The sequence below is a fragment of the Oncorhynchus kisutch genome, linkage group LG17, assembly GCF_002021735.2.
Source record: "Oncorhynchus kisutch isolate 150728-3 linkage group LG17, Okis_V2, whole genome shotgun sequence".
Classification (NCBI taxonomy): domain Eukaryota; kingdom Metazoa; phylum Chordata; class Actinopteri; order Salmoniformes; family Salmonidae; genus Oncorhynchus; species Oncorhynchus kisutch.
This window is the reverse complement of record NC_034190.2, coordinates 35,259,408-35,330,673: the sequence shown is the minus strand read 5'-3', so window position 1 is coordinate 35,330,673 and position 71,266 is coordinate 35,259,408. Positions and strand designations below refer to the sequence as shown.

Genomic DNA, 71,266 nt, shown 5'->3' with positions numbered 1-71,266 from the left:
GGTAAGACAATAAATATATATATATATATATTTTTTTTTTTTTTTTTTTTGTTGTTGTTTTGTTGGTAAGACAATAAATAGGCCATAGTGGCGAAACAATAAAAAATGTGCAATTAAACACTGGAGTGATAGATGTGCAGAAGATGAATGTGCAAGTAGAGGTACTGGGGTGCAAAGGAGCAAAATAAATATTTATATATGGGGATGAGGTAGTTGGGTGGGCTATTTACAGATGGGCTATGTACAGGTGCATTGATCTGTAAGCTACTCTGACAGCTGATGCTTAAAGTTAGTGAGTGAGATATGAGTCTCCAGCTTCAGTGATTTTTGCAATTCGTTCCAGTCATTGACAGCAGAGAACTAGAAGGAAAGGCTGCCAAAGGAGGAATTGGCTCTGGGGGTGAGCAGTGAAATATACCTGCTGGAGCGCGTGCTACAGGTGGGTGCTGCTATGGTGGCCAGTGAACTGAGATAAGGTGGGGCTGTACCTAGAAAAGACTTATAGATGACCGGACAACAGTCCCTCCGATTTGACACACTGAACTCTGTCTGAGAAGTAGTTGGTGAACCAGGCAAGGCAGTCATTTGAGAAACCAAGGCTGTTGAGTCTGCCGATAAGAATGCGGTGATTGACAGAGTCGAAAGCCTTGGCCAGGTCGAGGAAGATGGCTGCACAGTATTGTCTTTTATCGATGATGGTTATGATATCGTTTAGGACCTTGAGTGTGGCTGAGGTGCACCCATGACCAGCTCAGAAACCAGGTTGCATAGCGGAGAAGGTACAGTGGGATTCAAAATGGTCGGTGAACTGTTTGTTAACTTGGCTTTCGAAGACCTTAGAAGAGGGGTATGACAGCGGCAGCTTTCTAATCTTTGGGGATCTCAGACGATACAAAAGAGAGGTTGAACAGGCTAGTAATAGGGGTTGCAACAATTGTGATGGATCATTTTAGAAAGAGAGGGTCCAGATAGTCTAGCCCAGCTGATTTGTAGGGGTCTAGAGTTTGCAGCTCTTTCAGACCATCAGCTATCTGGATTTGGGTGAAGGAGAAATGGGGGTGGCTTGGGAAATGGGGGAGGCTTGCTGTGGGGGGTGCAGAGCGGGATAGGGGTAGCCAGCTGGAAAGCATGGCCAGCCGTAGAAAAATTATTGTTGAAATTCTCGATTATCTTGGATTTATTGGTGGTGACAGTGTTTCCTAGCCTCAGTGCAGTGGGCAGCTGGGAGGAGGTGCTCTTATTCCCCATGGACTTCACAGTGTCACAGAACTTTTTGGAATTAGTGCTACAGGATGCAAATATCTGTTTGAAAAAGCTAGCCTTAGCTTTCCTAACTGACTGTGTATATTGATTCTTAACTTCCCTGAAAAGTTGCATATCGCGGGGGATATTCGATGCTAATGCAGAACGCCACAGGATGTTTTTGTGCTGGTCAAGGGCAGTCAAGTCTGGGGTGAACCAAGGGTTATATCTGTTTTTAGTTCTAAATTTTTTTGAATAGGGCATGCTTATTTAAGATTGTGAGGAAAGCACTTTTAAAGAATTACCAGGCATCCTCTACTGACGGAATGAGGTCAATATCCGTCCAGGAAACCCGGGCCAGGTCGATTAGAAAGGCCTGCTCGCTGAAGTGTTTTAGGGAGTGTTTGACAGTGATGAGGGATGACCGTTTGACCGCGGGCCCATTACGGATGCAGGCAATGAGGCAGTGATCGCTGAGATCCTGGTTGAAGACAGCGGCAGTGTATTTAGAGGGCAGGTTGGTCAGGATGATATCTATGAGGGTGCCCGTGTTTACAGATTTAGGGTTGTACCTGGTAGGTTCCATGATCATTTGTGTGAGATTGAGGGCATCTAGCTTAGATTGTAGGACGGCCTGGGTGTTCAGCATATCCCAGTTTAGGTCACCTAACAGTGCAAACTCTGAAGATAAATGGGGGGGCAATTAAATCACATATGGTGTCCAGAGCACAGCTGGGGGCTGAGGGGGGTCTATAACAAACGGCAACAGTGAGAGACTTATTTCTGGAAAGGTGGATTTTTAAAAGGAGAAGCTCGAACTGTTTGGGCACAGACCTGGATAGTATGACAGAACTCTGCAGTCTGTCGCTGCAGTAGATTGCAACTCCACCCCTTTTGGCAGTTCTATCTTGGCGGAAAATGTTGTCGTTGATTTTTTGGTGGCCTTCCTAAGCCAGGATTCAGACACGGCAAGGACATCAGGGTTGGCGGAGTGTGCTAAAAGCAGTGAAAGAAAAAAACTTGGGGAGGAGGCTTCTGATGTTAACATGCATGAAACCAAGGCTTTACGTTTACAAAAGTCAACAAATGATAGCGCCTGGGGAATAGGAGTGGAACTGGGGGCTACAGGGCCTCGGTTGACCTCTCCATCACCAGAGGAACAGAGGAGTAGGATAAGGGTACGACTGAAGGCTATAAGGACTGGTTGTCTAGTGCGTTGGGGCCAGAGAATAAAAGGAGCAGATTTCTGGGCGTGGTAGAATATATTCAAGACATAATGTACAGACAAGGGTATGGTAGGATGAGAGTACAGTGGAGGTAAACCTATGCATTGAGTGACGATGAGAGAGGTTTCGTCTCTGGAGGCATCTGTTAACCTAGGGGAGGTCTCTGTATGTGTGTGGGGTGAGATGAAATAACTATCTAAGGAATTTTGAGTGTGACTGAGGGCTCTACAGTGAAATAAAACAATAACAACTAGCCAAGACAGCAGTAGACAAGGCATATTGCTTTATGCCTCTCTCTAATGTCAATCACAGGTGTTGATCAGGAGAGCTAAGACAACAACGGGTAAATGGTGATGAAGGGGCAGAGCGGGTCAGTTAGGTACATACAGGACCTGACCTGACAGGTTAACAAAATGAGCTACCATGTTATTGAAACAGTCCAGGGGGCATCAGCTGTGTAGTCAAGTTACCATAGGGTCAAAAGAGCAGCAATAGGTGAGTCAGGGTGCTGTTCGGTAGTCACTACTACGCTAGGCGAGCAGGGGACACCGTACAACTGGTCTACCCTGTCAGTGTGCTCTGTGACCGGCCCGTCACAGGAGTCGCTAGTGCGCGATGGGACAAGGACATCCTTGCCGGCCAAACCCTCCCCTAACCCAGGTGACGCTGGGCAAATTGTGCGCCGTCCCATGGTTCTCCAGGCCGCGGCCGGCTGCGACAGAGTCTGGACTCGAACCCAGAATCTCTAGGTTTATTCCATATTTAATAGAAATCAGACTTTTCTTTAGATTTTATATTCAACATATTATTATAAATAATAAAACAAATGAACATGGCATGGACAAAAATGATGGGACCCGTAACCTAATATTTTGATGCACAACCTTTAGAGGCAATCACTGCAATCAAATGTTTTCTTTAGTTCTCAATGAGTCTTCTGCACCTGTAACAGGTAGTTTTGCCCACTGTTCCTGAGCAAACTGCTCCAGCTGTCTCAGGTTTGATGGATGCCTTCTCCAAACTGCAAGTTTCAGCTCTTTCCATAGATGTTCGATAGGATTCAGATCAGGACTCATAGAAGGCCACTTCAGAATAGTCCAATGTTTTGTTCTTATTCATTCTTGGGTGCTTTTAGCTGTGTGTTTTAGGTCATTGTACTGTTGGAGGACCCATGACCTGCGACTGAGACAGACCTTTCTGACACTGGGCAGTACGTTTCACTCCAGAATGCCTTGATAGTCTTGAGATTTCATTGTGCCCTGCACAGATTCAAGGCACCCTGTGCCAGGCGCAGCAGAGTGGCCCCAAAACAGAACCGAGCCTCCACCATGTTTCACTGTAGGTATATTGTTATTTTCTTTGAAAGCTTCATTTTTTTCATCCGTGAACATAGAGCTGATTTAACTTGCCAAAAAGCTCCAGTTTTCACTCATCTGTCTGAAGGACATTCTCTCAGAAGGATTTTGTCTTTTTAATATGCATTTTAGCAAATTCCAGTCTGGCTTTTTTTTATTTACGTTGTTCATTCAGAAGTGGAGTCATCCTGGGTCTTCTTCCATGGAGCCCACTTTCGCTCAAAACGTGACAGATGGTGCGATCAGAAACTGACGTACCTTCACCTTGGCGTTCAGCGTGTATCTCTTTGGCAGTTATCCTTGGTTATTTTTCTACCATTCGCACTCTCCTTCTGTTCAATCTGGGGTCCATTTTCCTCTTGCGGTCGCGCCCAGGGAGGTTGGCTACTGTTCCATGGACCTTAAACTTCTTAATAATATTTGCAACGGTTGTCACAGGAACATCAAGCTGCTTGGAGATGGTCTTGTAGCCTTTAACCTTTACCATGCTTGTCTATTATTGTCTTTCTGATCTCCTCAGACAAATCTCTCCTTTGCTTTCTCTGGTCCATGTTTAACATGGTGCACACAATGATACTAAACAGCACAGTAACTACTTTCCTCCATTTAAATAGGCTGCATGACTGATTACAAGATTGGAGTTTGAAATATCACTATAATCCAATTATTTATTATATTTTCTAAGGGGTACCAACAAATGTGTCCAGGCCATTTTAGAATATCTTTGTAGAATAAGCAACAATTGATCTCTTTTTACAGCTTCTTTGCTTTATTCGATAACATACCAAAGGCATGCAAGTATACATGATAAAATAGCTTTTAATTTCCTCACTTTTCAGGAGGAATGAAGCATTACTTCAATGAGCTGTAAGGGTACCGACAAATTTGAGCATGTCTGTATTTGATTCCTTACCTTGAAAGCAGTCTATGGACAAAGATTGACTGCAATCCACACCAGCACTTTTGGACTGATTCCTCATGTAAATTCCTCTTCACCATTTAGAACGTTTGAAATGAAATTCCCGATCATCTAAATAGGATTTGAAACCAACACAATCCATTTAAGAGATTATTTGGGCAAATAACATGGAAACAAATTCACAAATAAATAAATATATACCAATGACCTTATAACTTAAGCAATTTTATTCTACTTAGGAGAGTAATATAGGCATATCCAACACACTATAATGATAGGTTTCCAGAATACTGATCCACTGTACGTAGACAAAGCAATGCACTAACAAGCAACAAGGTGTGCAGAATTTCTAAGGAAATTCTCAAGTACATGGTTAGGTCAGCCCAAGGCTACATCAAACTTCCGTTTAGTGGTATCTGACACAGCTGAAAATCTGTATGAGTCAGAAATAACTTTTTGACAAGTGCAAGTGACATTCATTTTTCCATGAAATGACTGAACAGGAAATGGCTACCTCTAAGGTAACTCTTTTTAACTCCATGGCTAAATGTATGAAATGTAACATATTATTATAAGTATGTTGTTTCTAACCTTAAGCATCATAGATTTTTGCCTGCATCAGACTGTGTTCTATTTATCAAGTAATGAAATGACAAATGCATTTTTCAATCAAAGGAAAGTACTGCACAGGAAATGGTGACTTTCTTTGAAGTTGTTTCAAACCCTATCCTGTTTCTCAAGCATTGATAATGGGTTATAAGAAGTGTATAGGGGGATATAGATGCTACTGTATTATTCTACTGGTGATGTACTGGTCACCAATATGCTGCTCAGACCATCTCACTCGTCTATGTTTACAAGGAACCTAAAGATGTCTATTACAACATACTCAGCATTCTTCATCAATGACTTGGCTTCAACTGTGATATCTTGTTTAGTTCTGGTTGGTGATTTATATGAAGGTTTGGTTGCAGTGTTTCTGATGCAGTCTGCTGGCTAGGAAAACAGTTGAAATCAATACTTGTCATTTCATGATTTGATAGCATCAAATAAATCACTAGCTTACTGTCCAGACTGAGTCATAGCGCTTGCTAGCAATAAGCACATAGTCTAGAAAATACTATTTGAAGTTGTCGGCTTGATGAGTCAATGATGAAACCGTTGGACTCCATGGTGATTGGATGACCCCATTATCAGACGGAACCTCCTTTTGAAATGGAACCTATCATGTCTATGTTTTTCCTGTTTTTCCATGGTAGCATATGGCATCTCATGGTAGCATATGGCATCTCATGGTAGCATATGGCATCTCATGGTAAAGGCATGTTGTGCCAAAGTGAAGAGGGGAGTGGCATTGTAAAAACAAAGATCTGGTTCCATGATGGCTTCTTGCTCTCTGGGAAGACAAAAACCTGTTACGTGCCAACCAATCAGCGTTTCCACTCACTCTAATGTAGACCTACCATTTGGTCTGGTGCCAGGCTATTAAATCACTGCTTAGTAATTGTTGAATAATGTTTCATAGCATTGTAAACAGTGGCAATTGTTCAAAACAAACCGATTTTGAAACATGGATGAATGCTGCGATCGTGAATGTAACCCTGATCCAATGCCTCATACAATGTACCTCTCTAAAATGAGGATTTATTTCTTATCTCTGCAGCGTGGCTTAACTCACCACATTCTCTCCTCCTGTTGCTGGTACTGGCGCAGCGGCTTGTCCTTTCGTGGCCACGCCCCGCCCACAAGTGCCCCCTCTGTGCCCATCTGACAATGATGGTCCAGCAAATGAGAAAGCTGCAGATGCTGACAAGGAATCTCCAGGTGAGTGAGTTGACCACATTTTGCTAGGCACAGCACAGTCAATGCTAGTCAATGCTAGTCAACAGACGCTCACGTCCTCTTCCTTTAGGGTGAAAGTGAGTTCAGCGGTATTGAGCTTCTGAAATACAACCTAGACACTCTTCCAGAGATGGAACACACGGCAAATCACCTCAGTTCACTAAAGGTATGTATCTATCTTCTCGAGTCCAGTCCGTATTGCATGCTTTCAGCCTTCGGAAAGTATTCACACCCTTTGACAACATTTTGTTGTGTTAAAACATCTACACAAAATACTATGTATGTAATGTAAATATAAAAAAATGCAAATAATAATAATAATTAATGGAAAATAAAACACTCATATATTTTGATTAGATAAGTATTCAACCTGCTGAGTCAATACATGTTAGAATCACCCTAGGCAGCGATTATAGCTGTGAGTCTTTCTGGGTAAGTCTCAAAGAGCATTGCAAAGCTGTGTTGTACAATATTTTCCCATTATTAAGAATTATTAAGAAATCTCCGTCAAGTTGGTTGTTGATCATTGCTAGACACCATTTTCAAGTCTTACCATAGATGTTCAAGCCGATTTAAGTCAAAACTCTATCTAGGCCACTAAGGAACATTCAATGTCGTCTTGGTAAGCTACTCTAGTGTATATTTGGCCTTGTGTTTTAGGTTATTGTCCTGCTGAAAGGTGGATTTGTCTCCCAGTGTCTGATGGAAAGCAGACCGAACCAGGTTTTCTTTGTGCTTAGCTCCATTCCATCTCTTTTTATCCTAAAACACTCCCTGGTCCTTGCCGATGACAAGCATGCCCATAACATGATGCAGCCACCACCATGCTTGAAAATATGAAGAGTGGTACTCAGTGATGTGTTGTGTTGGATTTGCCCCAAACATAATGCTTTGTATTCAGTACAAAAAGTTAGTTTCTTTGCCACATTTTTTGCAGTATTACTTTAGTGCCTTGTTGCAAACAGGATGCATGTTTTTGATTTTTTTTTATTGTACAGTTTTCCTTCTTTTCATTCCATAATTTAGGTTAGTATTGTGGAGTAACTAAAATGTTGTTGATCCATCCTCAGTTTTCTCCAATAACAACCATTTAACTCTGGAACTGGTTTAAAAATCACCATTGGCCTCATGGTGAAATCACTAAGCGGTGTCCTTCCTCTCCGTCAACTGAGTTAGGAAGGAGTATCTATCTTTGTAGGGACTGGGTGTATTGATACACCATCTAAAGTGTAATTAAGAACTTCACCATGCTCAAAGGAATATTCAATGTCTGCTTTAATTGTACATTTTTACCCATCTACAAATATGTGCCCTTCTTTGCGAGGCATTGGAAAACTGTTCAACTGAGCAAGATTGCACTGACAGAGATGGTTGCCTCACTTTGAGTTCTTAGGAAACTATGCAGTATTTTGTTTTTTTAATGTATTATTTCTTACATTATTATCCCAGGAAATCTTCAGTCTTATTACATACAGCCGGGAAGAACAATTGGATATAAGAGCGACATCAACTTACCAACATTATGAACAGGAATACGAGTTCCCGAAGCGGATCCTCTGTTTGGACCACCACCCAGGACAATGGATCTAATCCCAGAAGCCTACACAAAACAACGGCGCCGCAGAAGTGGCAGACGGTGCGGCCTCCTGGTCAGGCTCCATAGACGTGCACTTCGCCCACCGCTCCCGAGTATACTACTCGCCATTGCCCAGTCCCTTAACAACAAGGTAGATGAAACTCGAGCAAGGGTTGCCTTCCAGAGAGACATCAGAGATTGTAACATTCTCTGTTTCACAAAAACATGGCTCTCTCGGGATATGACGTCGGAATCGGTTCAGCCATCGGGCTTCTCCATGCATCGCACCGACAGAGATAAACACCTCTCTGGGAAGAGGAAGGGCGGGGGTGGGGTGTATGCTTCATGACTAACGACTCATGGTGTAATCATAATAACATACAGGTCCTTCTGCTCACCAGAACTAGAATTCCTTACAATCAAACGCCTACCATTTTACATCCCATGAGAATTCTCATCAGTTACAGTCGCAGTTTTGTACATTCTCCCTCAAGCAGACACCAAGATGGCACTCAAGGAACTTCACTGGACTCTATGTAAACTGGAAACCATATATCCTGAGGATGCATTTATTGTAGCTGGGGATTTTAACAAAGTAAATTTGAGAACAAGGCTACCTAAATTCTATCAGCATATTGATTGCACTATGCGCAGTGGTAATACACTCGATCACCGCTACTCTAACTTCCGCAATGCATACAAAGCCCTCCCCCGCCCACCCTTCGGCAAATCCGACCACAACGCCCTCTTGCTCCTACCGTCTTATAGGCAGAAACTCAAACAAGATGTACCAGGGACTAGAACTATTCAACGCTGATCTGACCAATCGGAATCCAAGCTTCAAGTTTGTTTTGATCACGCGGGCTGGAAACTGAAAGCGCTAACCATCGAATTTGTAAAGAAGTCTATGGCTGAATATAAACAGTGTAGTTATTCCCTCCACAAGGCAATCAAACAAGTGAAATGCCGATACAGGGACAAAGTGGAGTCACAATTCAACGGCTCAGACACGAGACGTATGTGGCAGGGTCTACAGAAAATCACGGACTACAACAATAAAACCAGCCACATCACGGACACCGATGTCATGCTTCCAGACAAACTGAACACCTTCTTTGCCCGCTTTGAGGATAATACAGTGCCACCGTCGCAGCCTGCTAACATGGACTGCACCCCCCCCCTTCTCCGTGGCAGATGTGAGTAAAACATTTTAACGCAAGGTTGCTGGCCCAGATGGCATACCAAGCCGCGTCCTCAGATATTCAATCGCTACCTATCCCAGTCTGTTGTCCCCACATACTTCAAGATTGCCACCATTGTTCCTGTACCGAAGAAGGCAAAGATAACTGAGCTAAATGACTACCGCCTCGTAGCACTCACTTCTGTCATCATGAAGTGCTTAAGAAGACTAGTCAAGGATCATATCACCTCCACCTTACCAGCCACCCTAGACCCACTTCCGTTTGCATACCGCCCCAACAGGTCCACAAATGATGCAATTGCCATCACACTCCATACTGCCCTATCCCAACTGGACAAGAGGAATACCTATGTAAGAATGCTGTTAATTGACTACAGCTCAGCATTCAACACCATAGTATCCTCCAAGCTCATCATCAAGCTGGAAGCCCCCAGGTGGTGAAGGTAGGAAATAACATCTCCACTTTGCTTACCTTCAACACTGGGGCCCCACAAGGGTGTGTGCTCAGCCCCCTCCTATACTCCCTGTTCACCCACGACTGCGTGGCCATGCACGCCTCAAACTCAATCATCAAGTTTGCAGACGACACAACAGTAGTGGGCTTGATCATCAACAACGACGAGACAGCCTACAGGGAGGAGGTGAGGGCACTCGGAGTGTAGTGTCAGGAAAACAACCTTTCACTCAACGTCAACAAAACAAAGGAGATGATTGTGGACTTCAGGAAACAGCAGTGGGAGCACCCCTCCCCCCCTATCCACATCGAAGGAAAAGCAGTGGAGAAGGTGGAAAGTTTTTAAGTTCCTCTGCGTACACATCATAGACAAACTGAAATGGTCCAGCCACACAGACAGTGTGGTATAGAAGGCACAAAAGCGCAGGAGGCTGAAGAAATTTAGCTTGTCACCCAAAACCCTGACAAACTTTTACAGATGGACAATCGAGAGCATCCTGTCAGGCTGCATCACACTGGTACTGCAACTGCACCGCCCACAACCGCAAGGCTCTCCAGAGGGTGGTGCGGTCTGCACAATGCATAACTGAGGGCAAACTACCTAACCCTCATGACACCTACAGCAACCGATGTCACAGGAAGGCCAAAAAGATCATCAAGGTCAACAACCGCCGAGCCACTGCCTGTACATAACCGCTACCATCCAGAAGGCGAGATCAGAACAGGTGCATCAAAGCTGGGACTGAGATACTGAAAAACAGCTTCTATCTCAAGGCCATCAGACTGCTAAACAGCAATAACTAACTCAGAGAGGCTGCTGCCTACACTGGGACAAAATCACTGGCCACTTTAACAAGAGGGGTGAATACTTACACAACGACTATATTCTTGTTATTTAATTTGTACAATTGTCTCTTCACTTTGGCATTATGGAGTATTTTGTGTAGATCAATGATAAAGACTTGCAATTAAATCTATTTCAATCCCACTTTGTAACACAACAATATGTGAAAAAAGTTCAAGGGGATGTAGACTTTCTATAGGCACTGTATGTACTGTGTCTTCTGAAAGTGTTCACACCCCTTAACTTTTTCCACATTTTGTTGTGTTACAGCCTGAATTTAAAATGTATTACATTTAGATTTTGTGTCGCTGATCTACACACAATACCCCATAATGTCAAAGTGGAATTATGTTTTTAGACATTTTTGCAAATGAATAGAAAATTCAAAGCTGAAATGTCTTGAGACAATAAGTATTCAACCCCCGCTGTTTTGGCAAGCCTAAATAACTTGTGCTTAACAAGTCAGATAATAAGTTGCGTGGCCTTTTAATGACTACCCTATCTCTTCTCTACATCACACATACAATTATCTGTAAGGTCAAAATCAAATCAAATCACATTTTGTTGGTCACACACATGGTTAGCAGATGTTGATGCGACTGTAACTAAATGCTTGTGCTTCTGGTTCTGACAGTGCAGTGATATCTAACAAGTAATCTAACAATCCCCCCAACAACTGCCTAATACACCTAAATCTAAAGGGGTTAATGAGAATGTGTACATGTAAATTTATGGATAAGCGATGGCCAAGCAGCATAGGCAAAGCGCAATAGATAGTATAAAATACAGTATATACATGTCATATGAGTAATGGAAGACGTGTAAACATTATTAAAGTGGTATTATTTAAAGTGGCATTGTTTAAAGTGACTAGTGATTTATGTACTAAACCACCCAGAACATCAAAGATGCAGTCGTTCTTCTGAACTGAGCTGCAGGACAGGAAGGAAATTGCGTAGGAATGTCACCATGAGGCCATTGGTGATTTTAAAACAGCTAAAGAGGTCAATGGCTGTGATGGTAGAAAACTGAGGATGGATCAACAACATGTTTGTGTCTCTACAATAATGACCTAAATGACAGAGTGAAAAGAAGAATACAAATATACAGAATAAAAATATTCCAAAACCTTTTGACCTAAATCTGCTCGATCATCTATGGAAAGACTTGACAATTGCTGTCTCGTCATGATCCCCAAAACCTTTGTAGAGCTCGAAGAATTTTGAAAAGAATAATGGGAAAATATTGCACTATTATTTCCCCATGATTCTTTTCATCTGAATTATTCAGGTGTGCAAAGCTCTTATGAGACTTACCCAGCAAGCTATAATCGATGCCAATAGTGTTTCTGTCACACTCTGACCATTATTTGCATTGTTTGTTTTTACGTTTTGATTGGTCAGGGTGTGATATGAGTGGGCATTCTATGTCGCATGTCTAGTTTGTCTGTTTCTATGTGTGTTGGCCTGATATGGTTCTCAATCAGTGGCAGGTGTTTGTCGTTGTCTCTGATTGGGAACCATATTTAGGTAGACGGTTTTGTATTGTGGTTCGTGGGTTATTGTCTATGTGATGTTGCATGTTTGCACACAGTATTGATAGCGGTCACGGTCGTCTGATTATGTTGTTCGTTTGTTTAGTGTTCGTCGTGTTCTTTCCTCTCCATTAAAATAATTTATTCACACCACGCTGCGCTTTGGTCTCTTCACTACGACGATCGTGACAGTTTCTAACATGTATTGACTCAGGGAGCTGAATACTTATGCAACTACTATATTTGAGTTATTTCATTTTTATTCATCTTTTAAAAAAATGAATTTTTCTTCCAATATGACATTACAGAGTATTTTGTGTAGATTGTTGACCAAAACGGACAATTAAGTAACACAATGACAATTACTTCGTAACACAATAAAATGTGAAGAAATCCAACGGGCCTGAATACTTTTCCAAGGCACCGTATACAGTGCTACATTGAGTGAAAGTTAAAAAGTGATATCCATGTTGTGACTTAAAGCGGCATAAATGTGTTCCATAATTCACCACTGCTCAGTTTATTTACTATATTGTGAGGAATACATCAGGGGATGCTTTAATCAATTCACCCGGAACACTTTTCAGAAGCTTTTCGATGTTGTACTAAATAATGTGTTTATAACACAGTGTCAAGTCCCGAGGCTTTAGAACTCACACCTTGTCGCCCTCTCCTTTCTGCCAGCTAAACGACTCTCTATCACAACTTTACACGGATTTCCGCTCCTTTAAAGTGCACCTTGACTGGCTGATTGATGTCAGAGTCAGTATGAGCCTGCCAGTCTCTCTCACGACAGTAGAGGTCAGTAGAGGCCTACAGCATATCTCAAGCCTCTGCTCTACTGCACTACAGCAGGTAAGAAGTTCAATATACTCTGGGTACAGTAGCGGTGTGTGTGGAAAATAACTGGGGAAGCCAGGCCAGAATAATAAATCCATATTACAACCTATGTGTTTTCACATGCCTTGCCACCATGACAGTTAGACTGGGTACAGATCTAGGATCCACTTACACTCTCAAGTTCCTAACCTTATCCATAAGTGAGAGAAAATATAACTGACCTTAGAGGAGTATAGGGGCAATGTCATCCTACTCCGCTCAGATCAATATGACACACAGCTGAAGTGGCACGAAAAGAGCTGACTAATGTCAGTGGTAGAAACCTTAATGTACCCAAGCATTTTAGCTTAGTCACTGTGTGGGGAAAAAACGACCTATACAATATAACAAATATGGAAAAGCTGTTTGGATTTTGATAATTGACTGTGGTATGCTAAGATGTAATATTTGACAGTAACATTACATTCTTAGTTGGCACCATACTAACTTTTCCACACCCCCTTTCTCCCTCCATTATAGATCGCGTGCCCATTACCCCAGATTTCCATTCCTTCTTTCCCAACTCAACTCACAACCTGGGACGTGGTCCTCCTCTCCTACGAGATTCCTGAACGGTTAGGATTCTACTGTCAATGGTCTACCAGAGTGCTGGTCCTCCTTAAGTCACGGGTTCAGGGCCTTTGACATCAAGGTTCCCGCCACCTAGGTTCCCACTCTTTGCGACAACAAATGCCTTCCTCCAAAGCGCTGTTAACTTTTTGAATTTAACTAAAGATTTTTTGCCACATTTCAAGGGAAGCTTACTTACTGTGACTGAGAAGTGTTCGACTTGAGTATCTAAGATTCAGCTTACTGTACATGTTGTCATTCTTTCAAACATAATGCACTCTATAAGGTCAATTGCTGTTTACCTCCCCCTGTGGTCGTAAATCAGGGGTCCTCAACTTTTACATGCTGACTAGACCGGGCACGCACTTACAACAGACGCAATCAGGACACGCAGGTTGAAATATCAAAACGAACTCTGAACCAACTACGTATATTAATTTGGGCACAGGTTGAAACGCATGAAACCAGAAACTAACTAGGTTTACCCTTTTATCTGTGGATTAATTAATTAGAGGACCTTGTGCATTTCAGGTAAAATAACAACCCAATGTTTATATCACAGGACAAATTAACTAGCAACAGCAACATCTCTCCTCCTTCAGTCTTCTTCTTCTTCTTCTTCTTTGGACTTGATATGGCGGTTGGCAACCAACTTTAAGGTGCATTACCACCAACTGGACTGGAGCGCATCAATCGTAAAAAATAAAACCAAGTTCTATTTTAGCACCTGGCTATGCAGACGCTCGTTGACACGCATGAGCAGTTTGGATGAAATTATTGAATAACATGTGTGTACATTTATTTCGCAACGCTCGCGAACGCACTGCAAGTCCCGTCTCTCCCATCTCCTCATTGGTTTTTAGAGAGCATATACCCACGTGGGTGATTGAAAGGTCCACACTCCAGTCCAGATGGTGGTGGTAATGCACCTTAAAGTTGGTTGCCAACCGCCATATAAAGTCCAAAGAAGAAGAAGAAGAAGACTGGAAGAGGAGGAGAGATTACTAGAAACTAATTCGGTTTACTCTTTTATCTGTGGATTAATTGTCAGAGTAGAGGACCTTTTCAGAAGTTCATGTAAAATAACAACCCAATGTTTATATCCCAGGACAAATTAGCTGGCAACAGCAAGCTAGCTAGCTAAATGGCCATGAAAGTTTCATGCGTTTCGACCTGTCCCCAAATTAATATAGGTGGTTCAGAGTTCGTTTTGATATTTAAACCTGCACGTCCTGATCCCATCTGTTGTGGATGGACAAAATCAACATGTACGCGATGGCGCATACGGACTCACGTGCGTGTCAGGTCTAGTCAGCATGTTAGATCTCTTCTTTAATATACAGTCATTTATTATATCCTTATTACAGTGCTGTTACTGAAGAATGTGCTTGAATTAGGGTTAACCCTGATCCTAACCCTAAATCTGACTGAGCCTATGACCCTGTTTTGTTTTGTGTTTACTGAATGTATAGTTATTTATGACCCAAGTGTGTCATATCTGAGCCTATTATATTTGTGATGCTGGCATCACATATTTTTTTATGCAAATATATTATAATATCCATGGGATTTACCCATCTAAAATTAAAGACAGTGATATATTACCATGTTGTCCTGCATTTCTTTACATCGTTCAATGTAAACTGACATACTGTTTGGGTAACTTCCTTTAATGGTACATATGACTTCATAACACATTCATCATGCTATCATAGCAGTACTACCGACCCGTAGCACTCACTTCTGTCATCATGAAGTGCTTCGAGAGGCTAGTCAAAGACCACATCACCTCCTCCCTCCCTCCCTGGCACACTCGACTCTCTCCAATTCGCCTACTGCCCTGACAGATCCATTGGGCCAGTAACTTTTCGGTTACTGGCCCAATGCTCCTACCCGCCAGGCTACCTGCTGATCATAGACTACAGATCGGCCTTTAATACCATAGTGCCCTCGCTCACCGCAAAGCTCATGGCCCTGGGACTGAACTCCTCCCTATGCAACTGGGTCCTGGACTTGCTGATGGGCTGCCCCCAAGTGGTGAACATTTCCTCCTCAACACGTATCCTCAACATGGGGGCCCCACAAGGGTTCGTCCTCAGTCCCCTCCTGTACGCCCTGTATACCCACGACTGCGTGGCCTCACATAGGTCCAACACCATCATCAAGTTAGCTGATGGCACGACAGTAGTATGCCTGATTACCAACAACGGCCTACAGGTAGGCACTCTGACGGCCTGGTGCCAGGTAGCAACCTCTCCCTCAACGTCGGCAAAACAAAGGAACTGATTGTGGACTTCAGGAGGAACCAGGCAGGGCACGCCCCCATCCCCATCAATGGGGCCGCTGTGGATACGGTCAAAAACGTCAAGTTCCTTGGCGTACACTTCTCCGAGGATCTGAAATGGTCAAACCACAAGGACGGTGATGAAGAGGTGTGGTGAAGAAAGCACGACAGCAACTCTTCAGCCTCAGGAGGCTGAAGAAATTTTGCCTGTCCCCGATGGCCCTCACAGTGTTCTACAGGAGCACCATCGAGAGCACACTGTCGAGCTGCATCACAGCCTGGTTTGGCAACTCCACTGCTCACAGCAAGGCGCTACAGAGGGTGGTAAGCTCAGCCGAACGCACCAGTGAGTGCATACTGACTGCCCTCTAAGGACACCCACAGCAGCATGTGTCGCAGGAAGGCTAAGAAGATCAACAGGGACCCCAGCCACCTGAGTCACAGACTGTTCTATTTAGTGCTTATGAACTGCTTATGAATTCATTACGTATAGGTTAAGATTGTGTTAATAAGTATTTATGAAGGTACCTTTTAAAGGAAGTGTCACCCAGAACACTGCTACACATGAAATATTGCTAACACAGCTAAAGTGACAGTACAAGTGTAAGTTGCGTGGTAATTCTAGTCACAGAGAAAGGGATCCTCCTTGGGGCTGGAGGAGTTGGAAAATATGTTGGCCAGAATAGCTGGTTGGATGGGTGGAGGTGGGGGAGATAGTTGGATAGTTGGCAAGCTGGAGGAAATAGAGTTGACAGGCACTCAAGGTACGAGAGGATCGCGCTATAAAGCTGTTTTGGTATGCAACCTCCTTCAGCTGTTCGGTTTGTCAAACGAGGGGATTGAGGGAGTTGGAGAGAGAGAACGAAAGAGGCACAAAACAGGTGGAAAAGCTCAGGAAAAGAGGCAATCACTTGAAAGCCTGTGATGGAGTGTGTGCCGCTTGTTAAGCACAGGTCACAAGTGGTTATCCAAGCACAGGTTTGTCAGAGTGGCATGTCCTCTCTCGCTCCTCTTCAAAGGTGGAATGCAGCAAGCGTGGAGAGAGAGAGAGAGAGAAAGAGAGACAGAGAGCAAGAGAGAGAGAGACAAAGAGAGAGAGAATGTGTGTCCACTGTCTATGTGTTTGTGAGTGAGTGAGAGAGCGAGCGAGCGAGAGAGGTGCCGTTGGAAAAAGGGAGAGATTCTAGAGTGTGTGGATAGGCACAGGCATTTAATTTGTTGATTGACAGAACAAACTCAACATTTTGACTGGCCTTGGGCTCCACAACAGGGAGGGAAAGGCACCAGTGGGAGGGGCTGGCCTTCGACTGGTGGGACAGACAGCTCACCAGAGAATCCGGTGTGAGGGAGAGAACGTGGGAGGAGTGCAGGAGGAGAGGAAAAGGATAGCGAGATAATGTAGGGATCAAAGTAGGGATTGGAGATATCAAAAGGAACAAACAGGAGAGATAGAGCGGCCTCTGCTGAGAAAGACAAACACGGACAACTACTCTACAAGATCTCTAGTGCAACTCTTTTACCTTAAGAGCTGATGTGCAGCCTGTGTGGTAGAAGCGGTATTGAAAGGTACACTACTTGGTCGATGTGGGCAGGGATACAGATTCACTGCAACTTGTCTGTGAGGAACATCACAATATCACTGTGAAAGAGACTGAAGTCAACCACAGAGACAAAATGACAGTAAGTAAGCCATCCGTTCACCCCATTTTCCTCTGCAACCAAGAAAGAAATATGAACAATGTGTTTCTTTCAGCCAACATTCTTCAATGTTTAGGTAGACATTTGTAGTAGTTTTCTAAGATGCTGACTTCTTATGAAATTGACTTAATATAGTTTTCCTTCCTTTATTTTTTTTCTAAATGTATTATTTCAAAATAACATTTTATTGTATTAAATTATTGTGTGCAGTGCCTTATGAGATGTGAGATGTGAGAGGTCCCCATTATGTGACAAAATGCAATCAAACGTCTTATTGATATTAGACAGCAGGTTATTAGATAAGGAAAATTGGTTATGTAGTATGTACTATTTGGTAACACTTTATAATAACATTCAAGCTTAAGCCATTTGAAATGCTTATACATTCCAAAAAAATGCTGTATTCATTACTAGAAACGTTATAGAAGCTTATGAATTGGAATCTTTGTAACGCTTACAAATATGTTTTTTTGATAATGAAATACCTATTAACAGTTTACTAATGCTTGTTCATGATATGTATTATAAAATGCTTACCCGCTACATTTATTGATATTCATATCTAATCAATCCCTATACTTTTTATGCTTACACTATTGATACCAAATGTTCCTAAGCATTGTCTATTGTAATTCATTAACATATTGAGCAGTAGTCAGAAGTTGGGTACAGTGGAGTATAACTTTAATCCCAAACCACACACCTCCGTTTCCCCCAACACAAAGTTACATAACCAAGGTGCTAAGCCCATGTCCCTACAGGCTGTTCAGGTTATGCCGCTCTGGCAGGGGTCCGGGCAGGGCTTACCCCTGTGGAGATAGTTATGCCACTCAGAGATGTATATATCCATGGCTCTCTATGTATTCATGGGGGTCATATAAAACAAATCCCACAATCGCCTGCCTGGTGCGAATGAAAAGGTAAACAGTTGAACAGATAAATCAAAGGCTTGTTGAATAGGGGGGTGTCCAAAAACTGTCCAATGAGAGCCTTTGAGCTGTTCATATGGCTATAAAGGGATGTGTTTATACCTGGTTTAGTGCTGCCAAAATCGTCATGACGACAAAGCATCATAACAGATGTCTGTTATGTTCCCATCTCCAAAGGCGGCCACAAGGTTATTGGACGAGATGTGCCATCTCACCGTCCAGTCGTTTACATCACTGGAGACCTCGGACCACTTCCAGGTGGTCAAGATGTTAGGGGAGGGGTCGTACGGGAAGGTCATGTTGGCTGTACATAGGAAAAGAGGTAAACTACGTGTTTGTTTTAACCCTAAACCCAGTTTGTCTGGCCTCATATCTACAGAATTTCTTTATTTTGTTCTGATCACTTTTCTCTCTCTCTTCCTTCCCTCAAGGAACTCCAATGGCTCTGAAGTTCTTTCCTCGTGATTCCACAAATCTCTTCTCCTTTTTGCGAGAGTATAACCTCTCCCTCTCCTTCTGCACCCACCCGTCCCTGACCAAGGCCCTGGGCATTGCCTTCTCCACCCCCACACATTACGTTTTCGCCCAGCAAGCTAGCCTCTTCGGTGATCTGTACGACGTCATTGTCCCTGAGGTATAATATATGTGGGAAATGTGTCATTATTCTCGGATGCATTTTTGTTAACTAAGGTCTAGATCCAATCAGATCAAGAGTTAACCGGCAATGGCAGACGCCTGCATAGAGCCTGTTTTGGAGGTGTAACTGCGTTGGAGATGTCAAATTGGTGAGCAGCTGCTCTTGCAATCCACACATTAGAAATTCAAAACTAGAAAGTGCAGGCTATATAGAAATAATGACGCTCAAATTGAAAAATCCTGAAATAAAATAATAAGGGTTTCTGTCATCGTAATGGAGGTGTAGATTACATCTCACATTCTAGTGTTCCAACTTGTAAACAGGGCTGCATGGGATTTCTGTTCATGTGACTCCCTGCAGCCAATAGCAATGCCCGCTTCAGGTATAATGCCGGGAACCACATGTGGATTTGAGACCTATAATGCAGTTCCACCTCCCGACACTGTCAAAACACCTACCCTACAGATGGATGTCAACTAGAGTGGATCTGATTGAACAGAGCCGTAAGAGTGTGAAATGTAGTTCAACTGTGCCTCTGTCTTTTTCCAAGGTGGGTGTGGAGGAGGATTGTGTCCAGAGGGTCGTGTCCCAGCTGAGCAGTGCCCTAACCCACCTCCACTCCCTGGGTTTTGTCCACCGCGACGTCAAGCCCGAGAACATCTTCCTGGTTGACGCTGCCTGCCGCTGGGTCAAACTAGGCGACTTCGGCATGGCCAAGGCCACGGGAACCAAGGTACCCGGTGTGTGGTACAGTTCTGCTTACTGTACGCCCGAGGCAGAGATAGCGAAGGAGTCGGAGGATAGTAGACATAATACTGCTTCAAAACCTGATGGGGGAAATGGGTTGGACAACAAGATCAAGAGGGTGTGGGTGTCGGTTGAGGTCAGTACAGACTGCTGGGCCTTGGGGATCCTCATCTACGCCATGCTGACTGGCAGTCTACCCTGGACGGAGACCGCATCCAACGACCGCTCGTACATCAAGTACAAAGAGTGGTTTGACCAGGAGAAAGATCAAGATGGTCAGGATGATGAACTAGACCTATGGGGGGAAGGAAAAGACGAGGACATCATGATGAGTTTGGATGAAGGCACGCGGAATCTGAACGAGAAAAAATCAAATCCGGTCGCCCCCCAGTTTGCCTATTTCACCCCACTGGCCTGCTCCCTTTTCCAGGCACTTCTCCACCCACAGCCTGGGCTTCGCGGTAGGCCCGACGATGTACTGGGCTACCTCGGGGGAGACTGGTTGCGGAAGAAGGAGAAGTTACGGTTGGAAGAGGAGAGGAAGAGAATTAAAAGGAGAGAGGTCATCAGAAACGAGAAAGAGAGGCAGGGAAGGGTGGAGAGATAAGGGAGTGGCGACACTCCGAGGTGAAAGAGACAATATTTTTGACCCCCAGAAAACAATACATATCCTCTGATGTGTCACATTGGTGCTTAAAAATACCTTGTACAGTATATAATACCACTACAGTTGCACTTTTTGTAAGATAAATAGCCACGAAGTCATTGTTGATACCGGATAGCCTTTGGGGATAGACACAGTTGCATTTGGTTACTATAGGGACTTTATAAGCACTTTATAAATTAGCATGTTGATGTGTTCAATCTAGTCAATTCTACAGTAAGTGTGACTTGATGATGTTGTTTCTGTATTCTAATGTTTTTTTATAATATGTAAATATCATCTGTACGTCATCATTTCCTGTGGTTAGAATTGAGTCTAATAAAATGTTTATTATGAGTTAACAGTTGGATTAAACTCATAAATTCAAATTTAGATTGCTGTGATATTTACACAGTCTTCTGCACTTTGTGTTGATTCTATAGAAAGTTGTCTAGCTGCTCTACTGTATTACGTTAACCAAGACAATTGACATGATTTCAGATTTTTCAAAATGATTGGACTTGGAGGGTAGAATAACAACTGTGACTGCAAGCGCTCCGCTAGGCAAAAACTGGTTGAATCATCGTGGTTTCCATGTCATTTCAACAAAAACGTTCTGCTTTTTTTTAATGTTATTTTTTTTACATTTATTTAACCAGGTAGGCCAGTTGAGAACAAGTTCTCATTTGCAACTGTGACCTGGCCAAGATAAAGCAAAGCAGTGCGACAAAAACAATGACAAAGAATTACACATAAACAAACGTACAGACAATAACACAATAGAAAAATGTATGTACAGCGTGTGCAAATGTAGAAGATTAGGGAGGTAAGGCAAGAAATAGGCAATAGAGGTGAAATAATAACAATTTAGCATTAACACTGGAGTAATAGATGTGCAGATGATGATGGGCAAGTAGAGATATTGGGGTGCAAAAGAACAAAAAGATAAATAACAATATGGGGATGAGGTAGTTGGTTGTGCTATTTACAGATTGGCTGTGTACAGGTACAGTGATCGGTAAGCTGCTTTGACAGCTGATGCTTAAAGTTAGAGAGGGAGATATAAGTCTCCAGCTTCAGTGATTTTTGCAATTCGTTCCAGTCATTGGCAGCAGAGAACTGGAAGGAAAGGCGGCCAAAGGAGGTGTTGGCTTTGGGGATGAAGAGTTAAATATACCTCCTGGAGCACGTACTACGGGTAGGTGTTTCTATGGTGACCAGTGAGCTGAGATAAGGCAGGCCTTTAACTAGCAAATACTTATAGATGGCCTGGATCAAGTAGGTTTGGCGACGAATATGAAGCGAGGGTCAGCCAACGAGAGCATACAGGTCTCAGTGGTGGGTAGTATATGGGGGTTTGGTGACAAAACGGATGGCACTTTGATAGACTGCATCCAATTTGTTGAGTAGAGTGTTGGAGGCTATTTTGTAAATAACATCACCAAAGTCAAGGATCGGTAGTATAGTCAGTTTTACGAGGGTACGTTTGGCAGCATGAGTGAAGGAGACTTTGTTGCGAAAAAGGAAGTCGCTTCTAGATTGGATTTTGGATTGGAGATGCTTAATGTGAGTCTGGAAGGAGAGTTTACAGTCTAACCAGACACCTAGGTATTTGTAGTTGTCCACATATTCTAAGTCAGAACCGTCCATAGTAGTGATGCTAGTCGGGCAAGCGGGTGCAGGTGCGGGCAGCAATCGGTTGAAGAGCATGCATTTAGTTTTACTAGCACTTAAAAGCAGCTGGATGCCACGGAAGGAGTGTTGTATGGCATTGAAGCTCATTTGGAGGTTAGTTAACATAGTCTCCAAAGAAGGGCCAGATGTATACAGAATGGTGTCGTCTGCGTAGAGGTGGATCAGAGAATCACCAGCTGTAACGCTCGTCGAAAGAAGTGGACCAAGGTGCAGCATGGTACGTGTTCATGATACTTTATTTAATCTGAACACCAAACAAAACAACAAAAGAGCAACGAAAGTCACGCTCTGAAGGCTACACAGAGCTAACAAAAAACAACATCCCACAACCTAAGGTGGCAAAACAGGCGGCCCAAGTATGATTCCCAATCAGAGACAACGATAGACAGCTGTCCCTGATTGAGAACCATACCCGGCCAAAACATAGAAACACAAAACCTAGAAATAAAGAACATAGAATGCCCACCCAAATCACACCCTGATCAAACCAAATAGAGATAAAAAGGCTCTCTAAGGTCAGGGCGTGACAGTACCCCCCCCCCCCCCCCCCCAAAGGAGCGGACTCCGGCCGCAAAACCTGAACCTATAGGGGAGGGTCCGGGTGGGCATCTATCTGCAGTGGTGGCTCTGGTGCGGGACGTAGACCCCGCTCCACCTCTGGCTCACCCCACTTTGGTGGCGCCTCTGGTGCAGGGACCTTCGTCGCCGACCCCGGACTTGGGACCCTCGTTGCGGGCCCCGGACTGGGGACTCTCGCTGCGGGCCCCGGACTGGGGACCCTCGCTGCGGGCCCCGGACTGGGGACCCCTGTTGCGGGCCCCGGAATGGGGAAGGACAAGGGGGGGGGGGGGGGGGGAGTTGCTGCAGGGAGTGCAGAGCTGTTGGCCGGGGTAGGGGTAGCCAGGTGGAAAGCATGGCCAGCCGTAGAAAAATGCTTGTTGAAATTCTCGATTATTGTGGATTTATCGGTGGTGACAGTGCTTCCTAACCTCAGTGCAGTGAGCAGCTGGGAGGAGGTGCTCCTATTCTCCATGGACTTTACAGTGTCCCCAAACTTTTTGGAATTAGTGCTACAAGATGAAAATTGCTGTTTAAAAAAGCTAGCCTTAGCTTTCCTAACTGACTGTGTATTGGTTCCTGAATTCCCTGAAAAGTTGCACATCGCGGGGGCTATTCAATGCTAATGCAGAATGCCACAGGATGTTTTTGTGCTGATCAAGGGCAGTCAAGTCTGGGGTGAACCAAGGGCTACATCTGTTCTTAGTTCTACATTTTTTGAACGGGGCATGCTTAGAGCAACCTCTAGTGACGGGATGAAGTCAATATCCGTCCAGGATACCCGGGCCAGGTCAATTAGAAAGGCCTGCTTGCTGAAGTGTTTTAGGGAGCTTTTGACAGTGATGAGGGGTGGTCGTTTGACCGCGGACCTATTACGGACACAGGCAAAGAGGCAGTGATCGCTGAGATCCTGGTTGAATTCAGCGGAGGTGTATTTAGAGGGCAAGTTGGTCAGGATGATATCTATGAGGGTACCCATGGTTACGTTTTTAGGGTTGTACCTGGTAGGTTCCTTGATAATTTGGGTGAGATTGAGGGCATCTAGCTTAGATTGTAGGACGGCCTGGGTGTTAAGCATATCCCAGTTTAGGTCACCTAACAGTACGAACTCTGAAGATAGATGGGGGCAATCAATTCACATATGGTGTCCAGGGCACAGCTGGGGGCTGAGGGGGGTCTATAACAAGCGCCAACGGTGAGAGACTTGTTTCTTGAAAGGTGGATTTTTAAAAGGAGAAGCTCGCATTGTTTGGGCACAGACCTGGATAGTATGACAGAACTCTGCAGGCTATCTCTGCAGTAGATTGCAACTCCGCCCCTTTGGCAGTTCTATCTTGTCAGAAAATGTTGTAGTTGGGAATGGGAATTTTAGGATTTTTGGTTGCCTTCCTAAGCCTGGATTCAGACATGGCTAGGACATCAGGGTTGGTGGTGTGCTAAAGCAGTGGAACAAAAAAAAACTTCTGATGTTAACATGCATGAGAGCGTCAAGAAATGAGAGCGCCTGGGGAATAGGAGTGGTGCTGGGGGCTGCAGGGCCTGTGTTAACCTCTACATCACCAGGGGAACAGAGAAGGGTACGGCTAAAGGCTATAAGAACTGGTCGTCTAGTGCGTTCGGAACAGAGAGTAAAAGGAGCAGATTTTTGGGCGTGGAAGAATAGATTCAAGGCATAATGTACAGACAAGGGTATGGTAGGATGTGAGTACAGTGGAGGTAAATCTAGGTATTGAGTGATGATGAGAGAGGTTTTGTCTCTAGAGGCACCAGTTAAGCCAGGTGACGTCACCACATGTGTGGGGGTGGGACGAAAGAGCAGGGCTGGGGGCTCCACAGTGAAATAATACAATAATAACTAACCAAATCAGCAATAGACAAGGCATATTGACATTAGGGAGAGGCATGTAGCTGAGTGATCATAGTGCTAAATGTGTAGCAATAGGTGAGTCAGGGAGCCATTCAGTAGTCGCTACTACACTAGGCGAGCTGGAGACACGCGATTCAGACAGCTAGCGGGCCGGGGATGGCAGATGGGCCTTCGGTGGAGTCGCAATGGAAGAGCCTGTTGAAACCACCTCGGGCGATTGCGTCGGCAGACCAGTCATGATGAATCAGCGTGTCGGCAGTAAAGGAAACAGGCCAATCGCCAAAATAAGTATTGTAGCCCAAGAATTAGCTGGTGGACCTCTTCAGCTAGCTGGGAGATGGGCCTAGCTTGAGGCTAGCTTAAGGCTAACTGGTGCTTGCTTTGGGACAGAGACGATAGCTCGGAGTTGGCCCACGGATTGCAGAAAGCTAGCTGCAATGATCTGGTGTAAAGGTTCAGAGCTTGCGGTAGGAATACAGAGGTGTGGTTGAGAAAAAGCAGTCCGATATGCTCTGGGTTGATATCACGCTGTGCAGACTGTCAGGTATTGACCGAGCTGAGGCTGGCTGGTGTCCAAGTTAACGGTGAAGACCGCTAGCAGTGGCTAACTGACTACTACTTAGTAGCTAGTTAGCTGGCTAGCTTCTGATGGGGGTTCCGGTTAAAAAGTATAAAAATAGCAGAGCCGTACCACATTGGGTGAGGCGGGTTGCAGGAGAGTATATACAGTCCGTAGATGGAAAGTGAGATTAAAATATATACGAAATATATACTGAACAAAACGAGGGAAGATATTTACACAGGACAGGATGGGACAAGACAAAACACACGTCCGACTGCTACGTCATCTTGGATGTGATGTGATGACTTTGAATCAACATGGAAAACTGACTGGCTTTGTAAAAAGTAAGAGAATTTTGTAATTTTCCACCCAACTTTGAACCTAAATCCAATGTCACCATCTACATGTTTTGTTGATTTCAACTCAACCAAATGTAAATCAAAACTAGACGTTGAACTGATGTTTATGCCCAGTGGGTCATGACTATCACGCCATAATGTGAACTGCCTGCACCAGGCAGTGGGCCTTCAACAAGTAGCCATACTCCTCGCCATAGAAGGAACTGGTACATCATAAATCTGCTCATCTGCCCTGCAGGGTGCTCCAAAAAAACAAACATAATAATGCACGATGTCAGCAGAATCTGTCATCGTCTCCATTACAAATGGACGGCAATATGGAGGCCATTTTATGTATTTGGACCATTTCCACTCCACAAGAGGACATAGTAACTGAGATTCAGGGTAGATTGGAACAAAGTGGCTGCTTGTTATGATACATTTGCATTATGTTGTGCGAGCAACTGAACATTATTTAAGGACCATAATATGATGACCTGGCATGCATAGGCCTATATACAAACACATGCACTCGCATGCAGATACAAACACACACAGAGTAACAAACACACACACAGAAATCTTCCCAGGGTAACCTCTTGACCGGCCACAGTTAATTACCCGTCATCATCCCCTATCTATCTACCCCAACCCCGTTTTCTGCCAATTTCTCGCTGTTGGCCCTACAAAGTCAAACAGTTCACACACAGCATTCACTTAAAAAGTCACACACACTTTCAGTCAACATGATCAAAAACACGGGGTGAATTCCTTGAACAGACCACACATGTCCACATAGTGCTGTCAAGTCTCTTTCTCCTACCGTCAATGCGCATACATGAACAATAAACACTCCATGTCCACATATCCCTCTAACTCCAAGTACAATAAGTCTGTCAATAAAATAGTCCTTCTTTCAAACTAATTGCAACACGTCTCTGTTTACTACGACCCTACGTGCGATAGTTCGGCAGACTATGGTCGGCTAGACAATTTATTTTCTTGAACACATTTGCTCTCTGACACTCGCAGCTTCTTGGAAACGACGAGGTCAGCGCCTAGAATCTAGGACGGGAAGGATATCTACAAGCATCAACCGACACAAGACAACTGGAAAACTTCTCAAGTTATATGATTTCAGCCATTTTCTTTGATCTATTTGGTAATCCTTTACATGAAGGTATAGTTAATAAAGGCTTTATAAAGGGCTTGTAAGCTGCTTATAAAACAAGTTAAGTATTAATGTATAGATGGCTTATGACAACTTGATGAACTATTATAACACTGTGTTGACCTTTTGCCCGAAGCAGCAGCTACTCTTCCCGGGGTCCACAAAAAATACAACACATGAGAAGTAACTAAACATTTATACATTGATAGACAAGGACAGTCACACACATTTAAAATACAAGGATATACAAACAATACCAAAACGTTTAATTAAAATAACTGTGCAAATAATACAACAACAAATATAATGTGTGTGTTAGTGTGTCTGTGTGTTGAGTGGGTCAGTGTGTTAGAGTGTAAAAATCTGTCTGTGCGAGTGTGTCTGTGTGCTAGAGTGTGTCTGTGTGTGTGTCCACTCATCAATTTAGTTAGCTTGAGTAATCGGAGATGGTAGGGAGTTCCATGCAATCATTGCTCGTTTTGGACTTGGGGACTGTGAAGAGACTCCTGGTGGCATGACTTGTGGGGTATGTATCAGTGTCTGAGCTGAATGTTATTTGATTATCCAGACAACCTTCTGTATGTGCAGTTAAGGGAAAGGCGTGCTGCTCTGTTTTGAGCCAGCTGCAGCTTTGCTAGGTCTTTCTTTGTTGCACTTGACCATATTACTGGTAGTAATAATAATTATATCACCGTGTAGGTTACTATGTGTGTTATGCACTCGGATTGGTTGAACTTCTTTTTATTATTCCAAATGATTGGGGCAAAATCGTTGTGCAATATTTACCACTTCTCAAATTAGAAAACAGTACAGAAATTCAACAGCTATGGGTTTAAGTGATCTTGACTCAGAGCAAGTACAGTACATCCCAAAGACCACCAGCTGGTCCTTTACAAACAACTGATTTCATGATCAACCTTCCCAAGTCCTCCCATGTCACCCTGCTCCTCAGCACACTCCACTGGCATCCAGTCGAAGAACACATCCACTACAAACTGAAGAATGTGTTTTTATTTTTACATATTTTTTTTTCAAACAGACCATTTATATTTTCCAACAGGGCTATACATTTGGGTAGGTTTTTTTTCTCGCCTGAGTAGCCTCGTTTCACTGCCAAAAATACAATTAAACCACTTTGTCAAATACAGGTAGCCTAGTCAAATAATTAACATCCAATCACATTAACCGTTACTCTCACATGGGAATTCCACTAACGGTCCGTATGTAGCCAAACGTAGCTGCTGCTCATGTTGGTATCTGTACTGATGGCACAAAAGCCATGACAGGGAGACATAGTGGAGTGGTAACGCATGTGCAAGCAGTTGCTCCCGACACCACTTGGGTACACTGCAGCATCCACTGAGAGGCCCTTGCTGCCAAGGGAATGCCTGACAGCTTGAAAGACGTTTTGGACACTACAGCTTGAAAGACGTTTTGGATACTACAGTGAAAATGAGTCACTTTGTTACAGCAAGGCCCCTGAACTCTTGTGTATTTTCTGCACAATGCAATGATATGGGAAGCGATCATGTAACGCTTTTACAACATACAGAAGTACGCTGGTTATCAAGGGGCAAAGTATTGACACGTTGTTTTGAATTGAGAGAAGAGCTTAAAGTTCTTTACTGACCATAATTTTCCCTTGTCTGAACGCTTGCATGATGACGAGTTTCTCACACGACTGGCCTATCTGGGTAATGTTTCTTCTCGCCTGAATGTTCTGAATCTAGGATTACAGGGACTCTCCGCAACTATATTCAATGTGTGGGACAAAATTGAGGCTATGATTAATAAGTTGGAGCTCTTCTCTTTCTGCATTAACAACGACAAAACACAGGCCTTTCCATCATTGTATGATTTTTTATGTGCAAATGAACTCAAGCTTACGGACAATGTCAAATGTGAAATAGCGAAGCACCTGAGTGAGTTGGGTGCGCGATTGCGCAGGTACTTTCCCAAAACAGATGACATAAACAACTGGATTCATTACCCCTTTCATGCCCTGCCTCCAGTCCACTTATCGATATCTGAACAAGAGAGCCTCATCGAAATTGCAACAAGCGGTTCTGTGAAAATTTAATTTAATCAGAAGCCACTGCCAGATTTCTGGATTGGGCTGCGCTCAGATTATCCTGCCTCGGCAAATCACGCTGTTGCCCTTAGCAACACCGTACCTATGTGAGAGTGGATTCTCAGCCCTCACTAGCATTAAAAATAAATACAGGCACAGACTGAAAATGATTTAAGACTGAGACTCTCTCCAATACAACCCAACATTGCAGAGTTATGTGCATCCTTTCAAGCACACCCTTCTCATTAACCTGTGGTTATTCACAATTTACGAACAAAAAGGTTTTATACGTAAGATGTTTAAATAAAGAATATTTTTATATGATTATTTGTGCCATGGTCCTATAAGAGCTCTTTGTCACTTCCCAAGAGCCGGATTGTGACAAAAACGCACACACATTCTTACGTTTAATAAATGTATCGTATAGTGTGTGTGTGGCAGACTTACAATGATGGCAAAAAAACAACATTTGAGAGTGCGCTGACCGTGGTGCTGGAGGCGGTACGCAGCTGGAGGTTGAATGCTTGATGCGGTACGGGACTATAAAAAGTTTGGGAACCACTGCACTACAAGACCATGATACTTGCCTACGGAGCAGCAAGAACCTCCCCTCCCTACCTTCAGGCTATGCTCAAACCCAACACCCCAGCCCGAGCACTCCGTTCTGCCACCTCTAGTCTCTTGGTCATCCCACCCCTACGGGGGTCAGCTCCCACTCAGACCAGTCAAATCTCTTCAATGGTGGAGCGAGCTTCTCCCTGAAACTAGGACAGCAGAGTCCATGCCCGTCTTCTGAATACAACTGAAACCCTACCTCTTCAAAGAGTATCTCAAATAAGTCTTTTTTATGCAGTTGTCAATTTCCTACGAGCACTGACTTTGCGGATTACTTCCGTATTGGAGGAAAAATTTACTTACTACAGCTGTGATATGTGGTTTGTATCCCCTAGCTATCTTCAGATGAATGCACTTACTGTAAGTTGCTTTGGATAAAAACGTCTGCTAAATGACAAAAAGGTCAATGTAAATGCAAGTGTTAAGTTCTGGGCCACAACACCTGATCCCCTTGTAAAACACTGAGGTTGAAGCCCCCAATGCCCGATAGTCCTAAAAATCACCACAGTGCAGCCCAGATGGGTAAACTTATGTGTAAAATGAACACTATGTAGGTCACCCTACATGGGTTGTCCTTTGCGTGAATCCAAGAGTAAAAACCCCGGCTTTAGGAGCAAAACAAGGGGCCAAAAATGGCGTCAGAAAAGGGGCACCAGCCAGTAACCAATATATATGGACGGATAAAATAGTCATCATCTGGCAGGCTAACAGCACCAGGTTATAACCCACTTGGCCAAAACTCGTTAAACTCGTTAATAATGTCTCATTAACGGCTTGGCAGTTTAATTAGGGTATTACATGTGAGAAGGAGAGGGGGCTGGGTTGGAAGGGGGGCGAGAAGGATCGCTGCACAGCTCCAATACACTATTCCAACCGTGGCGCACTCCTGACATTTCACCTGATACGGAGTCATTAATGGTGTGTGCTTGTAAAAGTATGCTGAATTATGTGTGTGTCAGAGTGAGAGGGGGGAGGTGCGAGAAATAAATGCATTTTTAGGTACATTGAAAATGTATTTTCTCGTGGCCACAACATCAGATCCCATGCTAACTAAATTAAAACTGATCGGACTCGTTTTTTGGCTCAGAGTTTCATTAATAGACATGTACTAAATGTTGACATACAATTTTACAAGACACATAAGGCGTCAGCCTCTCATGGGCAAGTTAATATTAGCATCCAGTAACTACAAGCCTGTTAATAGGGCCTAGCACAAGACTAGTGCAGCATGGCACTCTGTGGCCTGATACCTGAACCACCGACTGCCTTCGACCAGACCTGTGTTTGTGAGCCAACTTCAAAAATTATGGATGGAGGAGAAGAGAGAATTGGAATCAGAACTAGAATCTCATGTGCTTGTGTGGCACATGGGGAAGCGTGAAACGTAGTCCTCAGCCTGAAGTGGCCCCACTTGCACTCGGGAATAGCTAGCTATTCGAGTGGTGCCGATTGCTAAGACACTTCAAGAGGGTGGTCACGTGTGCTAGGAAGGCAGAAGTCCTGAGTTCGTGCCAGGTATGGGCCAAATAGGGAGGAAGTGGTACTCGCTAGGCAAGTAACGTGATGTCCTTTACACTTGTATAAAAATGCAAAAACTCTCAAATATAATTTGAAATAAAAGGATGACGTAATAAAGCTACTTTTCAAAAAATGCTACGCAGTCACGTCCTCCTGAAAGAGACTTTTATAATGTGTGTCAAATGTGTTTCAAAGATATTTTCAGAATAAATGGGGCTCTGAAAACACCTAAATCAAATACCTAAAGCGAAATACCGCACATTTATCCCAAAACTGTTTTGCGAAATAGACTACGACCTAGGTAAGTGGAATTGTGTTTTAAGAGGGCAATATCCTCTGTCACAACTAACCACCGCCACCAACCACTAACATTACAACTTTATAATGTAGGTCGGCGTAAGTCCCCAGTTAGCATGCTTCAAATTTGATGTCCAAATAAATCGCTGAAGTTCAATTCAAATTAAGTGACTTTTTGATGATGTGCATGAACTGTAAAGCATGCTAACTGGGGAACATGGACTTACATGGCTTTTGGTTAGAAAACGCTAATATCAGCCATTGGTGGCAGTGGCTAGTTGAACAAAACCAAAGTATGGATTGCAGTCATTTCTTGTGCATACAGACAGTGGACAAAGTTAACAAATATGCTACATTTCCAATTTGGCTGAATTATCCCTTGAAATGTTTACAGATATTTGACACTGAGCATCCAGACCCTCTTGGTATTTTCGGAATATGTCATCTTCAAAGCATTGACATACTAATAGCATAGCAAGCCCCATTCCTCAGAACTAGGAGCACATGTGTATGAGCCACGTGTTGCCAATTGATCCGTGGGAACAATCTCCAGGGACGGGTGGGGGAATGGAGACAGATGGATGAGGGTCAGTGGAAGACTGTACTTGTACCTCCTTTTTCCATCTCTCTCATTAGTCGTGTTATCCATCCATATCCGTCTATCGTTTGCTCTGTCAGCTAAAAGTGACCAGCCATGGAGAGATGATGCCCACCCCTCTGCCTGGGTCACATCAAGGCGGCAGGTAGCCGAGCGGTTAAGAACATTGGGCCAGTAACCGAAAGGTCGCTGGTTTGACATACTTTTTCCCTGTCAAGGGATATAGGAACGTAAATGTACAACTTTAAATATGAAATGTTATCATTTTTGTCCTTTATTTTGGGAAGCCCTGTTTACTAACACCTTTGACATACAGCCCCACACCTTGAAGGTAAAACATTGTCTTCATTTGAATGAACAGGCGAAACAACAAAATACAAATCTAACTTTCAAACATCATATTTTGAGATTTAAAAATGGTCAAACTAATAAACATAATCCCGGAGCCATCTAGGTGACAAATCTGTCCCTGTGCCCTTGAGCAAGGCACTTAACCCTAATTGCTCCTTAAAGTTTCTCTGGATAAGAGCATCTGCTAAATGACTCAAATGTAATGTAAAAAATGTATATCACCAGCAGCCAGTCATGGAGTCAAGCTGACCCCCTTTCTCTCTACCACTTCTCTCTCTCTCGCTCTCACACTCGCTCTCTTCATTTACTTCCTGCCTCTGCCTGGCTCGTGTCAGTCTTATCTGTCTGTCCACGGTGTTCTTCACGTTATGTCCCCTTTGCCCATGTCCCCCTGACCCGGTTGTGTCAACTTGGTATTTGTGACGAATGTGTCGGGTCTGTTAACTTATCAACCTCGTGCTTCAGATAATGTCAGGTAGTTTTACGTGGGGATCGGCGTCTGCCTGTGTTTGCCTTCAAGTCCCTGGTACAGTATGTAGGTGTGAGTAGATGTACTGAGGCTGGGGTGGCAGGTTAAAAAGCAGAGCATGAAAAAAAAGCAGTTGAATGTGGCGTGGTGGTCAGCGTTGGGCTGTCCCCCTAGTGGTAGAAGTTGAGAGTTACACTAACTATTTACACTTCATGTAAATGTACAACTTCCACATTTTAATGTAGCAATTTTTGGAATGTCTTTTGTATTTTTGGAAGACATGTTTTTCGAACACCGTTGACATACATAAAAGGCAGAAACACTGTCTACACTCTCATGAAGAGCGGAAATAACAAAACACAAAAGTCGTATTTTGAGATTGAAAAAAAACGACAAACGCAATTACTTTCGTTTTTTGACCCTCTTCATCAAAGTCTAACCTTTTCTACCATGCATCGTCCATATGAAGGCACAAAGACGCACGACTCCCGTTGAAGGTTTTTATTGCCACTTTCAGACGTCACGAGTAATGAGTACCCGTCTGGGGAAATTACAGTAGCTGTGGAATGACAGAGCCGTCTGTTTACCTTCCCCAGAACACGGTTTCAAACACTTTTGACATGAGGCAACTTATTCAATCACAACAGCGTTCATCGATGTACAACAGCACATCCTCGACAACAATAGTTGCAGTTGTTACACATTCATATTACTCTGTGTTAGACAATCATCACTTCACAGCCTGGTTGCCAGATTGGAGGAGTAGAGTAAAAAACTCATACAAATTAAACATTGAAAAGCACTTTTGCGAATATCATTCGTTTTACACCTACAGTTGAAGTCGGAAGTTCACATACACTTAGTTTGGAGTCATTAAAACTTGTTTTTCAACTCCACAAATTTCTTGTTAACAAACTATGGTTTTGGCAAGTCGGTTAGGACATCTACTTTGTGCATGACACAAGTAATTTTCCCAACAATTGTTTACAGACAGATTATTTCACTTATACTTCACTGTATCACAATCCCAGTGGGTCAGACGTTTACATACACTAATTTGACTGTGCCTTTAAACAGCTTGGAAAATTCCTGAAAATTATGTCATGGCTTTAGAAGCTTCTGATAGGCTAATTGACATCATTTGAGTCAATTTGAGGTGAACCTGTGGATGGATTTCAAGGCCTACATTGACATTTCAAGTGCTTCTTTGCTTGACATCATGGGAAAATCAAAAGAAATCAGCCAAGACCTCAGAAACAGAATTGTAGACCTCCACAAGTCTGGTTCCTCCTTGGGAACAATTTCCAAACGCCTGAAAGTACCACGTCCATCTGTACCAACAATAGTACGCAAGTATAAACACCATGGAGTCACGCAACTGTTATACCGCTCAGGAAGGAGACACATTCTGTCTCCTAGAAATGAACGTACTTTGGCGCGAAAAGTGCAAATCAATCCCAGAACAACAGCAAAGGACCTTGTGAAGATGCTGGAGGAAACAGGTACAAAAGTGTCTATATCCACAGTAAAACAAGTACTATATCGACATAACCTGAAAGGCCGATCAGCAAGGAAGAAGCCACTGCTCCAAAACCACCATAAAAAAGCCAGACTACTGTTTGCAACTGCACATGGGGACAAAGCTCGTATTCTTTGGAGAAATGTCCTCTGCTCTGATGAAACAAAAATAGATCTGTTTGGCCATAATGACCATCGTTATGTTTGGAGGAAAAAGGGGGAGGCTTGCAAGCCAAAGAACACCATCCCAACTGTGAAGCATGGTGGTGGCAGCATCATGTTGTGTGGGTGCTTTGCTGCAGGAGGGACTGGTGTACTTCACAAAATAGATGGCATCATGACGAAAGAAAATTATGTGGATATATTGAAGCAACATCTCAAGACATCAGTCAGGAAGTTAAAGCTTGGTTGCAAATGGTTCTTCCAAATGGACAATGACCCCAAGCATACTTCCAAAGTTGTGGCAAAATGGCTTAAGGACAACAAAGTCAAGGTATTGTAGTGGCCATCACAAAGCCCTGACCTCAATCCTATAGAAAATATGTGGGCAGAACTGAAAAAGCATGTGCGAGCAAGGAGGCCTACAAACCTGACTCAGTTACAGTAGCTCTGTCAGGAGAAATGGGCCAAAATTCACCCAACTTATTGTGGGAAGCTTGTGGAAAGCTACCCAAAACGTTTGACCCAAGTAAAAAATTTTAAAGGCAACAAAACCAAATACTAATTGAGTGTATGTAAACTTCTGACCCACTGGGAATGTGATGAAAGAAATAAAAGCTGAAAGAAATAATTCTCTACTATTATACTGACATTTCACATTCTTCAAATAAAGTGGTGATCCTAACTGACCTAAGACAGGGGATTTTTACTAGGAGTAAATGTCAGGAATTGTGAAAAACTTGTGTATGTAAAAAAAGGTGTATGTAAACATCCGACTTCAACTGTATGTTCTTTTCATTACAAGTAGGGATTTTTACTCATTTTCATCCAATGTACACTACATCACAACTACCTACATACAAATGGACTGTAGAGGGCTGTGTCAAGTCCTCTGCAGCAAAGTTAACAAGAATACATGCTCTTCCCTCTTTAAAACAGGCCAAGTGTGAGGCAGTCAGTACAATGGAAACAGATACGTTCATCAATATGAGCCCTATTCCGGTTCTTCTCCTTCTCCCCAAAAAAAGCCTATAGTTTGCATGCAATCATAAGGAATATGATCGATTCCCTCCAGCCAATGCATACGCTCATCCAATGCTTTAAAATCATTGAGGGGGAGTGAACGATTGCACACTGAGGAGAACGGGGGCGGGGGAAAAAATTGGGCGAGTGTCTGAGCCATTCCTTTTCACAATTATTTACTACGAATGCTGTTCCCTATTATGATCAGAGGCAAACCCTATGGGAAAGATTGTCATTCCCTATGGGTTCCCCTCCCTAAAAATCAAGTATGTAGGGATGTTTAGGTAAACATTAACAAGAGGTTGCCGGGTAAAAAAACAGTACTGTAAAATTGCTGCTACTTAAGATCCTATCATCATAGCCCTTAGGATATATTGCAGACCTACCATAAAGCTCATATGACCAAATATTGAATATTTGCATTATTATCCTGAATATTACTTTATTATTCTTTTTTTTGTTACTTTGGGAGGAGATTGTAGTGTACGTCCATTCTTAGATTTGATGAAGACTTTCTAGACGTACATGGTGTTCTTCGTCTCTTGGAAAGTTTGCTTTGACTGTGTTTGTAGCGACGGAGGGAGGCGTTGCGTTCAGCGGTGGAGACCAATGAGAAAGGCGATGATGTGGACTCAAAACTGGCCCCAATTCGGTGTGTGCTCTTGTCGCGATGTTGGAGGGAGCGAACTGAAGATAAAGAGACTATTTTTACAGTCTGATTGACTCATAGCAATGCTGGTATGACAGTATATCAGTATGTCATTGCATAACAAGACAAAAAAGCTCAAATAAGCTCCGTCACAGACAGTTCTAACAAGTTACCTTGCAGGAGAGGAGAAGTCTCCCCAAAGATCACTGCTGGGGTTGGATGATTGGACCACAGTGTTGGAGTTACTACTGTCCAGATCTAGCAAACAGCCTAGAGAAAGAGAGAGAGAGAGAAAAACTTCTGAAATGTTTGTGTTTATGTTTATGTTAATTTGTGATTGCCAAAGCAAGTGAAATAAACAATGGTAACATGTTTTCCATGCCAATAAAGCCCCTTTGAATTGAGAGAGAGACACACGACAGAGAGAGAGAGACAGAGAGAGAAAATGAACAATCAAAGCTACACTACATGGCCAAAAGCTATACTACAGGGACACTACATGTTCGTCAGGCATCTCATTTCAAAATCATGGGCATTAATATGGAGTTTGTCTGCTATAACAGCCTCCACTCTTCTGGGAAGGCTTCCCACTAGATGTTGGAACATTGCTGTGGAGACTTGCTTCCATTGAGCAACGATAGCATTAGTGAGGTCGGGCACTGATGTTGGGCGATTAGGCCTGGCTCACAGTCGGTTTTCCAATTCATCCCAAAAGGTGTTCAATGGAGTTGAGGTCAGGGGTCTGTGCAGGCCAGTCAAGTTCTTCCACACCGATTTCAACAAACCATTTCCATATGGATCTCACTTTGTGCACAGGGGCATTGTCATGCTGAAACAGAAAAGGGCCTTCCCCAACCTGTTGCCACAAAGTAGGAAGCACAGAATCTTCTAGAATACCATTGTATGCTGTAGCGTTAAGATTTCCGTTCACTGGAACGAATGGGCCTAGCCCGGACCGTGAAAAGCAGCCCCAGATCATTATTACTCCTCCACTATGCATTGGGGCAGGTAGTGTTCTCCTGGCATCCGCTATAACTCCGATTTGTCCGTCGGACTGCCAGATGGTGAAGCGTGATTCATCACCCCAGAGAACGCCTTTCCACTGCTTCAATTCTGTCCAGTTTTAAACCACTGCAGCTGACACTGGGCATTGCGCATGGTGATATTAGGCTTTTGTGAGGCAGCTCGGCCATGGAAACCCATTTCATGAAGCTCCCCATGAACAGTTCTTGTGCTAACGTTGCTTCCAGGAGGCGGTTTGGAACTCGGTAGCGAGTGTTGCAACCGAGGACAGACAATTTTTATGTGCTAGGTGTTATGTGTTCTGTGAGCTTGTGAGGTTTACCACCTCGCGGATGAGCCGGTTTTGCTCCTAGACATTTCCACTTCACAATAATAGCACTTATAGTTGACCGGGGAAGCTCTAGCAGGGCAGAAATTTGACCAACTGACTTGTTGGTAAGGTGGCATCCTTTGAAGGTGCTACGTTGAAAGTCATACTGCGGGCCAATCTACTGCCAATGTTTGTCTATGGAGATTGTATGGCTGTGTGATCAATTTTATACACCTGTCAGCAATGGGAGTGGCTGAAATAGCCAAATCCACTAATGTGGCCATGTAGTTTACCAATCAAAGCTTTATTTAGCTATAGAGAAGTTTATCAAGGCTTTATTGAGAGTTTTAACTGGTGTACCCGTATCTGAGCCTCCTGTTTGAGGCACAGTGTTGTGATTGGAGAAGGCAGAGGAAGGAGGAGGAGCCATCTTTCCTTTTGGTGGCGGCGGTAAGAGACCGAGCCCACCTGCCCCTTGTGGGCGTGGCTTATCCCTCTTTTTGCCTTGCTTGAAGAGAGAAAGGATGAGAGAGAAAAAAAGATTGGAATTCTGAAGGAATATTGGTGTTGGGGAAAAGCCAAATTTCTACAAGAATGATCTAGTTCAATTGTGCTAGGTCTTTACCCCAATATTAAGGGTGATGGTTTGTCCGTCTTTAAATCCCAAGTCCAGCTTTGGTCCCAAAGCTGCCCCCTGAGGGTTTTTGCTGATCTCATTCTCTTGTTTCACCCACCTGTAACACACACAATATTGACTGCACTGACACAGGAAAAAGCACTGTAACATCAGCTGTTTTGAAAACTGCAGCATCTGGAACAAGCAAACTCAATGACACGTTGTTTTGGCTGGCAACTTCTGCTGCAGACAGACCACAGTACGTGTGTTTGTTATCAGTGGGAGATGGTGAAGCAGCAATGTGTGAGTGCCTTGACAGTCACACTGTCCCTGGAGTGGCCCCTTCCATCACTTACTTAAAGTGGTCCTGCAAAGACACGTTGAAGTCAAAAGAGTCCCCTCTGTCCGCGAATCCAACGCCAATAAACGCACTGCGGCCTGGGAGAGTAGGTTGACATAGCTGTATGAGTTCATTGACATCGAGCTGACATGCAAGGACCAGTCAAAAGTTTAGACACACCTTCTCATTCCAGGGTTTCCTTTATTTTGACTATTTTCTACATTGTAGAATAATAGTGAAAACATCAAAACTATGAAATAACACATATGGAATCATGTAGTAACCAAGAAAAGTGTTTAAACAAATCATAATATATTTTATATTTGAGATTCTTCAAAGTAGCCACCCTTTGCCTTGATGACAGCTTTGCACACTATTGGCATTCTCTCATGCTTTTCAATTAACAGGTGTGCCTTGTTAAAAGTTAATTTGTGGAATTTCTTTCCTTCTTAATGCGTTTGAGAAGATAGCCCTATTTGGTATACAGAAGATAGCCCTAGTTGGTAAAAGACCAAGTCCATACAGCTCTAATAGAAATGACAGTCCATCATTACTTTAAGACATGGTCAGTCAATCTGGAACATTTCAAGAACTTTGAAAGTTTCTTCAAGAGCAGTCGCAAAAAAACATCAAGCGCTGTGATGAAACTGGATCTCATGAGGACCGCCACAGGAAAGGAAGATCCAAAGTTATCTTTGCTGCAGAGGATAAGTTCATTAGAGTTACCAGCCTCAGAAATTGCAGCCCAACTAAATGTTTCACAGATTTCAAGTAACAGACACATCACAACATCAACTGTCCAGAGGAGACTGCGTGAATCAGGCCTTCATGGTCGAATTGCTGCAAAGAAACCACTACTAAAAGGACACCAATAATAAGAAGAGACTTGCTTGGGTCAAGAAACACAAGCAATGGACATTAGACTGGTGGAAATCTGTCCTTGAGTCTAATGAATCCGAATTTGAGAATTTCTGTTCCAACTGCTGTGTCTTTGTGAGACGCAGAGTAGGTGAACGGATGATCTCTGCATGTGTTGTTCCCACCGTGAAGCATGGCGGAGGTGTGATGGTGCTTTGCTGGTGACACTGTCTATGATTTATTTAGAATTCAAGGCACACTTAACCAGCATGGCTACCACAGCAGGAAAAGCAGCCAACAAGTGCTCAGCATATGTGGTAACTCCTTCAAGAATAAAATAAAAGCATTCCAGGTGAAGGTGGTTGAAAGCCAAGAGTGTGCAAAGCTGTAACCAAGGCAAAGGCTGACTACTTTGAAGAATCTCAAATATAAAAATATCTTTTGATTTTGAACACTTTTTTGGTTACTACATGATTCCATATGTGTTATGTCATAGTTTTTGAAGACTTCACTATTATTCTACATGATAGAAATGGTCAAAATAAAGAAAAACCCTTGAATGTGTCGGCGTGTGCAGACTTTTGACTGGTACTGTAAGTGTAGAGTAAATTTACATTTGAGGAGAGCTGACAAACTCTATGAGCGCACTGTGATCAGAAAGAATATGTTGACATAGACTGATGAGAGTACTAAAACCTGCTAAAGGAGGCTGACATAACACTATATGACTTGTGTAAAAGGCTGACAATGCTATGAACGCACAGTGAGGAGTTTTTCACTCATACACACACCATTGTCATCCTGTATTCGCAGGACAAAGTAGCGGCTGGAGTCGCTTACGGTTTCAACTGCGATGCCGGGATACTCTGTGACAGGGGCCTGAGCAAACAGCTCCCCTGCAGGATGGCAGGAGAAACACATAATCATAATAATAAACCACACAGACATGCTGTATGAAGTTCATTTTACTAGCTACACTGGGGAGAACAAGTACTTGATAACCTGCAAAATCGGCAGTGTTTCCTACTTACAAAGCATGTAGAGGTCTGTAATTTTTATCATAGGTACACTTCAACTGTGAGAGACGGAATACAAAAATCCAGAAAATCACATTGTATGATTTTTAAGTAATTAATTTGCATTATATTGCATGACATAAGTATTTGATACATCAGAAAAGCAGAACTTAATATTTGGTACAGAAACCTTTGTTTGCAATTACAGAGATCATATGTTTCCTGTAGTTCTTGACCAGGTTTGCACACACTGCAGCAGGTATTTTGGCCCACTCCTCCATACAGACCTTCTCCAGATCCTTCAGGTTTCAGGATTCACTCCAGGACCTTGAGATGCTTCTTACGGAGCCACTCCTTAGTTGCCCTGGCTGTGTGTTTTGGGTCGTTGTCATGCTGGAAGACCCAGCCACGACCCATCTTCAATGCTCTTTCTGAGGGAAGGAGGTTGTTGGGCAAGATCTCGCAATACATGGCCCCATCCATCCTCCCCTCAATACCGTGCAGTCGTCCTGTCCCCTTTGCAGAAAAGCATCCCCAAAGAATGATGTTTCCACCTCCATGCTTCACGGTTGGGATGGTGTTCTTGGGGTTGTACTCATCTTCCTCCAAACACGGCGAGTGGAGTTTAGACCAAAAAGCTCTATTTTTGTCTCATCAGACCACATGACCTCCCATTCCTCCTCTGAATCATCCAGATGGTCATTGGCAAACTTCAGACGGGCCTGGACATGCGCTGGCTTGAGCAGGGGGACCTTGCGTGTGCTGCAGTATTTTAATCCATGACGGCGTAGTGTGTTACTAATGGTTTTCTATGAGACTGTGGTCCCAGCTCTCTTCAGGTCATTGACCAGGTCTTGCTGTGTAGTTCTAGGCTGATCCCTCACCTTCCTCATGATCATTGATGCCCCACGAGGTGAGATCTTGCATGAAGCCCCAGACCGAGGGTGATTGACCGTCATCTTGAACTTATTCCATTTTCTAATAATTGCGCCAACAGTTGTTGCCTTCTCACCAAGCTGCTTGCCTATTGTCCTGTAGCCCATCCCAGCCTTGTGCAGGTCTACAGTTTTATCCCTGATGTCCTAACACAGCTCTCTGGTCTGGACCATTGTGGAGAGGTTGGAGTCTGTTTGATTGAGTGTGTGGACAGGTGTCTTTTATACAGGTAACGAGTTCAAACAGGTGCAGTTAATACAGGTAATGAGTGGAGAACAGGAGGGATTCTTAAAGAAAAACGAAACAGGTCTGTGAGAGACGGATTTCTTTTTGGTTGGTAGGTGATCAAATACTTATGTGATTTTCTGTTTGTTTCTTTCAACTTCACAGTTGAAGTGTACCTATGATAAAAATTACAGACCTCTACATGCTTTGTAAGTTGGAAAACCTGCAAAATCGGCAGTGTATCAAATACTTGTTGGGACAAAGGGGCACCTGTGCCACACACACACACACACACGGTTTCATGACTCTCACACCTGAGACTTTGTCTTCCAGTTTGATGTAGGCCACTTTCCCCTTCGCCGTTATCCGTATGCGCCCTGACCAATCGGGCACATCCAGCTTCCAGTCTGCTGCCCTACAGGAAATACCCAGGTCAGAGGTAGCCAATAACAAGGCAAAACAGGGAGTAGGTCAGAAGGTCAGTAAACAGTGCCTATTCCAACTGTTCTCAGACCAGCTTTTGTAACAAATAGTACTGTACAATATGGAGAGAATTCTGAATTGACCCAATTGTCTTGTTCTCATAGTTCCTGAAGGTGGAAGCAATTATGAAGATCACAAACCCCAATTAATAGCATACCAGATAATGTACGGTTTTAGAGAATTTCAATTAAAACCATTTAGCCTACAGTTAACTGGGCCACACACATATAACCAGACTGAAAACAGTAGTCTGCTGAAACTACTCTACTTTCTCTCTCGCAGCTGGCACTGTTCGCTTTAGATGCCTTTAATATACATTGGTTTCATTATTTGAGCTATTCTATAATCAATTTTACTATCATAATAGGACTGGTGTAGAATGATCAGGAGCCTTGTATTATAGGCCCAATGATATCAGGCTATTTATCACCTAATATACATCCATATAACATTTGCTGTCAATACATTTTATGGTTAAACTATGCTGATAAACAGCACACGCAAATACACATATCATGCCCATTCACTGTCGATTCATCCGCACTGATAGTGCCAGCCTTGCAAGAGTAACATCAATATTACCAATGGAGCGGATTAATTAGAGAGTCGTAGGCCTACGCAAAACAAATATTAAACACACGTCGACTCCTGTTAACATCCACTTAGCGCACACACACGATGCAGCACTATGACCACAGATAGAACCACCGGCACCGCGGTTTTTTGTCCATCACCCCACATATGGGCCAACCCTTTATATTTTACCTGTATCCACGATTTGTAGCCCTCGGTGGTATTCGATAAACGTTGACGTCGGGTTTAACGCAAAGGATCGACTCGTATTCGCCCTCGTTCGACATCTTGATGTAAATTAAATTGATGTGTGGCTTATTTATAGTTCCTTTCGGTTTTTGCGAGTGGCCTATATACTCACAATACGGCGATGACGTGATGGGGATTCCAGTGCGGAGTTTGTGCTCCATCAATTGGTGCATTGACCCTGCGCACATCCCCCAATGTTTTAAGGCAGCATCCCTCTTCCAATAAGATGTATAATAGGCTAGATGTGTAAGCATCCAATAGATGGCATTGGTAAATATGTCAAACAGCTGTTCATGTATACTTTTGAGACCCAGAAAATGCTCAATAAACACATACTTTATGAGAAACAGGCAAGACTGCTCCCAAGAATAATCAGTTCATTTGTGGACAAAACAAAGAAGCAAACATAGTATTTGTTTCAGTCTCAATAGAGACAATGTTACATAATTGCCACGTTGTTTAATTTTATTGACAACAATGTAACGTTCTCATGATTATTAAGTAGGGGGAGTGCTCTTTTAGACAGGTCAGGTGCGGATTGCAGACGGAAGCGGAAATTGTAGTTCTTTGCAGATCCCTGAAAGCATCCCGAAGGTTCGTATTCCTTTCAAATACACGCAAAATCATATGAAAAATGGATACCCAATGGAAGCATGCTATCTTAAAAGTGTCCGTTGTCCTTAGAAGTTTACCAAAGCTATATTTTCCAAGCTGTCGTTGTTATTGGACGGCTGTCATTGATAGCTAACTGGTTAGATTGCTTGCTACGCTAAAGCTTGGAGGAAAACAACATTCGACAGCCATGAAGATGCAGTGACGTTGGCTAGCTACGGTAGCTGTCCATGGTTCTGAATCGTGATGCAGACACTAGCTTGGTTGATCTATCGCAATTACTGTTTTTCAATAAGAATATTGCCAAGTAGCATGCTAAATCGACAGTAGCCTACTCGGGTGCATAGCTAATCTGTAGCACTGTAGATCCTGGATTTGTCGGCATTACATTGGCGTTGCATGAAGCTAGCTAGCCACTAAGCTAGTTTAGCCTTTTTGCTAACGTGAATTGTGTTGATTTGGTTACAATCATGACGATGTCTAGTTACTAGGCTACCTTTGGCATTTTTCTGTTTGGTATTTACATTTAAAAACACAAAGCTAACCATTGCATAACTGGGTGGTACAATATGTTGCCCAGTGGCATGCCAATGTGAAGTTGCTTCTTCAATAGCCTATAGCTGTGTCATTGCTTTGCTCCCTTTTTTAGGATCATTTTTCCCCCCAGATCTGTGTGTGCTGGGACCCAATGTTGTCGTGGAGAGAGACGAACAGAATGAGCATCCAGTGAGAGCAGATCGAAAGAGAGACCCACTTCTTTGACATCACCCCCAGTCAGTTGTATTTCAATAGGTAAACAGAGGTATAAGCAGCATGATTTGGGTTAAGTGCCAAGCAGCTTCTCCTGTGTTACAGACGCGTACATGTCTGGTGTTACGCGAGGCAAGACAGAAGGGTCATGGTTAATATATGAGTGATAGGTGTGTGTACATGCTCTTACTAGTCTTTATGCTCACTAGGGCCTTGTGGTTTGAGACACCCCATCAGGCACCATGACGTCCTCTATGCTACGCCGACAATTGAAGAACCTCGTTCAGAACTTCTCTGAGGCTGAGGTCAAGGTAAAGGATATGATTTACTTTCCATCTAGTCTTTCCCCCTTTTCCTTTACCCTTCGCTCTCTCTTTTCTTGCTCTCTGTCCTTTGTTCTCTGACTTCCTCTTGATTTGTCTCATCTTCCTCTCACACTACCTTGCATACTTCCCTTCATCTTCACTCTATCCCTCTCTTTCTCTACTCTAAATGCTGTACCACGGGTGGGTCGTTTTACCTTGCAAGGGCCAGTGTGGGTTCAGGCTTTTGTGCCAGCCAATTAGTAGCACACATGCAATCCTGGATCAAGGCTTTAATTTAGCAGAATCGAGCTAGTACTGCTTGGCTCGGGCAAAAGCCTGCATCCACACTGGCCCTTGTAGGGTAAGAATGGCCACCCCTGCTGTTCAGTTGACACTGTCAGCATTCTGAAGTGCCTTTGCAGCATCGTTCTGAAATAAGACACACCCTCTGTAGCAGAGCATGGGTAAGTCCTCCATCTGCTACCCCTGTCTGTAACACCAGTGACTCTATCACCAGTCTTTTCCTACAATTATATAGTACAAGTTTGGTGCCAGAAGGCCTGGATGGTATTTGGTATTTTATAAGGATCCCCATTAGCTGTTGCAAAAGCAGCAGCTACTCTTCCTGGGGTCCACACAAAATATGAAACATATTACAGAATGACATTATACAGAACATCATTAGACAAGAACAGCTCAAGGACAGAACTACAGTGCCTTGCGAAAGTATTCGGCCCCCTTGAACTTTGCTACCTTTTGCCACATTTCAGGCTTCAAACATAAAGATATAAAACTGTATTTTTTTGTGAAGAATCAACAACAAGTGGGACACAATCATGAAGTGGAATGACATTTATTGGATATTTCAAACTTTTTTAACAAATCAAAAACTGAAAAATTGGGCGTGCAAAATTATTCAGCCCCCTTAAGTTAATACTTAGTTGCGCCACGTTTTGCTGCGATTACATCTGTAAGTCGCTTGGGGTATGTCTCTATCAGTTTTGCACATCGAGAGACTGACATTTTTTCCCATTCCTCCTTGCAAAACAGCTCGAGCTCACTGAGGTTGGATGGAGAGCATTTGTGAACAGCAGTTTTCAGTTCTTTCCACAGATTCTCGATTGGATTCAGGTCTGGACTTTGACTTGGCCATTCTAACACCTGGATATGTTTATTTTTGAACCATTCCATTGTAGATTTTGCTTTATGTTTTGGATCATTGTCTTGTTGGAAGACAAATCTCCGTCCCAGTCTCAGGTCTTTTGCAGACTCCATCAGGTTTTCTTCCAGAATGGTCCTGTATTTGGCTCCATCCATCTTCCCATCAATTTTAACCATCTTCCCTGTCCCTGCTGAAGAAAAGCAGGCCCAAACCATGATGCTGCCACCACCATGTTTGACAGTGGGGATGGTGTGTTCAGGGTGATGAGCTGTGTTGCTTTTACGCCAAACATAACGTTTTGCATTGTTGCCAAAAAGTTCAATTTTGGTTTCATCTGACCAGAGCACCTTCTTCCACATGTTTGGTGTGTCTCCCAGGTGGCTTGTGGCAAACTTTAAACAACACTTTTTATGGATATCTTTAAGAAATGGCTTTCTTCTTGCCACTCTTCCATAAAGGCCAGATTTGTGCAATATACGACTGGTTGTTGTCCTATGGACAGAGTCTCCCACCTCAGCTGTAGATCTCTGCAGTTCATCCAGAGTGATCATGGGCCTCTTGGCTGCATCTCTGATCAGTCTTCTCCTTGTATGAGCTGAAAGTTTAGAGGGACGGCCAGGTCTTGGTAGATTTGAAGTGGTCTGATACTCCTTCCATTTCAATATTATCGCTTGCACAGTGCTCCTTGGAATGTTTAAAGCTTGGGAAATCTTTTTGTATCCAAATCCGGCTTTAAACTTCTTCACAACAGTATCTCGGACCTGCCTGGTGTGTTCCTTGTTCTTCATGATGCTCTCTGCGCTTTTAACGGACCTCTGAGACTATCACAGTGCAGGTGCATTTATATGGAGACTTGATTACACACAGGTGGATTGTATTTATCATCATTAGTCATTTAGGTCAACATTGGATCATTCAGAGATCCTCACTGAACTTCTGGAGAGAGTTTGCTGCACTGAATGTAAAGGGGCTGAATAATTTTGCACGCCCAATTTTTCAGTTTTTGATTTGTTAAAAAAGTTTGAAATATCCAATAAATGTCGTTCCACTTCATGATTGTGTCCCACTTGTTGTTGATTCTTCACAAAAAAAATACAGTTTTATATCTTTATGTTTGAAGCCTGAAATGTGGCAAAAGGTCGCAAAGTTCAAGGGGGCCGAATACTTTCGCAAGGCACTGTATATACATTCTTTTTAAATGCACACGTAGCCTACATATCGATGCATACACACAAACTATCTAGGTCAAGTAGGGGAGCCTTTGTTCTCCATCTGGAAAATAATCTGTGTTAACACTGCTGTATGCCTGTCAGGTGAGGGAGGCCACCTCCAATGACCCCTGGGGCCCCTCCAGCTCGCAGATGGCCGACATCTCGGACCTCACCTACAATGTGGTGGCCTGCAACGAGATCATGACCATGCTGTGGAAACGCCTCAAAGACGACAAGAACTGGAGGCACATCTACAAGGTGAGGCCAAAAGGGGTATAATCACACATATTTATAGTTCGAAAGATTTAGATAGATTGTGTATACAAGAATTTAATCTACAGATTAGTACATCTACTCATCATAACGTCAATGTTGTTCGTACTGTATGGCTCACTGGCTGTATGCATACTTTACTCTTTATTCTGAAACTTTATTCTGAATAATCGATGAACTATCCTGCTGAACAGCTCAGTTCATCAACCAGTGCTGGATAGAACCCCACCTCTCTCTTTTTCCGTCACATCAAATGATTTATTTATCTTGTCTTTGGTGGGGTGGATTGCTATGACGCATTGAGTTTGAGTTACTGGTATCAATCACTTCAGTGTGGGTACCTTTCAGAGATGACAATGTCGATATCAAGCCTTTGTATATGAATGGTGCGTTTATATTTCTGTTCAGTCCATGTTTCCTGTAATATGATGTTCTCTTATTCAAGTAGGTTGGTGATTTTTGTTGTTGAGAGCTTTGTAAAAATGTAGCATATATATAATATAAAAAGAAACATTATTCCTCTTACTGTGAAAATATTATTTTATATTATTTGACACTTTCTTCTTCATTTTGTTTCTTTTGCCACAAATCAGATACCAATACATTTAGTCTACAGTATTTATATTGGCATCAGACATACACGGTACCAGTCAAGGGTTTTTCTTTATTTTGACTATTTTCTACATTGTAGAATAATACGGAAGACATATAAACTATGAAATAACACATAATGAATCATATAGTAACAAAAAGAAGTGTTAAACAAATCTAAAATATATTTTGTTTCTTCAAAGTAGCCAGCCTTTGCCTTGATGACAGCTTTGCACACTCTTGGCATTCTCTCAACCAGCTTTATGAGGAATGCTTTTCCAACAGTCTTGAAGCAGTTCCCACATATGCTGAGCACTTGATGGATGCTTTTCCTTCACTCTGTGGTCCAACTTATCCCAAACCATCTCAATTGGGTTGAGGTCGGATGATTTTGGAGGCCAGGTCATCTGATGCATCACTCTCCTTGGTAAAACAGCCTTTACACAGCCTGGTGGTGTGTTTAGGGTCATTGTCCTGTTGAAAAACAAATGACAATCCCACTAAGCGCACACCAGATGGGATGGTGTATCGCTGCAAATGCTGTGGTAGCCATGCTGGCTAAGTGTGCCTTGATTTCTAAATAAATCACTGACAGTGTCACCAGCAAAGCACCATCACACCTTGTCCTCCATGCTTCACGGTGGGAGCCACACATGTGTAGATCATCCGTTCACCTACTTTACGGACTTTATTGTCCCCATGGGGAAATGTTGTTGCAGTGTCATGTACACGTTTAAGGTGGTGTTTAAATAACTAAACAAATTGACAATACAACTTTCATAACAGTTACAAACCAATAAAAATAGACTAGCCTGCTGGCCTTACTGGGTGGATAGGAACATTAGCCTGCTAGCTTTACTGGGTGGATAGGAACATTAGCCTGCTGGCCTTACTGGGTGGATAGGAAGATTAGCCTGCTGGCCTTACTGGGTGGATAGGAAGATTAGCCTGCTGGCCTTACTGGGTGGATAGGAACATTAGCCTGCTGGCCTTACTGGGTGGATAGGAACATTAGCCTGCTGGCCTTACTGGGTGGATAGGAACATTAGCCTGCTGGCCTTACTGGGTGGATAGGAACATTAGCCTGCTGGCCTTACTGGGTGGATAGGAACATTAGCCTGCTGGCCTTACTGGGTGGATAGGAACATTAGCCTGCTGGCCTTACTGGGTGGATAGGAACATTAGCCTGCTGGCCTTACTGGGTGGATAGGAACATTAGCCTGCTGGCCTTACTGGGTGGATAGGAACATTAGCCTGCTGGCCTTACTGGGTGGATAGGAACATTAGCCTGCTGGCCTTACTGGGTGGATAGGAACATTAGCCTGCTGGCCTTACTGGGTGGATAGGAACATTAGCCTGCTGGCCTTACTGGGTGGATAGGAACATTAGCCTGCTGGCCTTACTGGGTGGATAGGAACATTAGCCTGCTGGCCTTACTGGGTGGATAGGAACATTAGCCTGCTGGCCTTACTGGGTGGATAGGAACATTAGCCTGCTGGCCTTACTGGGTGGATAGGAACATTAGCCTGCTGGCCTTACTGGGTGGATAGGAACATTAGCCTGCTGGCCTTACTGGGTGGATAGGAACATTAGCCTGCTGGCCTTACTGGGTCGATAGGAACATTAGCCTGTTGGCCTTACTGGGTCGATAGGAACATTAGCCTGCTGGCCTTACTGGGTGGATAGGAACATTAGCCTGCTGGCCTTACTGGGTGGATAGGAACATTAGCCTGCTGGCCTTACTGGGTGGATAGGAACATTAGCCTGCTGGCCTTACTGGGTGGATAGGAACATTAGCCTGCTGGCCTTACTGGGTGGATAGGAACATTAGCCTGCTGGCCTTACTGGGTGGATAGGAACATTAGCCTGCTGGCCTTACTGGGTGGATAGGAACATTAGCCTGCTGGCCTTACTGGGTGGATAGGAACATTAGCCTGCTGGCCTTACTGGGTGGATAGGAACATTAGCCTGCTGGCCTTACTGGGTGGATAGGAACATTAGCCTGCTGGCCTTACTGGGTGGATAGGAACATTAGCCTGCTGGCCTTACTGGGTGGATAGGAACATTAGCCTGCTGGCCTTACTGGGTGGATAGGAACATTAGCCTGCTGGCCTTACTGGGTGGATAGGAACATTAGCCTGCTGGCCTTACTGGGTGGATAGGAACATTAGCCTGCTGGCCTTACTGGGTGGATAGGAACATTAGCCTGCTGGCCTTACTGGGTGGATAGGAACATTAGCCTGCTGGCCTTACTGGGTGGATAGGAACATTAGCCTGCTGGCCTTACTGGGTGGATAGGAACATTAGCCTGCTGGCCTTACTGGGTGGATAGGAACATTAGCCTGCTGGCCTTACTGGGTGGATAGGAACATTAGCCTGCTGGCCTTACTGGGTGGATAGGAACATTAGCCTGCTGGCCTTACTGGGTGGATAGGAACATTAGCCTGCTGGCCTTACTGGGTCGATAGGAACATTAGCCTGTTGGCCTTACTGGGTCGATAGGAACATTAGCCTGCTGGCCTTACTGGGTCGATAGGAACATTAGCCTGCTGGCCTTACTGGGTGGATAGGAACATTAGCCTGAGTTATTTAGAAGGGATATCACACCTGGCACAAATGATTGTCTAGTTCTGTTTTTCCTGCCTAGGGGTGCTTTATACCTGCGCCCAGAGGGGAGTAGTTTAAAGTCCGGGTACAGGGGGTCGCTTGGGTCGAAAATGATTTTGTGAGCCTTGTGGAGGGCCCTGACCTTAAAGATCTCATCCAGGCCTGTCTGTTTGACTCCAAGTACCATATTTCTCTTGCTGACAGTGGCATTGCCAAACCAACAAACAATACAAAAAGTAAAATACTCTCAATGAAAGATTTGTAAAACAGAGTCAGTACAATTAACATTAAAAGATCCAAGCTTTTTGAGAAAGTACAGTCACTGTTGACTCTTTTTGTAGATCAGGTCTGTACATTTACTCCACTGAAGCTTATTGTCCAAGAGGACACACAGATATTTGTATTCCTCTACAATTCCTCTGATAGATGTTGCAGAGGTAGGTGTTGTACGCTTCCTGAAGTCTATGCACATCTCTTTGGTCTTATTGGTATTGAGGATCATGTGTGATTGGTCACACCACTCTACAAAGTCATTTAGGACCGGGCCATGGTGTTCCTCGTCATCATGCAACAGGCTGATCAAGGCAGTGTCATCAGCAAACTTAACGAGGTGTCTGTCAGGATGGGAACTAGTACAACTATTAGTGTACAAGATGTACAGGAATGGGGACAAAACACATCCCTGAGGAGAGCCTGTGTTGGTGGTGCGCATGTCCCACACGTGGGGATCCACCTTGACCCGCTGTGACCGTTGGCTCAGGAAGTCCAACAGCCACAAAACCAGCCCCACATCTAAGGAGAAGTCCCAAATGTGTCTCTGCCAGAATATAAAGCTGGAGGCAGAAGAAAAGCCAACAAGCAAAACCCTGACATGTGATTTGTCACCCTGTCGATGTCTATAGACTATGTTGAGGAGTGTAAGAATGGCATCATCAACTCCTCTGCTGGGCTGACAGGCAAACTGAAATGGGTCAAGGAGCTTCTGGGTGATGCTGAGAATATGACTTTTCACAATTTTCTTAACGCATTTCATTGCTAAGGATGTCAAGGAGACAAGACTGTGGTCATTCAGCACAGAGGGATTAGATGCTTTAGGAATTGTTATATTTATTGAGTTTTTCCACAATACTGGTACGTGTTGCTGGTCAAGCAACTCCGCTTCTCACAAAGACACAACGGTTGGAACCAGAATTCTTAACTTTGGACTCATCAGACCAAAGGACAGATTTCCACCAGTCTAATGTCCATTGCTCGTGTTTCTTGGCCCATGCAGGTCTCTTCTTCTTATTGGTGTCCTTTAGTAGTGGTTTCTTTGCAGCAAATAGACCATGAAGGCCAGATACACGCAGTCTCCTCTGAACAGTTGATGTTGAGATGTGTCTGTTACTTGAACTCTGTGAAGCATTTATTTGGGCTGCAATTTCTAAAGCTGGTAACACTAATGAACTTATCCCCTGCAGCAGAGGTAACTCTGGGTCTTCCTTTCCTGTGGCTGTCCTCATGAGAGCCAGTTCCGTCTTGATGATTTTTGTGACTGCACTTTCGAAGTTCTTGAAATTTCCCAGATTGACTAACCTTCATGTCTTAAAACAATGATGGGCTGTTGTTTCTCTCTTCTTATTTGAGCTGTTCTTGCAATAGTATGGACTTGGTCTTTTACCAAATAGGGCTATCTTCTGTATGCCACCCCTACCTTGTCACAACACAACTGATTGCCTCAAACGCATTAAAAAGGAAAGAAATGACACAAATGACACTTTTTTTGGTTACTACATGATTTCATATGTTTTATTTCATAGTTTTGATGTCTTCACTATTATTCTACAATGTAAAAAATAAAGAAAAACCCTGCAATGAGTGGGTGTGTCCAAACTTTTGACTGGTACTGTATGTTTTGTCATCTATCTCAACTTTTACAATCCGCTTGTAATTTCATACAAACGCTCCCCTCTTCGCCATATTTCTCTGGCACATCTTGGCTTTCACTATGGTGCCATCTTACATTTTTATGAATGATTGTATTTATTTTCCTTCTGACGATTGCTCCATGCAGGGATCAAGTTTCAGAGAGTATTTTAAAGGAGTAGGGGATGATCGTCTTGATTCCCAATTTTTTTTTTTTTACACCCATCCCCCAACTGCAGTCGTTGACCCTGCTGGAGAACCTGTTGAAGACGGGCTCAGACCGCGTTCTGAATACGATGAAGGACAACATCTACATTGTGAAAGCGCTAACAGAGTTCCGTTTCCAGGACAAGGATGGGAAAGATCAGGTACTAAAGCTAAATGCATGTTTGTCCCACCAACTCCTCTGATATGCAGGTTCCATCTCCAAGGTATTACTTTTGAAGCCTCCCCACTTGAGAAATGAACTGTGAGCGAATTTACGTATTCAAATTTACCATTGGCATACCTTTTATCTCCAGGCTATCTCTTCATTTCTCTCACCGAACGAATAATATTAAAATGCATCAGAATCTCTCGTGGCTTCACGTTAAAAACAAATTACTATCTAGTCTTCTGATTTTCTTAAGGAATGCTATATTTAAAATAAAAAAACCACAGTATTTCTCAGTCCAATTAGTACATACTAGCCACACGCATAACCACCAAACCAGACAGGCAAATTCAGGGCAGCTAAAACAACTCAAGCCAAGGACAAATCGCCTTAAATCTACAGTTTTATGTAGCACTATAGCTAAATGGAACTTACCAATCCATATTTCTCAGGCAAAAAGTAAATCCACCTTCAAGAAAAAAATAAAAGAACATCGAATGTGGTAGACCATATGACTGGACAGGAAGTAGAAAGTATCAACTGAATGTTAAATGTGTTTCCTGTCAGGTATTTTAATTATCTGTATTGTCTACTTGTTGAATGTTTGTGAAGTCTTGATTTGTGGTTGTTTGTAATGTCTTGTTAATTGGTGTTGGACCCCAGGAAGATTAGCTAGCATTGTGGCTTTTAGCTAATGGGGATCCTAATAAAAATGACAAAACGATCATAACTTTTATGATTAGTACATTCAGAAAATCTCCAGCGAAAGTGCTTTGTCGAACAGGAATAGGTGTAAACTGGCCCGGGGGAAACCAGTCCAATAAGTGAGTGAGGCTTGGAAGTATCTGGCTCTACTAACATCTAAGCTAACACAGTGCTTTGCCATTCATACACTGACCACTTCTTTTCTGATATTGAGCTTTCCCATACAAATTTGGCACAGTTACACTTAGGGAGCCCCGTGCTCCGGAAAGAGAGCTGTCTAGCGGTACGTACTAATGTCTGCTCATGCTATCCTTTACAGGGGGTGAACGTGAGGGAGAAGGCCAAGGTAGTACTGGTTCTTATGGAGGACGACGAGAAACTAAAGGAAGAGCGAGAGTCTGCGCTCAAGACCAGAGACAAGATCTCAAAGAACGCCACTGGTGAGCATTAGAGAGCACAGACTCAACATTTTGAGAGACTTTATTTGACCCATTTCTCTTAAAAACATTCCCGGAGAATCTCACAGAAAGCAATTTCTTCAATTGAAACCTGAATTGACCCCCAACCCTGCTTGACATAATAATGTATCTTATCATGCTATATCTTATTGTGCTCTTCCCACAGCCTCCTCGGACGACCCCAACGACCCCAAGGACCCCAACTACAAGCCAGTGTATGTCCCAGGAGCCACCGGGCTCCCCTCCCTGGCCAACATCCCGTCTGTGGCTGATCTCGCCGCCAGCTTTGAGGCCAAGAAGCAAGAAAAACTGAGACTAGAGGCCCAGAAAAAAGAGGAGGAACGAAGGGTTAGTTTTACACTTCAATAGTCTGATTTCTCCCTTTATTTGGACTCAAAGACGCCTTCAGTAAATGATTGTACACTTAGGACAATTTTGGATCATCGACCAAATAAATGTGTGTTTGACATCATGATTGTCCAATCACTTATGTAATTGCAGTCGAAGATGACCAAGGAAGAGCTTGAGTGGGAGGATGCCGCCAAAGCAGGAAAAGTTGCTGACGCCTTTTGCGGGGCAGATGCGCCATCAGAGGAGGATGCATGGGGTGCAGCAGCCAAGACACCCGCTCCTGATCCTTGGGGGGTTGCGTCCAAAGCTCCATCCGAGGATGCATGGGGCGGATCATCCAAAGCTCCATCCGAGGATGCATGGGGTGCACCATCTAATGCTACAACAGAAGAAGCAGATCCTTTTGCGGCACCAGCCAGTACCCCAACAGATGGTTCAGATCCTTTTGCGGCTACAATAGATGGTTCTGATCCATTTTCTGCACCATCCAATGCATCATCTAAAGTTGAAGCTGATCCGTTTGGGGCACCAAAAGATGATCCCTTTTCAGCACCATCCAATACATCAAAAGATGGTTCCGATCTGTTTGGGGCACCAAAAGATGATCCCTTTTCAGCACCATCCAATACACCAAAAGGTGGTTCCGATCTGTTTGGGGCACCAAAAGATGATCCCTTTTCAGCACCATCCAATACACCAAAAGGTGGATCTGATCCGTTTGGGGGACCAAAAGATGATCCCTTTTCAGCACCATCCAATACACCAAAAGGTGGTTCTGATCCGTTTGGGGCACCAAAAGAGGATCCCTTTTCAGGACCATCTAATATGTCTAAAGATGGAGCCGATCTGTTTGGGGCACCAACAGAGGATCCATTTTCGGCACCATCCAATATGCCAAAAGACAATTCCGATCCTTTTGGGGCCCCATTGAATACCCCAACGAAAGGTGCTGATCCTTTTAGGGCACCATCCAGTCCACCAACCGAGGCTTCAGATGCGTGGGGTGCTCCATCCAATCCACCGTCCGAAAAGAAGGCTGATCCCTGGGGAGACGAGGGAACCACAGCTGCCTCTCCCCCCGCAGATCCATTTGGCGATGGCTCGAAGGCTGATGATGACGCATGGGGACCACCAGGTAAGGAGTAATGGTTATTTTTTAATGTTTTTTATTTCACCTTTATTTAACCAGGTAAGCTAGTTGAGAACAAGTTTTCATTTACAACTGCGTCCTGACCAAGATGAAGCAAAGCAGTGCGACAGAAACAACAACACTGACAACACAGAGTTACATGGAATAAACAAGCGTACAGTCAACACAATAGGAAAAAAAGAAAGTCTATATACAGCGTGTGCAAATGGCATGAGGAGGTAAGGCATTAAATAGGCCATAGTAGCAAAGTAATTACAATTTAGCAGATTAACACTGGAGTGATAGATGAGCAGATGATGGTGTGTAAGTAGTGGTACTGGTGTGCAAAAGTGAAACAAAGTAAATAAAAACAATATGGGGATGAGGTAGGTAGATTTTGGTGGGCTATTTACAGATGGACTATGTACAGCTGCAGCGATCGGTTAGCTGCTCAGATAGCTGATGTTTAAAGTTAGTGAGGGAAATGTAAGTCTCCAGCTTCAGCGATTTTTGCAATTCGTTCTGGTCACTGGCAGCAGAGAACTGGAAGCAAAGGCAGCCAAATGTGGTGTTGACTTTGGGGATGACCAGTGAGATATACCTGCTGGAGTGCGTGCTACGGATGTGTGTTGTTATCGTGACCCGTGAGCTGAGATAAGGCGGAGCTTTACCTAGCATAGACTTGTAGATGACCTGGAGCCAGTGGGTCTGGCGACAAATATGTAGCGAGGGCCAGCCGACTAGAGCATACAGGTCGCTATGGTGTGTGGTATAAGGCGCTTTGGTAACAAAACGGATGGCACTGTGATAGACTGCATCCAATTTGCTGAGTAGAGTATTGGAAGCAATTTTGTAGATGACATCGCTCGAAGTCGAGGTTCGGTAGGATAATCAGTTTTACTAGGGTAAGTTTGATGGCGTGAGTGAAGGAGGCTTTGTTGCAAAGCCGATTCTAGATTTGATTTTGGATCGGAGATGTTTGATATGAGTCTGGAAGGAGAGTTTACAGTCTATCCAGACACCTAGGTATTTGTAGTTGTCCACGTATTCTAGGTCAGAACCGTCCAGAGTAGTGATGCTAGTCGGACTGGTAATAGTTATAACCTCGTGACATCATCACACATGCTCTTAATACAGATTTTGGCTCAATCCTAAAGTTAACCCCTTCCCCTTTCCTCCAGCATCGACTCCGCCCACCGCCAGTGACCCTTGGGGTGCAACTGCTGCTCCCACAGACACAGCATCGACAAATGACCCCTGGGGAGATGGAGGAGTTTCCACCACTACAGACACTATGAACTCTGACCCATGGGGAGCTCCAAGTAATGGCACAGGTAATGTACTGTAGTAATGTATGCTTCCTAAAGGCTAAAAAAACTCCAAGCTCTGAGGAAGGCGTCTGACACACGCCGCAATGTAAGCCTGTCTTTTTGTCCTGGCAATAAGCCTCAAACATCCTTGCATGTAGATATCTGAGTGCTCCTTTTTCTTTCTCTGGGCTAGTCGGCAATTGATGTGTCCTGGGGTAAGATGTTTTTTTGGATTCCTAAGTCCCTTAGTTAAACGCTGTATTCCCTTTTTCAGTCAAGCATGTTCGGTTACGCTCACAGAATCCATTCATGTTTTTCTTTGTGTGCTAGCACTCCATCTGTCTTCCCTCTGTCTGTCTCCAACAACTATACTTAACACATCCTTGTCTGGTGAAACCCATCCTTGCTCATATTTATACTTCCCACCCATAGGAAATGATTCCTCTAGGGTTTGGCGAAATCTTCAAGATCTCTTATTGTATATCACAATAATATTTGCTCTCTCTCTACAGACAATGGAGCCGCCGCAGACGAAAACAACAAATCGCCAGCTTCGTTCCTTGGCGCAGGAGCTTCACTCGTGAACATGGACTCACTCCTCTCCTCCGAACCCAAACAACCCCCCCTCAACGTCCTTGCCAAGCAACAAAGTAAGGACGGGTAAATGAAAGAGAGACCAGGGGAGAGAGAGAGGGAATATATATTTATCCATTCATTTAAAGCAGTGCTTGTGATTCAGTGTTTTGACTAGGTCTTCCTACCCCTATAGTGGATAACTGTTGTGTGGGTCAGCATTGGTAGTTGTAGTCACTTACAGTACCAGTCAAATGTTTGGACACACCTACTCATTCAAGGGTTTTTCTTTATTTTTACTATTTTCTACATTGTAGAATAATAGTGTAGACATCAAAACTATGAAATAACACATATAGAATCATGTAGTAACCCAAAAGAGTGATCGACAAATCAAAATATATGATATATTTTAGATTTTTCAAAGTAGCCACCCTTTGCCTTGATGACAGCTTGGCACTCTCTTGGCATTCTCTCAACTAGCTTCACCTGGAATGATTTTCTAACAGTCTTGAAGGAGTTCCCACATGTTGAGCACTTGTTGGCTGCTTTTCTTTCACTCTGTGGTCCAACTCATCCCAAACCATCTCAATTGGGTTGAGGTTGTGTGATTTGTTGAGGCCAGGTCATCTGATGCAGCACTCCATCACTCTTCTTCTTGGTCAAATAGCCCTTACACCGCCTGAGGTGTGTTGGTTCATTGTCCTATTGAAAAGCAAATGATAGTACCCCTAAGCGCAAACCAGATGGGATGGCGTATCACAGCAGAATGCTGTGGTAGCCATGCTGGTAAAGTGTGCCTTGAATTCTAAATAAATCACTGACAGTGTCACCAGCAAAGCACCCCCACACCTGTGGCGGTCCTCATGAGAGCCAGTTTCATCATTGCGCTTGATGGTTTTTTGCGACTGCACTTGAAGAAACTTTCAAAGTTCTTGACACAACACAACTGATTGGCTCAAACACATTAAGAAGAAAATAATGCCACAACATAACTTTGATCAAGGCACACCTGTTAATTGAAATGCATTCCAGGTGACTACCTCATGAAGCTGGTTGAGAGAATGCCAAGAGTATGCAAAGCTGTCATCAAGGCAAAACGTGGCTACTTTGAAGAATCTCAAATATGAAATATATTTAGATTTGTTTAACACTTGTTTTTGGTTACTACATGTTTCCATATGTGTTATTTCATCGTTTTGATGTCTTCACTATTATTCTACAATGTAGAAAATAGTCAAATAAAGAAAAATCCTGGAATGAGTAGGTGTGTCCAAACTTGATCGGTACTGTATATATTTTAAATATGTAACCTTTTCACTCCTCCCTCTGTTCTACACTCTCTTGGAATGTTTTGTACTGTGTATCCCTCCTCCTCCCTCTCTTGCCACATTTCTTTTGCCTTTCCTAATTTCCCAGGCGTTTTACAAGGCCCAGGCCCTATGGGCAGAGTCACGTCCATTGCTGGCGTGTCTCGTACTACAATCCCCCCAAACTCCAGCCTTTTTGCTTCCACCGCTATGTCCTACGGTGTTACCCACCCCAGCTTTCGGTCCCCCAACCCCATGCTGGGGACTCCTTTATCCCAGCTATCATCCCATTCCCTGGGCATGCCTCGTCCTGGCCTGGCTATGCCTGCAATGGGTCCTCAGATGGCACCCCCCTGTTTTGGAGCTGTGATGGTACAACCCAATTGTCCGGGGGTGATTCCTCAGGCAGGTCACTCTGCAGTGGCCCACTTGGGAGCTTCCACTCCTCCAATGGGACGCGGGGTCCCTTTGCAGCCACACATGGTTTTGGACACCGGGATGGGAGAGCCTCTTCAACAGAACAACAATCCTTTCCTTTTTTGAAAAGCTACAACCTGCCCAGCTCACCTTCCTCAACCCCAATATCTACAATGGTTAATATAATGTACATGTCCAATTTAGGTGTATGGAACGATATGTAAGAAATTAAGCAAGGCAAAATAGAAGTATTTTGAAATAATTTTTCATGGAAAAACATTCCATTTTGGTTGATTCGATTTTCATTTAGGTTCTTTCAAGAGTGGGGAACTTAGCGGGGATCGTAGGAGTTAGATCCATTTAGGTCTGGTGTGATTTTGCTCTTGTGCTGTCCGTTTTCAGTTACGCCGACCAGGTTATTATCAATGCTCGCGTTCTTTATGCTTGACTCAAAAGGCTCTGAGAGGGATGGACGGAGGGTTAAGAAGACCTGATAGCAATATTTGTACAATCATTACAAAAGCCTACAGTGGGACACGTACCCATAAAGAACAGGATGCTTTGTAGAGGCGCTTTCAGGAAGTGTGTGTGTGTGTGTGTGTGTGTGTGTGTGTGTGTGTGAGCGGGCATGTTTTGTGTGAAGATGAGGTGAGGTCCTTCAGCAAAAGTAACCATAACAACAGTAACTTTTTAAAGTCATTTTTAAAGTTATATTGTATTTTTTAAATTAATTTATTATCCTATTTATTGTATTTATTTATTTATTTATTTATTAAACGATTTGTTTGTTTCTTGAACACTTGGCCTCCAACAGACACTTTCGAAAAACAAACTAGAGCCATATTCAAATTCATTCATATGACATTACTGACAGCAAACATCAAAGTTGTCATTTTCCCCTGGGTTTCTTGAGTTGAACAGTGACTTTGGTTGGAAAAGGTCATATCCAATTGGATAGAACCCTAATCATCCACATTATCATCCAATAACCAATAGTGGCTTTATTTCCCTTTTATTATTTTATACATATGTATATGTCTACTTATTTTCTTGTGTTCGGGAACAAACACATTGTATACAAATGAAAGCTGGATTTGTCATCCTTTTTTTCTGTCCTGCGAAGCTATCTGTCAGTTGAATTTTTTTTTTTTTTGTCAAATATTTGTATTGAAAGACAACATTCCATGCATACTGTACTGTTAATGTATCTCTATTCAGTGAGTTTTCATCGTAAGGCCTATTGGATGCTTGTCATTCTGTATTTTTGCATTCCTTCTTTGGCCTCAAACGAAACGGTCGAAGTACAACAAGACGGCGCACAAAACGTGAAGCGAAATGAAAGTGGGACTGGAAGTCAACAAATGAATTTATCTGAATCGTAGTGCAAGTGTATTAGTATAGCTACGATAAATGTTATCATAGCTACTATTATAATTACATTTTTGTATGATCAATCTTTATTTTAATTGTGTATGTCAAGGCTGTGATGTAAACTGTGACAGTACACATTTGAGAAATAAAATGATTCAATTCCTGAGAGCTCAGCTCTGACTACAGTATCTGCAAATTCTCTCTTTGTTGGCATTTCTTATGTTTTAAGGCGTCTCCATCAATGCCTGTTATCTCTTTGAATGAGGCGTATGGTCTATGCGCAATCAACACTTGTCTCAATCCGCATCATGGTGATGGTAGTTATTACAAATGGCCACAAGAGGGCTGGCGACACATCTGTCCCTCCAGTACAGTGAGTCTGTTATATACCGCATATATATTTTTAGTTTGCACATACATGCATGTGCGGACTAGACTATAACCCAATTTAAATTATTTTTCATTCGCCCACTTCACTCTTCCAGCCCCTCTCCGAAATCGGGATGATTCAAACTAATTGGTGGACATCATTTGCGGATCTGCTGTTTGATTGGGAGTGAGCTAAACGGAGTGGAGATTGCTGGGTTGAAGGGACATTGGGTGGATCAGAGTTGATGATCGGGATGAAAGCGAGGGGCTGAGTGGTGAGTGCATACTGTAAATTCTCTAATTCTACTCCTCATTCAGAATATGGGCATGTCCCAAAGGAAACTTTGGGTGTTGACTCATCATCCGGGTCACGATGGGGATTCCCCAGAGGGGAACAGACTGTGTGAAATCTCATGTAATCAGAGGGGTCAGAGCAGTACAGCACATCAGTACAGTACAACAAATGACACAGTGGGTTCACGTCTAAAGCCATAACGTTAATCATTATGTAGTGAACTGCTAAGTATGATAATGGATTTGCTTAAAGTGGAGTGGAAGAAGGGGACGGAGAGGGAGGGAGAGAGAGAGAGAATGTGAGGGATGGATGAATAGATATAGGGAGCAAAGAGAGAGAAAGTAACAGATGGGCGCGTGAGGATTAATTCAAATCTGGGTGTATTTGTGTTAGAAACTCACCCAAGAAAGACGAGCGTGAGAGTGAGGGAGAAAAGGTGAAGAAAGTGAATATGGTAGAGAGGACGAAGGAGTGTAGAGGGTCGATGTCTTTGAAGGCCTTATATGGTAAGTTATTTTCTTTAATTCGTTCATTCACAAACATCTGTTCGGTAACTTTCATGCGTGCATTGTACAACCGTAATGGGTGGGCAGTACATAGGGAAAATACAATGGCTACGGCAATTGGAAATCATATCTAGGCACAGGACTTACAATAAATGAAACCGATCTATCTATGATAGCCGACAAGTAGCCCACAGGAAGTGTGGAAAGTAGATTTTATCTTGGGGAGCTAGTTTTCTACAGCTTCATATGTACTGTAGCACCATCTGAATTACATGGGAAGGAAAAGTGCTACTGCGTGTGTGATTGTGTGCCGGCTGTGTCATATTTAATCATATTGTTGGACAATGGGGATAGGAGATTTTCTTTGGTTTACCCGTTAAATTTATGCAGTCCCTGGACTGCCCCAAATCTTTTACAGTTTCGAGCGAAGCAATAAAATGGTGTCAGAGTATCTGGAGTTTATATGTACCAGACTCTTCGAAAGGACCGATTGATTGACAGTTTGAAAAAATAAATTGTTGAAATGCTTACAGATTTAAATCATTGGAAAATTGAAGGGCTTGTAATTTGATATTTCGGGGTAAATTGACCAAGTTTGAAGGATATTCCAAATGTTGGAATATTTTGGTATCACGATGGGATAAATGAAATGCATTACTTTTCTGGATGAACTTCCAAATGCCTAATATGGGTGTCACGAGGGAGCAGTCTGACAAACTCCTGGTCTTACTGTCACGAGGAATCGTCTCTGTCATTATTTTGTGCTGCAACTGACAAACCAATCTGGCAACAACACAGCTATACACTCTTAGACAAAAAGGATTCCAAACAGGTTCTTCGGGCTGTCCTAATAGGAGAACCCTTTTTGGTTATATTTTTGTAATATAGCATACGCTCTTATAGAGAGCGATTTACAGTAGTGACTGCATACATTTTCATACATTTTTTGTACTGGTCCCCTGTGGGAATCAAACCCACAACCCTAGCATTGCAAGCGCCATGCTCTACCAACTGAGTCACCCAGGGAGAAACTTTTGTTGGTTCTTTGTGGAAAGGGTCGTCCATTGAACCAAAAAGGCTTCTTCAAAGGGTTCTCCTATGGGGACAACTGAAGAAGCATTTGAGCTTCTAGATAGCACTTTTTCCCCCCTAAGAGTGTATAGTGGTAATGTGTGCAGATGGACTGATGCAGATGTTGCCAGATGAAATAAAAAACATACAAGCATCACATCTGTGATTCTGCTATCTTTGTCAGATTGCTATTCTACATAAAGACCATATCAACACAGATGGATGGATCTTTCGATTACTATTCTCTGAGGTGACCAATAATGATTCATGGAAATGAGACAGGCATCAGACCAGTACATTAAACCATCCCTATAGTATGATGATGATGATAATGATGATTGTGATGATGCAGAAGATTGTGATTATCGAGATTGCTATGAGGATGATGACGATGATTCTGTGGGTGATTGTGATGATGCAAAAGATTGTGACGATGAAGAGAAATGACAAAGATTGCTGTGGCGATGATGACGATGATGATCGTCAACGATGTTGATCATGGACTGTTGACAAAGTCCACATAGTCCAAAGTATGTGTGTAATCTCAAACTTTTCTGACTATATGGATTACATCGTTGTCTAAACCTATTGCCATGTAATGTGAAATGTTTCTACATAAAGGAGATTACAGTGAACAGTGATTCCTGACAGATTCTGCTGTAGTTTGTTGCCCCTTAATTACTCCTCCCAGTACTAATCCAAATGATTTGTCTTGCTCTATAGATGCTTGGACAGACGTTAAGATCGTGAGGTCAAATGGGATTACCCAGATTTACAGGGAGATTAACACAGATTACAGGTCAACAGAGAGGTAGATTGAGAGATTGGACTAATCATTACATCAAATCACAATCTTCCTAAGAAAGCCGAGATGTTCGGGAAGAATAGAATATGTCCTGAGAAAGAGAAGACAGGAGAGAAGGATTGGGGGTTGTGAAAACGTGGTGAAATTGAAGCGTTTATCTTCCAGGACACAACTGTATAACAGCGAACACATGCCAATTCCATGTCATGAAACTGGAAACATGGGATGTAGCATTCAGACGAAAAATAAGAAAATGTAAGAAAAATGCATTCATTCAATTTTTTTCTTCCCAAATCCAAAGATGAAAAGCTCTCTGCCTGATTGCCTCAGTTCAATGACTGCCTTGATTTACCTCGTTAATCATCACAAGTCGTTATCGAGGGACCACAGCTGGATCAGCGTGTAAAGGGTGGAGGAATATCGAGAGGACTCGTTGGAGTAGAGCATGACAGAGGCTAGAGGCTAGCTAGCCCTCATCCACATCCAATCCATCTGTCTCGCTCAACCGCAAGTAAATCTTCTAAATTTCATTGTCCCCTGATCCTGTGTTTTATCTATTTCTTCTTCTTATTTTCTTCTTCTTCTTCATTCCCTCCCTTTATCCTGCCTCTGCCTAATCTCCTCTTCTCCTCTCATCCCTCCATCCCATCATTTGCTCACAGTTCCCTAATCCCACTCCCCAAAACCATCCCTCTGTCAATCCCCCTCCCCACTCCCATTTCTCCACTCTATATCTCTCCATTCCATTCCCCTCATTCTGCCGTGTCATTGAGTCCCCCCACAGTTCCCACCTCACCTCATTGTCAATGCCCTCACTCTAGCTGGTCTCTCCTCAGTCCTCTGTCATCCCTGCGTCTGTCCTCTAACCAGCACCCTCACCCTGTTTCACCATCCTTCGCCTCAAGCTCCTCTTGAGACACCCCGTCTCTCCCCGTCTCTCGCTTCTCTTTCCAGCCTGTCTCCCACCTCTCTGTCTCTCTATAGGAGGGGCATCATTTCTTCTCACAGTGGCCCTCGCCCCACTCCCATAATCCACCATGCTGGAGAACATGTCACGATGCAACCGCTCCCTGCTCTCCCTGTCCCTGACCTCGCTGGCCCTGGCACTGTCCATCCTGGCCTTCTGCACCTCGTACTGGTGCGAGGGGACCCACAAGGTTGTCAAGCCCCTCTGCCTCTCCCCGGTCAAGTTGAAGAACTGTGGGCAGAACAACAGCCAGCCCTACACCACAGGTGGGGAACTAATTCACCTCTTCGCCCTGTGCCAGAACGAATCTGGAGCCCAGTGACTAATGATTTGTTTCCCTCACTCTATACTTGTGGACTCACCCCTATTGAACATGAATCCTGAAACTGACAATTATGACTTTTTTAGATTTGTCAGGGGAACCCTTAGCAACAAAAAAAAGTCCACCTATCCCTTTTTCGCCATCGCTCTCTGAGCAATCTACTGTATATCAACAGAAAGCAACCAGAGGTCTGTTGACATAGTCCACATAGTCCAATGTATCTATGTAATCTCAAACTTTGTTGACTGCCTGGATTACATCGTTGTCTAAGCCTATTGCCATGTAAATGTGCAATTTTTCTACATAAGGGAGATTACGTCAAGAGCAGTGATTTCTGACGGATTTGGATGTAGATTGTTGCCCCTTCATTCCATTGACACTAGGGAGCACTTTTGACCTCTGTCCCTGCAGAATATTAAATGGTGGTCTTGTTATGCCTTTGAGGAACATTGCTGGAAGATGTGTGGTTCTGGAGTTTATTGTAGAAAAACATTAATACCGCGTGTAGACTAGACACATACAGTACCAGTCAAAAGATTGGACATACCTACTCATTCAATGTTATTTTTTTTTTCATTTTTCTTTTCACAACTATGAAATAACCCACATGGAATCATGTAGTAACCGATAAAGTGTTAAACAAATCTAAATATGTGTTATATTTGAGATTCTTGGCATTCTCTTAAGAAGCAGCGTCACCTGGAATGCTTCTCCAACAGGCACTCTATATCTCACCTAAAACTGTCCAAATATTCCTGTCCCAACTATCCCCTTACCCTCTGTTGTCCTCAGAGAGTCCCACTCTGGACCCCAAGAAGCCGGCAAACAACGTCACCTTGTCGCCCCAGGAAAAGGAAGAGCAGGCGAGGCGTCGGAAAAAGGCCCTCGCCAACGCGGTGCACTACATCTGGGAGACGGGCGAGGACAAGTACATGCTGCGCTACTTCCACACAGGTTTCTGGTTGTCCTGCGAGGCACACAATGAGGGTGAGCATTGGGCTAGACATTGGGGTCTTTATCCAGACCGTTGTTTGAATATGCTTTACACTTATAGAAAGAGTGGTTAAGTAGGCTTCATCCCAATAACCTAATGATGCCTGGTCCTTGTTCTGTAAGATCCAATCTCCTCAATGAATGCACTTGCTACGACTGTAATACAATATGTGATATGCGGTTGTCTCACCTTGCTATAAGGAATGCATGCACTAATTGTAATTGTCTCTCTGGATAAGAGCGTCTTCTAAATGACTAAAATGTCAAATGTAAATGTAAAATGAATCCCTGGCCTTAGCCAGTAATTGTTTGACACAGAGAACTTGATTGGAACAGTGAATAAAACACGAGATAGCTCTTGTTTTAGGCTGTTGATCTACAGAACCTTCATTCGAGTCCAGTCTTAGGGTCGGACCTAGGACTGAGCCTTGTGGAACCCTAATAATGACCGGACACTAGTGATTAGAAGGCACTATAACGTCGATATATCTATCAGCAATTGCCATTGTGCCTTTGAATATGGCTGTTTTGCTGTTTCACTATCAATCTCTGCAAGACTGGTTGCTTTAACACCATACTCATCCACTGATCTGGGATTGTCCCTCATCAGCCGAGGCTATGTAGAAGTAAATAATCACGAGCGGGTGCTTTGTTAATAACTGAATCGTCTTTAATGTCAGCCATGTAAAGTCAGTGAAGGCTAACTTAAAAGGAATATCTTCCCATATCACCTCAGGAATCATTTGCTAGATCACTGTAGAGAGAGGAGAGTTAAGAGCTTTGGTCTTGGTCTCCTAAGATAGAAAACATCTGGTGGATTTCTCTCTCTCTTCTCAATGTGGCTTATTTTACGACAGAAAGTGTCCCCTTCCCGAATGCCCATGCCAATTGGAGCACTGTCTTAAGATCTCAGAACAGCCACTCAAGGGATCTCTTGTTAAATCAGTACATCCATTTTCTTGACACGGCCCTAAAAGATACATGTGAATATACTGACTTAAATTGGATTTGTAACTAATCACATTCTATTTGTCCTATAGAGGAGAGGTGCCGAAGCTTCATTGAATTGACTCCAGGAGAGACGCAAGGTTTGTGCTCGTTGAAAGTACATATACTGTAGGTGCTGCTAATACGCCAACATTACATTTCAAATAAGGACTGTAATGCCAACTTTTTATCTCTCTACCTCTGTCCAATCTTAATTCTCTCTCTCTCTCTCTCTTTCGCTCTCTCTCTGACAGGGGTGCTGTGGCTGTCAGTAGTATCAGAGTTTGCGTACATAGGCCTGTTGGCCATGGGCTTTCTCCTCATGTGGGTGGAGGTGCTGTGTCTCTGTGCCCGTAAGGAGATGTACGCTCTCAAGATCAACGCATTTGCCGCTATATGCACGGTCCTTTCAGGTGAGACTGCCACCACTGGCAGAACTTTCTCTTATCACCAAAAGGATACATGCCAAGGCTATGAATACTCTGTAAACATACCCAAAAGGTAAAGCATTGATTATTCGATGTTAGTCTAATAAAATCGGGGATTGTCAGCAAATACTTTTCTCTCTTAGGTCTGATGGGAATGGTGGCTCATATGATGTACACCACAGTGTTCCAGTTGACTGTGAGCATTGGGCCAAAAGATTGGAGACCACAAACCTGGGACTACGGCTGGTCATTTGCGTAAGTATCTCCTTAGGCATCGTTCACCCAAATGACAAAATTGCTTATTTGTTCCCTTAACCCTGAAAGCAGTCTTTGGACTGCAAATCCATGGTTTGGTTTGTTTGTCTAGGCACTGTCTCATATTTTCTAACCACTAATCAATGGAAAACAGTGGGTCCAGAAGGATTGGATCACTTAAAAATAAAGAGGAGCAAAAAAAGCCTGTATAAAATAAATACAAATACTGAGCTATATTTTATGCTATTTTTAAATAATTTATATTTTATACTAACACAATTTCTCAGAGAAAGAGATGTTGTTTAACTAGTAAAATATCTCAAAAACATAGGAGTCAAAATGATTGGATCCACTGTTTTCAATACTCCAGCATCCTACACCTTGCAAAGATGACACTGAAACTAAGGATACTGAAGATAATGACACTGAGATGTTTTTATGAGATTGGAGAACACATCGGGAGGGATCTTAGACCATTCCTCCATACACAATCTTCCCAGATCCTTGATATCCTTTGTCTACACTTATGCACTACCCTCACCAATTCAAACGGCAGGTTTTCAATGGGTTTTAAATCCGGAGACCAAGATGGCCATTGCGAAATTATGATTTTGTGGTCAATGAACCTTTTCTTTGTGGATTTTGATGTGTGCTGGTGTGCGTGGCCAAATACCTTTATTTTCGTGTCATTTGACCATAGCACCGGTTCCAATCTAAGTGCCAATAGCATTTAGCAAACTCCAATAGGTGCTGTGGTCAGATGACATTAAAATAGAGCTCTTTGGCCATGCACACTGTCACGATCGTCGTATGGAGTAGACCAAAGAGCAGCGTGGTTAGAATACATTCTTCTTTATTTAATGAAGAACACTTAAACAAAAAAACAACAAACCGATTAAGACGACCACTATATAAACACTGTGTAACATGCAACATAACATAGACAATAACCCACGAAATACCCAAAGAAGATGGCTGCCTAAATATGGTTCCCAATCAGAGACAACGATAAACACCTGCCTCTAATTGAGAACCAATCTAGGCAGCCATAGACCTACATAAACACCTAGATGGAAACAACCCCATAAATCAACAAAACCCCTAGACAGTACAAACACCCTAGATGAGACAAAAACACACATACCACCCTCGTCACACCCCAAGCACACATCGAAATCCACAAAGAAATGGCTAATTGGCCACAAAATCAACATTTTGCAATGGCCATCTCAGTTTCTGGACTTGAACTGCATTGAAAATGTGTGGTTTGAATTGAAGAGGGAAGTCTAATTGTACTGTACAGACAAAGGATATCAAGGATCTGAAAATATTCTGTACGTAGGAAGGAAGACCCTTCCTTCCCCTCCAATCTAAAAAAAAAACATTTTAGAAAAAGGGGAGGGTGCTGGAGTATTGAAAACAATATATTTGTTTCATTACTTGTTAAACAAAATATTTTTCTCTGCTCAATTGTATTAGTATCTATAACCAATGACCACTACGGCCCTACCATCCTTTCTCTCTTTTACCTCCAGTCTGGCCTGGATCTCCTTCAGCTGCTGCATGGCGGCGGCTGTCTTCACCCTCAACTCCTACACCAAGACGCTGATAGAGATGAAGCACCGCGCCCGTGTTCGTCTGGAGGAGGCCCGGGCGGCCATCCAGGCACCCTCCTATGACGAGGTGCTGCAGGCGGACGGGGGCATCTACTCAGTCAGCAGCCTGCTCCAGCACTGCCATCAGGGGGCGTTGAACGACCCCATGTGTGGGGGAAGGGGGCCGCTGGTGGGCCCGGGGGTTCCAGACCCCAGAGGGCTGGTGGTGATGGCTGGTGGCTGTGGGACAGAGGGGTGCGAGGACTGCGAGAGGGAGATGGACGAGATTGAGGATGCCCTAGACAGGGAAGAGAGGGAGGAGATGGAGAGAGAGGACTGTGAGAGGTGCTGAGGGAAGGGAGGAGGTTCTGGCCATCTGAAACTTTTTTCTTTTTTTTAACTGTGAAATGGACTGTTCTTGATTTCAGTCATTTCAGTGATAACTATTTCAGTACCTCCATCCATGCATTAAATCTGAGTAGCTAAAGCTCTGTAAAACCAAACACAGAGAGTGATATGTATTGTCCGGGTAGAGGTCAATATAGACAATCACTAAGAAATGCCTGGCATAGGCCACATTTAACATGTATAATATAGCTCACTTTTATTCTATGTCTTTATGTTAACCCTGTTATTACTATCCTGATATTGATCGTAACTGTTCATCATTGGCGGCAGCGTAGCCTAGCGGTTAGAGTGTTGGACTAGTAACCGAAATGTTGCAAGATTGAATCCCCGAGCTGACAAGGTACAAAATCTGTCGTTCTGCCCCTGAACAAGGCAGTTTACCCACTGTTCCTAGGCCGTCATTGAAAATTAGAATTGGTTCTTAACTGACTTGCCTAGTAAAATAAAGGTAAAATAAAATAAATAAAAATCATGTCAGTTTTCATGTCATGTCAGTTCTTCTACATAAACTGGACAGATCTTGGGAATTGTCTGTTAGGACAACTGTCTCAATATCTCCAGTTGATGCCCAAAAATAGAGGATTTTATCTTGTAGTTAAATGAAGAGTGATTCAAAGATTACATTAAAAAACACAGGGAGCTTTGGAGGTTAAGACAGATGCTTTCAAATGCAGAAGATTATGTCAATAATCTCCCCAGTCACAGGTGCAAGAGAGATAGAGAGATAGAGTCTATGCCTTCGCTATGGCGAATCACTAAAACACAATAAAGAAATACACTATGGAAAATAAGTAGCAGCGCGTCAGAAAACAGAATGTAATTGAAGAATCCATAGACTCTAACCACTTCTGGGAAAATTGTTATCTAAAATTGTTATCTTGGCCCTATAACAAAGAACAAACAGCAAAACCATATACATGATCAAATACAAATCTTAGAATCAACTATTAAAGACTACCAGAACCCACTGGATTCTCCAATTCCATTGAATGAACTACAATGAACTACAAAATACAAACCCTCCAACTCAAAAAAGGCCTGTGGTGTTGATGGTATCCTAAACGAAATGAAAGAATATACAGAACAAATTCCAATTGACTATACTTAAACTCTTTAACATCATCCTTAGCTCTGGCGTATTCCCCAATATTTGGAACCAAGGACTGATCACCCTAATCCACAAAAGTGGAGACAAATTTGAACCCAATAACTACCGTGGGATATGCATCAACAGCAACCTTGGGAAGATCCTCTGCATTATCATTAACAGAGGAGGGCCTACAGCAGCACCTAGACCTACTGCACAGATTCTGTCAGACCTGGGCCCTGACAGTAAATCTCAGTAAGACAAAAATAATGCTGTTCCGAAAAAGGTCCAGTCGCCAGGACCACAAATACAAATTCCATCTAGACGCCGTTGCCCTAGAGCACACAAAAAAACTATACGTACCTTGGCCTAAACATCAGCGCCACAGGTAACTTCCACAAAGCTGTGAACGAGCTGAGAGACAAGGCAAGAAGGGCCTTCTATGCCATCAAATGAAACATAAAATTAGACTCTGTTCACAAACACAAATAGACCCCACAGAGCCCCACGACAGCAACACAATTAACCCAACCAAATCATGAGAAAGCAAAAATATAATTATTTGACACATTGGAAAGACTTTACAAAACAGAGCATGCTAGAATGCTATTTGGCCCTAAACAGAGAGTACACAGTGGCAGAATACCTGACCACCATGACTGACCCAAACTTAAGGAAAACTTTGACTATGTACAGACTCAGTGAGCATAGCCTTGCTATTGAGAAAGGCCACCGTAGGCAGACCTGGCCCTCAAGAGAAGACAGGCTTTATTTTCCCTTTTGTACTTTAACTATTTGCACATCGTTACAACACTGTAGACATTTGAACTTTTGTTTATTATCTACTTCACTTGCTTTGGTAATGTTAACATATGTTTCCCATGACAATAAAGCCCTTGAATTGAATTGTGAGAAAGAAAGAAAGAAAGAGCGGTTGGAACTAGGGAAGGATGGATTGATGAATGTGACAGCCATCTCTTCAAGCATGTAGGATTATTCAGATGTATGTGGTAAATGATAGAGCATTTAAATTAAAACAAAATGGTAGCCTATAAGATCGTGACAATACTGTGTGGAATGTCTTTGGCAAGAGTTTA

At 43.2% G+C, this 71,266-nt stretch overlaps 4 protein-coding genes across 6 annotated transcripts; 3 read left to right on the top strand and 1 right to left on the bottom strand.

Moving 5' to 3' along the window:
- Nucleotides 1-17,235: 17,235 nt before the first annotated feature.
- On the top strand, nt 17,236-20,942 carry LOC109908464 (serine/threonine-protein kinase SBK1-like). The gene is made up of 4 exons (XM_020507113.2): nt 17,236-17,606; nt 18,731-18,875; nt 18,985-19,187; nt 19,741-20,942. The coding sequence occupies exons 1-4, from the start codon at nt 17,601-17,603 to the stop codon at nt 20,542-20,544; spliced, it is 1,158 nt and encodes a 385-aa protein (XP_020362702.1). The 5' UTR covers nt 17,236-17,600; the 3' UTR covers nt 20,545-20,942.
- Nucleotides 20,943-35,850: 14,908 nt separating this feature from the next.
- LOC109908665 (adaptin ear-binding coat-associated protein 1-like) lies at nt 35,851-42,863 on the bottom strand. Its single transcript, XM_020507319.2, has 8 exons — nt 42,612-42,863; nt 41,678-41,778; nt 39,978-40,082; nt 38,345-38,426; nt 37,998-38,106; nt 37,733-37,880; nt 36,213-36,309; nt 35,851-36,077 (listed from the first exon to the last, which is right to left on the bottom strand). Exons 1-8 carry the CDS (start codon nt 42,854-42,856, stop codon nt 36,023-36,025), a joined length of 942 nt encoding a protein of 313 aa, XP_020362908.2. The 5' UTR covers nt 42,857-42,863; the 3' UTR covers nt 35,851-36,022.
- Nucleotides 42,864-43,187: 324 nt separating this feature from the next.
- On the top strand, nt 43,188-60,269 carry LOC109907569 (epsin-1). 2 transcript variants are annotated; one of them, XM_020505609.2, is made up of 11 exons: nt 43,188-43,262; nt 43,930-44,072; nt 44,240-44,341; nt 46,811-46,966; nt 52,324-52,452; nt 53,482-53,602; nt 53,787-53,968; nt 54,122-55,106; nt 56,282-56,434; nt 56,923-57,060; nt 58,403-60,269. In XM_020505609.2, the coding sequence occupies exons 3-11, from the start codon at nt 44,273-44,275 to the stop codon at nt 58,834-58,836; spliced, it is 2,367 nt and encodes a 788-aa protein (XP_020361198.1). In that variant the 5' UTR covers nt 43,188-43,262; nt 43,930-44,072; nt 44,240-44,272; the 3' UTR covers nt 58,837-60,269. The 2 variants fall into 2 exon arrangements, with proteins under 2 accessions (XP_020361198.1, XP_020361199.1); XM_020505610.2 differs by adding an exon at nt 56,604-56,625 and having other exon boundaries at nt 56,923-60,269.
- Nucleotides 60,270-60,836: 567 nt separating this feature from the next.
- LOC109908463 (germ cell-specific gene 1-like protein) lies at nt 60,837-70,275 on the top strand. Of its 2 annotated transcripts, XM_020507109.2 has the most exons (8): nt 60,849-61,251; nt 63,429-63,638; nt 63,790-64,360; nt 65,209-65,403; nt 66,450-66,497; nt 66,651-66,809; nt 66,968-67,079; nt 68,615-70,275. In XM_020507109.2, the coding sequence occupies exons 3-8, from the start codon at nt 64,165-64,167 to the stop codon at nt 69,024-69,026; spliced, it is 1,122 nt and encodes a 373-aa protein (XP_020362698.1). In that variant the 5' UTR covers nt 60,849-61,251; nt 63,429-63,638; nt 63,790-64,164; the 3' UTR covers nt 69,027-70,275. The 2 variants fall into 2 exon arrangements, with proteins under 2 accessions (XP_020362699.1, XP_020362698.1); XM_020507110.2 differs by lacking the exon at nt 63,429-63,638 and having other exon boundaries at nt 60,837-61,251.
- Nucleotides 70,276-71,266: the final 991 nt, after the last annotated feature.

Excerpts from the sequence above, each read along its gene's own strand:
- LOC109908464 (XM_020507113.2), top strand. Across the intron at positions 18,876-18,984 it reads GGCTGTACATAGGAAAAGAG|GAACTCCAATGGCTCTGAAG; the intron begins GTAAACTACGTG and ends CCTTCCCTCAAG. Across the intron at positions 19,188-19,740 it reads ACGACGTCATTGTCCCTGAG|GTGGGTGTGGAGGAGGATTG; the intron begins GTATAATATATG and ends TCTTTTTCCAAG.
- LOC109908665 (XM_020507319.2), bottom strand. The coding sequence starts at position 42,856 with ATGTGCGCAGGGTCAATGCACCAATTGATGGAGCACAAACTCCGCACT. Across the intron at positions 41,779-42,611 it reads GCTACAAATCGTGGATACAG|GGCAGCAGACTGGAAGCTGG; the intron begins GTAAAATATAAA and ends TATTTCCTGTAG. Across the intron at positions 36,078-36,212 it reads GACTTCTCCTCTCCTGCAAG|TTCGCTCCCTCCAACATCGC; the intron begins GTAACTTGTTAG and ends CTTTATCTTCAG.
- LOC109907569 (XM_020505609.2), top strand. The coding sequence starts at position 44,273 with ATGACGTCCTCTATGCTACGCCGACAATTGAAGAACCTCGTTCAGAAC. Across the intron at positions 55,107-56,281 it reads TGACGCATGGGGACCACCAG|CATCGACTCCGCCCACCGCC; the intron begins GTAAGGAGTAAT and ends CCTTTCCTCCAG. Across the intron at positions 57,061-58,402 it reads CGTCCTTGCCAAGCAACAAA|GCGTTTTACAAGGCCCAGGC; the intron begins GTAAGGACGGGT and ends CTAATTTCCCAG.
- LOC109908463 (XM_020507110.2), top strand. The coding sequence starts at position 64,165 with ATGCTGGAGAACATGTCACGATGCAACCGCTCCCTGCTCTCCCTGTCC. Across the intron at positions 65,404-66,449 it reads CTGCGAGGCACACAATGAGG|AGGAGAGGTGCCGAAGCTTC; the intron begins GTGAGCATTGGG and ends TTTGTCCTATAG. Across the intron at positions 67,080-68,614 it reads GACTACGGCTGGTCATTTGC|TCTGGCCTGGATCTCCTTCA; the intron begins GTAAGTATCTCC and ends TTTTACCTCCAG.